General features: G+C 41.3%; 3 protein-coding genes and 5 non-coding genes across 10 annotated transcripts; all 8 read right to left on the bottom strand.

Annotated features, from left to right (window-relative positions):
- Positions 1-24,377: 24,377 nt before the first annotated feature.
- LOC120105733 lies at positions 24,378-25,154 on the bottom strand. The gene has a single exon (XM_039118441.1). The coding sequence runs from the start codon at positions 25,152-25,154 to the stop codon at positions 24,378-24,380; it is 777 nt and encodes a 258-aa protein (XP_038974369.1).
- Positions 25,155-28,208: 3,054 nt separating this feature from the next.
- LOC103717396 (40S ribosomal protein S20-1) lies at positions 28,209-32,863 on the bottom strand. The gene is made up of 3 exons (XM_008805764.3): positions 32,449-32,863; positions 32,237-32,350; positions 28,209-28,540 (listed from the first exon to the last, which is right to left on the bottom strand). Exons 1-3 carry the CDS (start codon positions 32,558-32,560, stop codon positions 28,398-28,400), a joined length of 369 nt encoding a protein of 122 aa, XP_008803986.1. The 5' UTR covers positions 32,561-32,863; the 3' UTR covers positions 28,209-28,397.
- Positions 29,786-29,872, bottom strand: LOC113463405. Its single transcript, XR_003387567.1, has one exon. It is a non-coding gene; the product is annotated as a small nucleolar RNA SNORD36 (small nucleolar RNA).
- LOC120105739 lies at positions 30,121-30,206 on the bottom strand. Its single transcript, XR_005508056.1, has one exon. It is a non-coding gene; the product is annotated as a small nucleolar RNA SNORD36 (small nucleolar RNA).
- Positions 30,395-30,481, bottom strand: LOC113462315. Its single transcript, XR_003384471.1, has one exon. It is a non-coding gene; the product is annotated as a small nucleolar RNA SNORD36 (small nucleolar RNA).
- LOC113463404 lies at positions 30,740-30,825 on the bottom strand. The gene has a single exon (XR_003387566.1). It is a non-coding gene; the product is annotated as a small nucleolar RNA SNORD36 (small nucleolar RNA).
- Positions 31,534-31,619, bottom strand: LOC113463406. The gene has a single exon (XR_003387568.1). It is a non-coding gene; the product is annotated as a small nucleolar RNA SNORD36 (small nucleolar RNA).
- Positions 32,864-36,019: 3,156 nt separating the features above from the next.
- LOC103717398 (probable calcium-binding protein CML7) lies at positions 36,020-51,359 on the bottom strand. Of its 3 annotated transcripts, XM_039118458.1 has the most exons (7): positions 50,824-51,338; positions 45,163-45,166; positions 40,715-40,776; positions 40,549-40,621; positions 40,316-40,454; positions 40,037-40,223; positions 36,020-36,231 (listed from the first exon to the last, which is right to left on the bottom strand). In XM_039118458.1, exons 1-7 carry the CDS (start codon positions 51,264-51,266, stop codon positions 36,198-36,200), a joined length of 942 nt encoding a protein of 313 aa, XP_038974386.1. In that variant the 5' UTR covers positions 51,267-51,338; the 3' UTR covers positions 36,020-36,197. The 3 variants fall into 3 exon arrangements, with proteins under 3 accessions (XP_038974386.1, XP_008803988.1, XP_008803989.1); XM_008805766.4 differs by lacking the exons at positions 36,020-36,231; positions 40,037-40,223; positions 40,316-40,454; ... (1 more) ...; positions 40,715-40,776; positions 45,163-45,166 and adding an exon at positions 44,765-45,061 and having other exon boundaries at positions 50,778-51,359; XM_008805767.4 differs by lacking the exons at positions 36,020-36,231; positions 40,037-40,223; positions 40,316-40,454; ... (1 more) ...; positions 40,715-40,776; positions 45,163-45,166 and adding an exon at positions 44,765-45,056 and having other exon boundaries at positions 50,778-51,348.
- Between the last annotated feature and the right edge of the window lie 20,251 nt (positions 51,360-71,610).

The following is a 71,610-nucleotide window of genomic DNA, read 5'->3' as shown; positions in this document are numbered from 1 at the left end:
CATCTGTTCATGCGGTTCCCTACCGAACAAGGAGTGGGCGAGGTTCGTGGGGACCAGGCGACAGCCAAACAATGCTACATGGCAACCCTCAAAGCAAAGCAACCGGCTAAAATACCGAGCCGAGCAGAACAATTAGTTGAGGCATCAGCCCAAACTTCGAACCAGGCGCTGCCCATTAAAACCCTGAAAGTACGGAACGAGCCTCGGAGGGAATGGGCAGAACCTGGTGAGCTCCTCATTTAAATCTCTTTGAGAAGAGACTGCCCAGAGCTAACCGTGCAGATTGGCTCTGGCCTGAGCCATCGCGAGCGGGATCGCCTGATTGAGTTCCTCCAGTCTAACATCGACATCTTCGTCTGGTCGCCTACGGATATGCCGGGAATAGATCCCGAGGTCATGATCCACCGACTCCATGTGAGACCAACCTACAAGCCCGTAAGGCAGAAGAAACGGAGTTCCACACCAGAACGACAACGAGCAGCAGCCGAGGAGGTCGACAAGCTCCTTGAGGCCGACTTCATCCAAGAAGTCTCCTACCCGGATTGGCTCGCCAACGTAGTCCTCGTGAAAAAAGCAATGAAAAATGACGCATGTGCGTGGACTACACCGACCTGAACAAGGCCTATCCAAAGGACAGTTTTTTTCTTTCCAGGATCGACCAGCTTGTTGACTCCACCTTGGGACACTAGCTGCTGACCTTCATGGACGCCTTCTCGGGGTACAATCAAATCCAAATGGCGCCCGAGGATGAGAAGACAGCCTTCATCACAAACAAGGGCCTCTAATGCTACAGGGTAATACCATTCGGACTGAAGAATGCTGAAGCAACATATCAAAGGCTGGTCAGCCAGGTCTTTAAAGACTAGATAGGCCGAAACATTGAGATATATGTAGACGACATGCTGGTGAAGAGCCAGACGGAGGAGCATCACATCGCCAATCTCGATAAAGCATTCTCCACCCTCAAGAAGTACCGGATGAAGCTTAACCCCACCAAATGCGCTTCTGGGGTTACCTCGGGCAAGTTCCTTGGTTTCGTGGTAACTCAGCACGGAATCGAAGCGAACCCCGAGAAGATCCTAGCACTGCAAGAAATGGTGCTACCAAAAACGGTCAGGGAGGTACAACGACTCACCGGACAAGTTGCGGCCCTGGAAAAGTTTGTTTCCAAATCGGCCGAATGGTGTCTCCCGTTCCTCAAAAGGCCGAAGGACTTCCTATGGACAGAAGAGTGTCAGCAAGCCTTTGAAGAGCTAAGAAGCTACATTGCCTCCCCTCCACTGCTCACAAAGCCTCAGCAAGGCGAGCTCCTTTATCTATACCTGGCTGTCTCTCCGGTGGCGGTAAGCTCGGTCCTGGTCCGAGAAGAAGGCAGGTCTCAAAGATTGGTATATTACACCAGCCGAGTCCTGATGGACGCCGAGACCTGATACTCCAAGCTGGAGAAAACAATCTATGCACTACTCACCTCAGCCCGAAGACTCCGATCTTACTTCCAGGCCCACACTATGGCCATACTGACCGACCAGCCTATAAAACAAATCCTGCAACAGTTGGATCGTGTGGAGAGGATCGTAAAGTGGGCGGTCGAGCTCGGAGAATTCGACCTCGAGTACCGTTCGAAGCCGGCAGTCAAGGCCCAAGTGCTCGCTGACTTTGTAGTGGAGTGCACCTTACCGGACGATCCCGAGCCCGAGCTCACGCCAAGAGAGGAAACTCCAGGGGAACCATGGTTCTACATGTGGACGGCTCCTCAACCTCGGGGGGTAGCGGCGCAGAGCAAGCCCTACGCTTCGAGTTCCCTGCTTCGAACAATGAAGCGGAGTACGAGGCGCTCGTCGCCGGGCTAAGGTTGGCAAAGGAGCTCAAGGTCGAGACTCTAAAGGTCTTCAGTGACTCCCATCTAGTCGTGAGCCAGATTTGGACAAGTTGCGGCCCTGGAAAAGTTCGTTTCCAAATCGGCCGAACGGTGTCTCCCGTTCCTCAAAAGGCCGAAGGACTTCCTATGGACAGAAGAGTGTTAGCAAGCCTTTGAAGAGCTAAGAAGCTACATTGCCTCCCCTCCACTGCTCACAAAGCCTCAGCAAGGCGAGCTCCTTTATCTATACCTGGCCGTCTCTCCGGTGGCGGTAAGCTCGGTCCTGGTCCGAAAAGAAGGCAGGTCTCAAAGATTGGTATATTACACCAGCCGAGTCCTGATGGACGCCGAGACCTGATACTCCAAGCTGGAGAAGACAATCTATGCACTACTCACCTTAGCCCGAAGACTCCGATCTTATTTCCAGGCCCACACTATGGCCATACTGACCGACCAGCCTATAAAACAAATCCTGCAACAGTTGGATCGTGCGAAGAGGATCATAAAGTGGGCGGTCGAGCTCGGAGAATTCGACCTCGAGTACCGTTCGAAGCCAGCAGTCAAGGCCTAAGTTGTAATAACCCCAAAATATTTTTTTTATATAAAAAGGGATAGAATAGTCCTTTTCAATTAATATAAGGGGTAAAATAGGAAAGAATCAAAAGATAATGGCAAAGTTGTAGATGCATTGAAGTGGTAAGGGTAAAATTGGAAGGAATCAAAAGTTAATGGCATAACGGTAGATATGTTGAAGTGTTAGGGGCAAAATGGAAATTTAATAATATTAAACAAAGGATGAATAGTATTTTGATGTGATTTAATTAGGGGGTTTGTGTGGCTTTTGGATGGAAACCGAGAGAGAGTCACAGGGGAGTCTCAGACGGACAGAGAGGAAGAAAAAGAAGGAGAGGAAAGGAAAGGAAGAAAGGAAGAGGACAGGAAAGGAAGAAAGGAAGAGGAAGGAGATCCCGGTTGCACTTCTAGCTGAAGGGAAAAACGTAGATCTCCTTCCCCTCTGCGCAAGGACCTCGATTTCCAAAAAGAAAAAGGTAAATATCCATCCCTATCTAGTCTTTTGATGACATTAGGCTATACAAAGGGTGGATATAGTCTAGAGGGGTCGGATAAGGGTTGTAGAGGCGGTTAAAAGAGGAAGAATCGGATTTTGACAAATTTTTCCGGCACTACGGAAAAACTGTGCCGAAGTCCCAACTTCGGCGAATTATTTAGGGGGTCAAACGGCCTCCGATGATGATGCATATTATCTCTTTGGAATCCTCTATGAGTGTAGAATGTTAGGTAAAAATTTCATCAAATTTGGAGTCCTAAAAGTGGATCAAACCCGGGATGAAGTAACCGGCTGTCGGTCCGGATTACTGTTCATCCGGGTGGAAAATGGGGGATTTCATGCTATAATAGGGTATTAAGCTTAGATCAAGCTAAAAGGGACCTTGTACTCGTGCAAGGGAGTCCCTAATACACATAAATGATGAGTTAATTAATAGAAAAAGAAAAAGAGAAAGAAAAGAAAAGATTTAGGGAACGGGGGAGTTGAATCAATTTAAGTTCCCTATGTTATAATTGGCACGTAGATTATGACCCTTGATACAAGACTAAATGTATTATAAATGCATGTCACAGTTGGGCAAGAAGCTAGGGAACAAGAAGAAGAAGTTTTTCACTGCCTACTGTAGATTTTTGAAGGTGTATCGAGGCCGTGCCAGATTGACAGGTGAGTGGGAGTCATGTACTTTGCACCATGAGCACATTCCTTAATTCATTTTCATGAATGTCGCCAAGTGTGAATTGATTCCACTTGAGCATATTGATTGATATTGTAGTAGATTCCTTTATAATCTTGATTCTCCATGCTTGATTATTCTGTACATGCATTTGAGGGAACATTGAGAGGAATTACGAGGGGTTGATGAGTAATCAAATTGATTCCGAATTGTGAAATGATTTCTTTTGTAAATTGATTTCATTTCCTCTATTTTAAAGACTTGTGAGTCGTAGCTTGATTATACTCCTTTATGAGTAATGAAATTGGATCTGAATTGTGAAATGACTTCTTTTGTAAATTGATTTCATTTCCTCTATTTCAAAGACTTGTAGAGCCCTTCTCATGGTATATTGAGTTGCATTGTACTCCCGTGATTCCTCACTCCCAACCCTGATGTTAGTTATAATTGGGTCGTGGCCGAGTGAGTGGTAGTCTTGATTATGCTCCTTTTTAGTAGAGTATTGGGAGGGTGCATTATGGCATTTATGCATGGCTTGACAGTATCTGCAGGACACCTATAGTCGATGGGGTTGAATATCGGCCTTTGTGCACATAGTAGCCTTCTGGGTGGGCGGAGCCCAGTCCCTTCCTAGGGGGGACACGGCCCTAGGCGTAGGATCGGCCGGTCCTACGACTTATATTCTGCTTGCCGCCGGGCATAGTAAGACCCCGCGAGGTGCAGTATGGCTTTCCGCGGATGTAGAATTCCCGCGATGTGCCGTTTAGTATGTAGATATGAGATGGATTTCTGTTCTGGATACTGGCCGGCATTTATATGATTAGTGTGGTGTTTTATCCTGCATATGCATGTGACAGTGGGGAGTTGTTGCTGGTTCGCCTGGGGCGTAAAACCCACCTCCCGACAGCTGTCTAGTGGTGATTTACATATTGGTGTGGTGTCATATTCGATGTATGCATATGGCAGTAGGGAGTTGTTGCTGGTTCGCCTGGGGCGTAAAACCCACCTCCCGATAGCTGTTTTGTTGATGATTCAGCCTATTGACGCCTGATTTATATGATTCAGTACTATGACCTGTTGAGCATATACATAGTAGCATATATGTTTACTTGATTATTCCATATATGCTTCAGATGAGTTGATATTGATTGTGGTGATATTGATGATTTACTCTATATTCTCTATGTTGAGTTCATGTTCATGTTGTTATTGATCTTGAGATTTTATCTCGAGCCATGATTATATTCTGTCTCATGTGCATAGTACTCTCTACTCCACTCACTGAGTATTTATATACTCACTCCCCAGTTTGGTATTTTTGATTGCAGGGCAGGTATTGTATAGAGAAGATGTTGCCCAGTAGATACAACCCAAGAGGGGGGGGGTGAATTGGGTCTTTTAAAACTTTTATGCTACTTCTAAAACTTTATGATTAACTATGCTAAGTTGTATAGATGCACAGTGAAAGTTAAACTTAGCAAGGGTTTGATGTATAGACTTCGACTTGATTAAATATGCTTGCAACTAAAGGATGTGCGGATAAGAATTAAGCAAGCAATTTATCTAAGTAAGTAAGTGTGTTAGTTAGACAATAACTAGAGGCATTACAAACACAAAGGACATATAGTGGTTCGGTGCACCCCAGCACCTACATCCACTCCCCAAGACCTCTTGGGAATTTCACTATAATCCTACCGATTACAGCCGGTTGTTTTACAAGCTCACAACCCAACTTGTTGTTTTTACGAGCGCACAACGAACTCGGTCGGTTTTTCCAGGCTCACCGACTAGAACCAACCCCGATTGTTTTCCCGGGCTCACAATCAAACCCTTACACGTTGGTTTTACCCTCGGCTCACCAACAAACCTATCTCCGTTGGTTTTCCCCTTTGGCTCACCAACAAACCTATCTCCGTTGGTTTTCCCTTTGGCTCACCAACAAACCTTACACCGTTGGTTTTCCCTTTGGCTCACCAACAAACCTTTAACCCCTTGATTCAATCCCTTGATTGAATCAAGTTACAAGATATTAAAACAAAGAATAAAAACAAATCAAAGCTTCTTAAACAAGCAGATATGACAATATAAACAAATAGAGTAAAGAGAAGCCCTCAAACGAGTTTTGAAGATGGAGGAGCTCGGCTTCTTCTTTACTTGATCCTCCTCTGATTTGGCATGAAGTAGAGGATCCCCGAGGCAGCACGCGGATGGAGAGGAAGCTTTCGGATTCACTTGGATGCTCTTCTTCTCTCTATTTCGTTTTGGATGGCCCTTTTGTGCTTGTGGGAGATTTCCTTTGTAATCTCTTTGAGATCTCTTTCCTAGATGATCTCTCCCACTTCCATGCCTTCTCCCCTAGCTCTCCTCTTGTTTTTATAGCTTTAGATGGCGTGGAAACAAGAATCTAGCCGTTAGAGACAAAAATAGAGCCGTTGGACACAGTCTGCACTTCCTGACAATATTACCGTTGGGATCGGAGTCGACTCGCGCGATCAGGAGTCGACTCGCCTGTTGCAGGAGTCGACTCGTGCTTTACTGGAGACGACTCGGCCACTGTTCCAAATTTGAATTATGGTGCATCCTCGACTGGGAGTCGACTCGTCTTAACCCGGAGTCGACTCGCCAACTTCTGGAGCTGACTTGGCAATTTCGGAGTCGGCTCATCCACTGAAGTCCGTGGATCCAATTTTGAATTTTGTCCTCTCGAGTCGACTCGACTGTCCTGGGAGTCGACTCGAATCTCAGAGCCCGAACTCCCGATCCTCTGTCTTTTGGCTCGTCCAGTCTTGGAGTCGACTCGAACTTCCTTGGAGTCGACTCGGCTCTCAGTTTGTGAAACACAACCTTCTGCCATCTTGGTGTAGCGCTGCCTTGGAGTCGACTCGAGCTGTCTGGGAGTCGACTCGAATCTCAGAGGCAGTAACTTGGTTTTCTGTCTGTTGATGGTCGCGGAGTCTCGGAGTCGACTCGTGCAATGCGGGAGTCGACTCGAATCTCAGAGTCCCAAAAATGCTCTCTGACTTTTTCCTTGTGTTCCGCTGAGAGTCGACTCTTGCTTTCTTTGGAGTCAACCTACCAACCATCGGAGTCGACTCGCGTTCCACTGGAGTCGACTCGAATCTCAGACCCGAAAACTGCTCTCTGACTTTTCTGCCTGTGACTCCTAGGAGTCGACTCATACTTCTCCGGAGTCGACTCATACTTCTCTGGAGTCGACTCGAATTCCACTGGAGTCGACTCGAAGACTGTTCTTTTGAATTTTTCTTTTGATTTTACTCCTCCAATTTGAATCCTTTGAACTTTAAGCTTGGGCCAATAAATTGTAGCTTTCTTCCAACTTGAGAGCTTTGGAGGCCTTCTTGTGTTCTTCCAACTTGCTATGTTCCTTGCAAAATAAATATCTTTCTCCTTGCAACATAAACATTAGTATCTATACTTCAAGGTTTTGTGATCATCAAAATCAATCTATGAATCAATCTTTGGGTCATCAATCTCCCCCTTTTTGATGATGACAAAACTTGGAGTATATGCAATATAAAAGATATTGATTTCTAGAAGTAATACATAGCTAAGTTGCATGAAGTGGAAAACATATATATTTAAAAATATACTTCATGATAATGCTTTTAGATTTAATCAGCTTAACACAATCAAAGTAATAAAGCATTCTGAGGTATATAGCATATACTTAGATATTTCTTCCCCTTTTTGACAACATCAAAAATATAGTGAAACATTAAGTACAAAGATCAGAGCAGAACACATCGAGTGTGAATTCAAGAGGTTTTTTTAATTTGATAGTTTTCTAAACAAGTGTAGGTGGAATCTTCCTTAGGTTAATGATATTCAAGGAAAAACATGAGTGGAGATCTAACCTCTCTTCACTAAGTATGAAAGCTTGTTCATTTAAGACCTTTTGCCCAATCTATTAAGTATTTTATCAACCATGAGAGCAATTTAATTAATTTTCTTAATGACTTCAAAGTTCTTTTATGATAATAGGAGCATTGTGGCACAAATATCAAAATATACATTCATGTAATTTTTGATACATCTTAGAGCTCTTTTAAAGACTTTCTTTTATTTCTTTAGAAAATAAGCACAATTTGATACATAAAATAATGAATTTGCACAAAATTGAAGTTCCAAAAAGCAAGCCAATTTGAGCTCATTAGTGAAGTTCCAAAAATAGATTTTCTAAGAGATACTCAAGAAAATTTAACACATTATTCTCCCCCTTTTTCATTAAATTAGAGGCTCTTAAGATTTGCAGTTTGGTTCAAGAGTGATGCATGAGATATACTAACCAAATAACACGCCTCAAGGTGTATCATACAGATTTTCAGATTTAAATTTCAGATGATACATATTGGAGAGTATTAGAATCACTTTTCATTTAGTGTTCTTTCTCTCTCCTTTAGTTATAGATTTATGCGATTAAGTTCCATAAGATCTTTCCTTCTGAAATTTTCTTTCTCCCCCTCAAATGATCATTCCATTTAGGAGTTTAGAATCCTAAGATAATGTTCAATAAGATTGTCAATCTCAAAAATATATTTCAGCTTATTTTCATAAGACTCAAGGTTTGAGATAAGACAACCTTTATAGAACTCATCTCAAGAAAATTAAAACATGTCTTGCAATATAAGGAGGTTCATCAAAATCAATCCATAAAATTCAAAGTATGCATCAAAATAAAGTGTCTTTGGGATAGGATACTGAATATCTAAAGCTCCCCCTCAAAAGATGCATTCTTCTTTAATCATTTTAAATTGTTGAATTTCAGATTTTAGTAATAAACGTGAATAACACTGAAATTCTGTAATATCGAGAATGTAGAGTGATCTAGAATTATTCAGAATTTATAGTAATCACTCTTTCTAATCCTTTAAGAACAAGTTATGCTTTCTCCTAATCTTAGAGAAAATGTATAAAAGTATTAATCATAAAATGATTCAATTGAAGCTCAGTTTCTTTCAAACGCATTTACATTTTCTTTCTTTTAGAGTCATTTGAGTGAGGTGAAATGTTTCTAGCTTTAAGATCATTCACTCTATTGATGGAAGTCTTCAATAATGTAGAAGAGAAAAATATATAGATGATCATTGAGGTATATATATTTATAGAACTCAATTTCTTAATCATAGTTTTTCAGCAATGTATACATGAAGCACAATAAATATATTTTTTTTTAATATCAAAATAGAATCATATATTTAGAAATTTTTGTTTGCAATCAAGATCATCGAAAGACACATCATTTGAACCAATATTAGTATACTTTGAGGATAAGAAATGATATGTTTCGGATGCGTATCGGAGCAATCATCAAAGGCATCAAAATTAATTCTGTTTTTCTTAAAGTAAGACTTTATTTTAAAAATCACATTTAGTTTAAGCTTTTATACAAAATCAGATTCGGAATTACATAGGATTTTCAATCATACTTTGAGATATGTATCTTCCACATTATAGCTCATCTTAAATGATTACGATTGAAAATACATATTTCAAACATATAAGAGCATATTCAGAATCTTTGTATTAAATGTTGAGTTTTTGGTACGAATTTGAACATTATATACCAAATTTAGGCAAGTTGAAGGATAAAACAAAATCAATTTATTTTTCCTAAATAGAGATGTTCTTCTCTTCTCCTTTCTACAATTTTATTTAGCTTTCAGATTTTAACAATGATTGTGAATGACAAATCTGAAATTTCTTTTCAATAAAACTAGACAAAAGATGTTATGTAGCAATTCAAACATTCAATCAAATTGTCCAAGTATGAAACATTACAAAATATTGAGAATCCATAAATCAAGACATCATACCATATGCAAAATATACCATGTGTTAAGTCATGCATTAAAATACTAAGTACAAGAATGTCAAGGATCAAAATCAATTCTTTTCAAATAAACTCCCCCTATTTAAATATAATCTTGCAATGATTTCATCCTTAAAGTGTGTTTTCAAGTGATTAAAAATTTGACTTAATTCTACTTTCATTTACTTTGTTTTTCATTTATAACTTTCTTATGCTCTATACTCTATTTGCTCCCTATCCGGTGGAGTTGGGAAGGGGCACGAGGTACTACCACTAGCCTCCCTCTTGTGCCGTCCCTAATATGCCCTACACCGAATAGTTGGGTCAAATAGTGCCGGGTACTACCACTAGCCTCCCCATTGGCACCATCCCTATGATGAGCAATATAGAAAGGTTAAAATGTTTACTTCAAAACCTCCCTGTTTAAGTGTAATTAATTATAGATTTTATCCCTTCCAAAAGAATGCTCACATAAGTCTCACAAATGTGTCGAATATATTAAGTTTGTTTTGCTTTTCCTTAAGGTTGAAGTGTTTGCCTCTACTTGGATTTTACTTCTCTTGAATAATATCCATTTTCTTTTCTTTATCTCTCTCTCTTTTTGTTATTCTCAAGTAATTTTCATGAGAGAGCAGAATAGAGAATTAATCTTACGTATCATATATATGTATATCATGCAAACAACATTTTCATTATGCTCAAGGTTTCATAACTTCTCACAAGTTATTTTACATCAACATTTTAAGCATATACTTGTGTATTTCATGGTTATGACATAGGCAAAGATATATTTTAGTTTGGGCAAACCATGAAATAATTTCTAAAAGTATAAGTCAGTCAATACACATATAGACATGATATCAAAAATTAATAATTAAAGAATTTAATCATGCCATAATAAGATTTAAGTTACTGACTTTGCTCAACTAATTTGTGAGAAAGGTATCTAAATTACCTATTCATTATATGTTCTTCAAGCCAAACTAGATTTCTTATGTGTGAACTTTTGGCTGAAGAAGATCCTCTCTCTTGTTTGCATGTGAATGTTTAGTGTATCTTACATGAAGATATCCTTCAAGTTGAAATCTCTCATTTTTCTTTCTTGAAGGAAGGTCATTAGTTTCTTTAAGATACAAAGCATTCATCCAACATATATATTTTTTAACTAGATGACTCAATATAAGATATGACAATAGTTGCATGTTGAGTCACTTTACTCAAGAGATTACCTAAATATAAGCAAGCACATATCATTTGAACTAAAGAGATAGATTCATTAACCAAGATAGTTTAAGTCAATTTAGTTTAGATTCTATTTGCTTAAGATAATTATCAATAAGATATGTTAACTATGTTTTAATCAATTTATCTTAAACATTTGTTTCTATCAAAATTCAGATTATGATTTATTTGTTATCAATAAAATATGATTAATTAAAGTTAGATTGAAGTCTTGCACAAGGTCACATAATGAGCATACAATCTGGTCTACTAGCTGTAAAATAATTATTCTATCATGCTTCAATACAGCTTTAACACAATAGATCTACTTTGCTCATCCTTTTCAAATTCTACAAGATGGGGTCATAGATATACCTTCTTCATGCCAATCTTCTATAAGAGTTTTCTTGTGGACTAACGTTGGTCAATGAAGATCCCCTTTCCTGTTTGTCTTAATTTGGAGTTTGAGAGAAGATGTTAATTCATTCATCATATTTCAAACTCACTTTGCAATATAACTCTTCATTAGTAGAACCAAAAATGATGTCATCAATGCATACTTTGAGCAAATAAGATATCACAAATTCATCTTTTTGATGCATAGATTTATCACTATTACTTTCTATCAAAAAGGTTGCTTAAGCTTTTATATATCATGCTTTTGATGCTTGTTCTAAATCACATATTGCTTTATCATATATGTAATGTGTATTTTTAAATATGGTGGTTATTTTTCATAGATCTCCTTTTTAATGAAGTAACCACATAGGAGTGACTTCTACACATTCATTTGACAGAATATAAAGCTCATGAAGCAAGCACATGATAATGATGATCTTTACTTCTAATCATGCAAGAATCTTTATCAAGATCTATTTCCTCTTTTCTTGATTTAGTCTTTTAGTAGTCATCAATTTTTCTTCATTAAGTGCATATGTAAAAGATTAACCATATAATTTGATTTTAGTATTTTGATAATAAATCATTAGTCTCATAAAGAATAAAATGAATTGATACTTCTACAACTAGAATTTTTCATGAATGTTCTATATGCATTGCTTGATGAATGATATCCAAGGATAGAAGTATCTTTATCAGATTTGGCATTATTTTCATAATAACATGTACGACTGAAAAATATGAAAGATATGCAATGGTTCATTTTCCATTTTTCAGAAGATCAAAATTTTCATCAAAAATAGAAATCATATGTATGACAAGCAGTGATGATAGTCTTTTAAAAATTTATTTAAGTAGATGACTATCATACATAATTGTCTTTTTCATTTCTTCAAGAATTCTATTAATCCTATTTTGCTTATGGTGTCCTTGGTGCTGAAATCATTGGATTTAATATTATTTTCTGTATAACCTTTATCAGGATTTTGGTTTTCAACACTGTGCCATGATACTCTTTATCTTCACAGTTTGGAAACCTTTATCATTTGAACCACTTTTACAAGATTTAGTAAATACAGAAAAATACTTCAGTTTTATTTTTCAAGAATAAATCCAATGTAAGCTTTTGAAAAACTTGGAGATGGAAACAACATCTTAAGATTTAGAAATGATTTTTGTTTGTTTCCTTAGTTAGCATGCATAGCAAAACTTTGACCTTTAAGTAGATAATCTAAGTAAGCCTATGGCAAGGTCTTTTGAGATTAAGTACATACTAGCATGAGTTGATTTTATATGCCAAGGATGGTTTCTTGGTATTCATAGTGCATATATTCAAAAGCATACCAAGTACACATTATCATATCTATGATCAATAAACAATAATGCCATGGATAATAACTCTCAATCAAGCATATAGAGAATTCATAGAGTTATTCTTAATAAATTGATTAATCATTTAGCAACTTATCCAATAGTGAGTAAAGTATACTAAAAAATGAAGAGATTTGATTATATTTCCAAAAGTATTTTCTATATCACAAAATTGATCACTACTAGCAAATCATATCAAATACTAAAGCACAAATAATGATGAGATGCAAGAATTACTGATTTCATTATTTTTTTTGTTAATAACTTTTTAAGTTTCTTTATGTTCCATAGGTACCTTGGTACACCTATGTGTACATCCTCATTTTCTCATTTTGGGTACCCAAGCTTGCTTGAGTCCTTGAGAGTTAGGACATATGGTTCCTTTTGGAACCCATATCTGTTTAATAATAATAACTTTACCATTTGATTTAATTATACTAGAACGATAGGTAAAGTTGTTATTCCCATCCTTTTCATTTTTGAAATAAGTTATCTTATTTAATGGTTTGCTTGGTAAATTGATAACCTTTTTCTCTAGAGATTTATGGCTAAGTGAAGGAGTCAAGCTAAATTTTGATTTATCAAAATCAGCATATTGGCTTTCGAACATCATTTTTAATCTTTCTGAACTTACAGTAAATTTGTTAATAAAATATTTTAATTGGTTAATTTCTTTACTTAAGTTTTGATTTTCTTTAATTAAGCTATGATTTTTCTGAATCAATTCTTCTGAAAATGACCTTAAGCTTTCATTTTCAGAATTTAGTTTCTTAAGATTTTTATTCTTTACAGATAATTTTCTACAATCACTATACAACTCATGAAAAGCATTTAAAAGTTCATCATAAGAAAATTCTTCATGAGATTCGTTTGGTTTAAAATTAGATTCAGATTTTACTTTTTCTTCTAATGCCATAAAACATAAATTAGTTACCTTTTGTAGTTCACTGTTGCTCCTAACTTTCAATTCCTTGTCTGAATTTCTCTTGGTCAAGGCTTTCTTGCGTTTTACCTCTTTCTTCCTTTCTTCTTGCTTCCTCTTCTTCTTTGTCTTTAGGAAGCTGATTTGCCTTGGAGTCGACTCGGACCTTATTGGAGTCGACTCGGTTAACTTGAGGGTCGACTCTGAAATACTTGGGGTCGACTCGACTGAAATGGAAGTTTCAACACCTTTTTCTGCAGTCTCATTGTTAGTATGCAATTGAAGTACATGTGAGCTACTCTGAGATTTCTCATAAATATTTTCTAAAGTATCCCAGATCTCCTTTGCAGATAAGCATGCAGAAATTTCATTAAACATTGTTTCTTGAATCGCACAATATAATATGTTCATAGCTTTAGCATTTAATTGTGCTAAGTCCTTTTCATTAAAAGTTTGAGAGAGTGTGTGAGGGTCATTTATTATGATTTTCCAATAGTAATAGTTTTGTGATTGAATAAAGATGCGCATGCGTATTTTCCAATGTGCATAGTTTATGCCATTAAATAGTGGAGGTGTGTCAATTGCTTGTCCTTCTCCTAGAAAACTATCTATTTGAGTTGTCATGATCTTTGGCTCTAGTCGGTTAAGACTACAAATAATATTTGAGCACCTGCTCTGATACCACATGTTGCCCAGTAGATACAACCCAAGAGGGGGGGGGGGGTGAATTGGGTCTTTTAAAACTTTTATGCTACTTCTAAAACTTTATGATTAACTATGCTAAGTTGTATAGATGCACAGTGAAAGTTAAACTTAGCAAGGGTTTGATGTATAGACTTCGACTTGATTAAATATGCTTGCAACTAAAGGATGTGCGGATAAGAATTAAGCAAGCAATTTATCTAAGTAAGTAAGTGTGTTAGTTAGACAATAACTAGAGGCATTACAAACACAAAGGACATATAGTGGTTCGGTGCACCCCAGCACCTACATCCACTCCCCAAGACCTCTTGGGAATTTCACTATAATCCTACCGATTACAGCCGGTTGTTTTACAAGCTCACAACCCAACTTGTTGTTTTTACGAGCGCACAACGAACTCGGTCGGTTTTTCCAGGCTCACCGACTAGAACCAACCCCGATTGTTTTCCCGGGCTCACAATCAAACCCTTACACGTTGGTTTTACCCTCGGCTCACCAACAAACCTATCTCCGTTGGTTTTTCCCTTTGGCTCACCAACAAACCTATCTCCGTTGGTTTTCCCTTTGGCTCACCAACAAACCTTACACCGTTGGTTTTCCCTTTGGCTCACCAACAAACCTTTAACCCCTTGATTCAATCCCTTGATTGAATCAAGTTACAAGATATTAAAACAAAGAATAAAAACAAATCAAAGCTTCTTAAACAAGCAGATATGACAATATAAACAAATAGAGTAAAGAGAAGCCCTCAAACGAGTTTTGAAGATGGAGGAGCTCGGCTTCTTCTTTACTTGATCCTCCTCTGATTTGGCATGAAGTAGAGGATCCCGAGGCAGCACGCGGATGGAGAGGAAGCTTTCGGATTCACTTGGATGCTCTTCTTCTCTCTATTTCATTTTGGATGGCCCTTTTGTGCTTGTGGGAGATTTCCTTTGTAATCTCTTTGAGATCTCTTTCCTAGATGATCTCTCCCACTTCCATGCCTTCTCCCCTAGCTCTCCTCTTGTTTTTATAGCTTTAGATGGCGTGGAAACAAGAATCTAGCCGTTAGAGACAAAAATAGAGCCGTTGGACACAGTCTGCACTTCCTGACAATATTACCGTTGGGATCGGAGTCGACTCGCGCGATCAGGAGTCGACTCGCCTGTTGCAGGAGTCGACTCGTGCTTTACTGGAGACGACTCGGCCACTGTTCCAAATTTGAATTATGGTGCATCCTCGACTGGGAGTCGACTCGTCTTAACCCGGAGTCGACTCGCCAACTTCTGGAGCTGACTTGGCAATTTCGGAGTCGGCTCATCCACTGAAGTCCGTGGATCCAATTTTGAATTTTGTCCTCTCGAGTCGACTCGACTGTCCTGGGAGTCGACTCGAATCTCAGAGCCCGAACTCCCGATCCTCTGTCTTTTGGCTCGTCCAGTCTTGGAGTCGACTCGGCTCTCAGTTTGTGAAACACAACCTTCTGCCATCTTGGTGTAGCGCTGCCTTGGAGTCGACTCGAGCTGTCTGGGAGTCGACTCGAATCTCAGAGGCAGTAACTTGGTTTTCTGTCTGTTGATGGTCGCGGAGTCTCGGAGTCGACTCGTGCAATACGGGAGTCGACTCGAATCTCAGAGTCCCAAAAATGCTCTCTGACTTTTTCCTTGTGTTCCGCTGAGAGTCGACTCTTGCTTTCTTTGGAGTCGACCTACCAACCATCGGAGTCGACTCGCGTTCCACTGGAGTCGACTCGAATCTCAGACCCGAAAACTGCTCTCTGACTTTTCTGCCTGTGACTCCTAGGAGTCGACTCATACTTCTCCGGAGTCGACTCATACTTCTCTGGAGTCGACTCGAATTCCACTGGAGTCGACTCGAAGACTGTTCTTTTGAATTTTTCTTTTGATTTTACTCCTCCAATTTGAATCCTTTGAACTTTAAGCTTGGGCCAATAAATTGTAGCTTTCTTCCAACTTGAGAGCTTTGGAGGCCTTCTTGTGTTCTTCCAACTTGCTATGTTCCTTGCAAAATAAATATCTTTCTCCTTGCAACATAAACATTAGTATCTATACTTCAAGGTTTTGTGATCATCAAAATCAATCTATGAATCAATCTTTGGGTCATCAGAAGAGCAGGGTTAGAGATTGCCTGCTAGTTGTGCCGCTCCATAGTATAGTATAGTATAATGTAGATAGAGGTTTATACCCTTTTGGTGTATTATAAACCTTCTGTTGTATATAGTATATAGTTACAGTCATAGATCCTGTTGTGGATATGGGTTTGACCATGGATAGAATGGGAACCAGATTTTTATACAGTTGAGTTATATGCCTGTGATGATGTATTGATATATATTGTCCAGGTTCGTTATGTGACGGATTATGTGATTGCTGCTCTGACAGGTAGTGTGTTGTATGTATTGAGATAATCCTGACAGGTCACTATAGGAAAAGTGATCATTTTGTGCATGCATCATGCCAAATTTTTCAAGATTTATTGATGATTGATAGGTAGTAGGGTTCTACGCGGTGGCTGGTGGCCTTATGCCTACCCGCACCCTAGGACCGTCGCGGCGGCCCGCCGGGAACGGGGCGGGGGTCGTGACAAAGCTTGGTATCAGAGCAAAGGTTAAGAAGAGTCCTGTCAGAGCAATAGGGTGAGTCAGGATTAAGTATAGGATTATACTATGGAGCATAAGGTTTTTCTGTATGTTAATTTATGAGTCATTTACAATTCAGTAAAATATATTATGACTCAGTGTGTAACGACTGCCCTCTCTTTTTAACTCTTTTAGAGACATATAAAAAATACCTCCAAGGAGAGGATCTGCTCGTCCTGGAAGGAGGATGGAGCCAGATATAGCATTGGATGCGGGTTCTGCACATGTTGAGCCCCAAAGAGAAAAATCTCCTCCTGCTGATAGACGGAGGGTTGATGATCAAGGAGAGGTAGGAAGTAGAGATGCATTAATGGAACAGTTACTGGCGGAAAATCAGGCTCTGAGGGAGCAGATTGCTCGGGGGAAATCTCCTGCCCCGCCAGTAGTATCTATCCCACCTCCTGTACCTGTGCCAAGAAGTTTGGCCAGGCGAGCTCTAGATGATGAGGGGATTACTGTACAGGAGTTTCTGAGGCTCAGAACCCCGGAGTTTAAGGGGGAAGAAGGTGAAGATCCTCAGAGATTCCTGGAGGAGACTGAAAAGATGATACGGAGACTGCCATGTTCTGATGCAAGGGCAATAGAACTTGTAGGGCTCACAATGAAAGAAGATGCCTGGGACTGGTACCAGAGGCACGTGGAGGACAGATTGTACAGTAGGAATCCTCCAACCTGGGAAGAGTTCAGGCAAGCAGTGATGGATGAGTTTTTGTGTCCGGCTGAGAGGCAAAATCGGGCTCTTCAGTTTGAGAGGCTGAAGCAGATGCCCGGAATGAGCGTATCTGAGTACGCTCGTGAGTTCACTAGATTGGGGAAGTATGCTCCTTACATCATCCCCACTGAAGCTGCCAAGATAGAAAGATTCAGGCGGGGTCTGATTTCCCCGCTTTATAATGCAGTACTGGCAGTAGAGGTCCCCACCTTGTCTAGGCTAATTGATAAAGCAAAACAGTGGGAGATCAGAAACAAAGAGGAAAGAGCTGAAAGAGAACAGAGAAAAATGAGTATGGGGAAAGGGCAAAGCAGTAGAAATAGATATGAGGGAGTAGATCTCTCGGAGGGCCCGACGGAGCAGTCTGTACGCTCAGCTCCACCTGCCCCACGTAAGAGGAAATGGAGGGAAAGAGGTCAATCACAAGATACTTTTCTACCATCAGTACCTCGTCCTCCAGTCACTATGGCCAGAACTGAATCCAAATTTCAATCATGGCCAGTGTGTGGCATGTGTGGGAAGCAGCACCCTGGCAGATGCAGAATGGGCCAGGGAATGTGCTACAGATGTGGACAGCCGGGTCATTTTGCCAGAGAATGCCTGCAGGGTGCCACCCAACAGTTTGTGCCTTTGGCATCCTATCCTTCTGTGCAGATGGACAGGCCTAGTAGTAGGGAGCCTGTAGGCAGAGGTAGAGGTCAAGCACAAACATCACAGCAGAGTGCTGGACCATCTCAACTGTCAGCTCCAGTAGGCAGAGGGCAAGGAAGGGTGTTCACGGTAAATCCACAGGAGGCACAGGCATCGAATGCAGTTATGACAGGTACACTCCTCATTGATAAGATTAAAGCTAGAGTGTTATTTGATTCTGGAGCTACCCATTCATTTGTGTTCCCTTATTTTGCTAAGAAGTTAGCTAAGGATAAGATATTAATGCATATTCCCTTAGCTATTAGTACACCTGTAGGGGATAGTATAAAAGCGAAATATATGTATCCTACCTGTGTGGTAGAGATAGAAGGTAAAACACTTCCAATCGATTTGATTTCCAATACCACACCGAGCAGAAAAGCTTCTGGTAGTATTGTTGCTCTACTTATCCCTTTGAGTAATCAGGTAATTTACTCTTTTAAATTCGAGGACGAATTTTATATAAGGAGGGGAGGATGTAATAACCCCAAAATATTTTTTTTATATAAAAAGGGATAGAATAGTCCTTTTCAATTAATATAAGGGGTAAAATAGGAAAGAATCAAAAGATAATGGCATAGTTGTAGATGCATTGAAGTGGTAAGGGTAAAATTGAAAGGAATTAAAAGTTAATGGCATAACGGTAGATATGTTGAAGTGTTAGGGGCAAAATGAGAATTTAATAATATTAAACAAAGGATGAATAGTATTTTGATGTGATTTAATTAGGGGGTTTGTGTGGCTTTTGGATGGAAACCGAGAGAGAGTCACAGGGGAGTCTCAGACGGACAGAGAGGAAGAAAAAGAAGGAGAGGAAAGGAAAGGAAGAAAGGAAGAGGAAAGGAAAGGAAGAAAGGAAGAGGAAGGAGATCCCGGTTGCACTTCTAGCTGAAGGGAAAAACGTAGATCTCCTTCCCCTCTACGCAAGGACCTCGATTTCCAAAAAGAAAAAGGTAAATATCCATCCCTATCTAGTCTTTTGATGACATTAGGCTATACAAAGGGTGGATATAGTCTAGAGGGGTCGGATAAGGGTTGTAGAGGCGGTTAAAAGAGGAAGAATCGGATTTTGACAAATTTTTCCGGCACTACGGAAAAACTGTGCCGAAGTTCCAACTTCGGCGAATTATTTAGGGGGTCAAACGGCCTCCGATGATGATGCATGTTATCTCTTTGGAATCCTCTATGAGTGTAGAATGTTAGGTAAAAATTTCATCAAATTTGGAGTCCTAAAAGTGGATCAAACCCGGGATGAAGTAACCGGCTGTCGGTCCGGATTACTGTTCATCCGGGTGGAAAATGGGGGATTTCATGCTATAATAGGGTATTAAGCTTAGATCAAGCTAAAAGGGACCTTGTACTCGTGCAAGGAAGTCCCTAATATACATAAATGATGAGTTAATTAATAGAAAAAGAAAAAGAGAAAGAAAAGAAAAGATTTAGGGAACGGGGGAGTTGAATCAATTTAAGTTCCCTATGTTATAATTGGCACGTAGATTATGACCCTTGATACAAGACTAAATGTATTATAAATGCATGTCACAGTTGGGCAAGAAGCTAGGAAACAAGAAGAAGAAGTTTTCCACTGCCTACTGTAGATTTTTGGAGGTGTATCGAGGCCGTGCCAGATTGACAGGTGAGTGGGAGTCATGTACTTTGCACCATGAGCACATTCCTTAATTCATTTTCATGAATGTCGCCAAGTGTGAATTGATTCCACTTGAGCATATTGATTGATATTGTAGTAGATTCCTTTATAATCTTGATTCTCCATGCTTGATTATTCTGTACATGCATTTGAGGGAACATTGAGAGGAATTACGAGGGGTTGATGAGTAATCAAATTGATTCCGAATTGTGAAATGATTTCTTTTGTAAATTGATTTCATTTCCTCTATTTTAAAGACTTGTGAGTCGTAGCTTGATTATACTCCTTTATGAGTAATGAAATTGGATCTGAATTGTGAAATGACTTCTTTTGTAAATTGATTTCATTTCCTCTATTTCAAAGACTTGTAGAGCCCTTCTCATGGTATATTGAGTTGCATTGTACTCCCGTGATTCCTCACTCCCAACCCTGATGTTAGTTATAATTGGGTCGTGGCCGAATGAGTGGTAGTCTTGATTATGCTCCTTTTTAGTAGAGTATTGGGAGGGTGCATTATGGCATTTATGCATGGCTTGACAGTATCTGCAGGATACCTATAGTCGATGGGGTTGAACATCGGCCTTTGTGCACATAGTAGCCTTCTGGGTGGGCGGAGCCCAGTCCCTTCCTAGTGGGGGACACGGCCCTAGGCATAGGATCGGCCGGTCCTACGACTTATATTCTGCTTGCCGCCGGGCATAGTAAGACCCCGCGAGGTGCAGTATGGCTTTCCGCGGATGTAGAATTCCCGCGATGTGCCGTTTAGTATGTAGATATGAGATGGATTTCTGTTCTGGATACTGGCCGGCATTTACATGATTAGTGTGGTGTTTTATCCTGCATATGCATGTGACAGTGGGGAGTTGTTGCTGGTTCGCCTGGGGCGTAAAACCCACCTCCCGACAGCTGTCTAGTGGTGATTTACATATTGGTGTGGTGTCATATTCGATGTATGCATATGGCAGTAGGGAGTTGTTGCTGGTTCGCCTGGGGCGTAAAACCCACCTCCCGATAGCTGTTTTGTTGATGATTCAGCCTATTGACGCCTGATTTATATGATTCAGTACTATGACCTGTTGAGCATATTCATAGTAGCATATATGTTTACTTGATTATTCCATATATGCTTCAGATGAGTTGATATTGATTGTGGTGATATTGATGATTTACTCTATATTCTCTATGTTGAGTTCATGTTCATGTTGTTATTGATCTTGAGATTTCATCTCGAGCCATGATTATATTCTGTCTCATGTGCATAGTACTCTCTACTCCACTCACTGAGTATTTATATACTCACTCCTCAGTTTGGTATTTTTGATTGCAGGGCAGGTATTGTATAGAGAAGAGCAGGGTTAGAGATTGCCTGCTAGCTGTGCCGCTCCATAGTATAGTATAGTATAATGTAGATAGAGGTTTATACCCTTTTGGTGTATTATAAACCTTCTGTTGTATATAGTATATAGTTACAGTCATAGATCCTGTTGTGGATATGGGTTTGACCATGGATAGAATGGGAACCAGATTTTTATACAGTTGAGTTATATGCCTGTGATGATGTATTGATATATATTGTCCAGGTTCGTTATGTGACGGATTATGTGATTGCTGCTCTGACAGGTAGTGTGTTGTATGTATTGAGATAATCCTGACAGGTCACTATAGGAAAAGTGATCATTTTGTGCATGCATCATGCCAAATTTTTCAAGATTTATTGATGATTGATAGGTAGTAGGGTTCTACGCGGTGGCTGGTGGCCTTATGCCTACCCGCACCCTAGGACCGTCGCGGCGGCCCGCCGGGAACGGGGCGGGGGTCGTGACATAAGTGCTCGCTGACTTTGTAGTGGAGTGCACCTTACCGGACGATCCCGAGCCCGAGCTCACACCAAGAGAGGAAACTCCAGGGGAACCATGGTTCTACATGTGGACGGCTCCTCAACCTCGGGGGGTAGCGGCGCAGAGCAAGCCCTACGCTTTGAGTTCCCTGCTTCGAACAATGAAGCGGAGTACGAGGCGCTCGTCGCCGGGCTAAGGTTGGCAAAGGAGCTCAAGGTCGAGACTCTAAAGGTCTTCAGTGACTCCCATCTAGTCGTGAGCCAGATTTTGGGAGACTTCGAAGCGAGGGAGCCGTCAATACAAAAGTACCTCCAAAAGGTGCGAGACATCACCTCCACACTGAGCTCTTTCGACATCCAGCACATTCCTAGAGCGGAAAATGCAAGGGCGGACCAGCTATCAAAATTGGCAACTTTCCGCATGAGCGAGCTCCCAAAGACCACAACGCTCGAGTATCTCCAAGCACCCAGCACCGGGGAGCCGAACCAGTTCTCTGCGTCGAGTCTGAACCAAGCTGGATGGACGCGTTCGTCAACTACCTGCAGAGCGAAGCCCGCCGGATCAAGCGTCAGGCTTTCCGATACCTCTCGTATGAAGGCAAGCTCTACCGCAGGTCATTCACCTCTTCTGCTCAGATGCCTCCACCCTTCAGAGGCGGATTACGCCATGCGAGAGGTTCATGAAGAAATCTGCGGAAACCACCTAGGAGGCCGTGCCCTAGCCTACAAGATTTTACGCCAAGGATATTATTGGCCCACGCTCTAAAAAGACGCTGTGGATTTCGTCCAAAAGTACGATCGATGTCAGCGAAACGCCAACATTCAGCGCCGACCCTCAATCCCACTAACCTCGATCAGCGCCCCCTAGCCATTTGCTCAATGGAGGATCGACATCTTGGGTCCATTTTCCCAGGCCACGGGACAAAGAAAGTTTCTTATTTTCTTCATCGACTACTTTACTAAGTGGGTTGAGGCTGAACCCGTGGCCCAAATCTTCGAGCCAAAAATGCGAGATTTTGTATGAAAATCAATAATCTGTAGGTTCGGGCTCCCCCGTGTTCTCATATATGATAACGGCCGCCAGTTCGACAACGCCCACTTCAAAAAGTTCTGCTCCGAGCTCGGCATCGACCATCGTTTCACCTCTGTTGCTCATCCGTAGACAAACGGAGAAACTGAGTTGACAAATCGCACCATCCTTCAGGAACTCAAAGCCAAACTCGACCGATCCAAAGGGCAATGGGTCGAAGATCTCTACAATGTCCTTTGGGCCTATAGAACTACATTACGAGTCCCCACCAGCAAAACCCTCTTCAATCTGGCTTACAGAACAGAGGCGGTCATCCCCTTGGAAATCAGGCTCCCGTCACTAAGGGTGGAGAACTATGATGCAGCTTCCAACTCATCCCAGCTCAGAAATAACTTGGATCTCCTCGAGGAAACAAGGGAGACTGCTCGAGTCCGCATGGCAAGAAATCAATAGAAAGCGACACAGTACTACAACTCCAGGGTAAAGGTCAAGCTCTTCAAGGTGGAAGATCTCGTCCTAAGAAAAGCCGAAGCTTCTCAACCCACCGAGCAAGGAAAGTTCGTCCCAAACTGGGAAGGACCATATCGAGTCGCTCGAGTCCAGCGGCCCGGAACGTACAAGTTGGAGTCTCTTGAAGGGACCCTTGTTCTCCGAAGTTGGCACTCCGAAAACCTTTGAATGTATTATTAGTAGAGCACCCCCCAGGGGTCTCCAGTGTTTGAGAGCATGACCAATAGAGCGTTTCTCAGGTTTTTCTTTTAATTATTCAATGCTTCTTCTAATGATTAATCTACTTGTGAACTCCAGGGTGCCCCGACCAAGTTCGGGATGCTCCGCAATGCCAGCCTCGAGCTCGGTCTCCCTCAACAACAAGACCTTCGACCAAGCTCGGGATGCCCCGCTGAGTCGACCGCGAGCCCCTCGGCCTCGGGAAGCATCGCAAAGTCGACCGCGAGCTCAGGCTCCCTCGACCTCGCGTGTGATCCCTCGACCAAGCTCGAGATGCCCCGCTGAGTCGACTGCGAGCCAAGTTTTCCTCGGCCTCGGAAAGCATTGCAGAGCCGACCGCGTGCTCAGGCTCCCTCGACCTCGCGCATGATCCCCCGACCAAGCTCAAGATGCCCCGCTGAGTCGACCAGAAGCCAAGTCTCCCTCGGCCTCAGAAAGCATCGCAGAGCCGACCGCGAGCTCAGGCTCCCTCGACCTCGCGCATAATCCCCCGACAAAGCTCGGGATGCCCCGCTGAGTCGACCGCGAGCCAAGTCTTCCTGGGCCTCGGAAAACATCGCAGAGTCGACCGCAAGCTCAGGCTCTCTTGACCTCGCGTATGATCCCCCGACCAAGCTCGGGATGCCTCGTAGAGTCGACCGCGAGCCAAGTCTCCCTCGGCCTCGGGAAGCATCGCAGAGTTGACCGCGAGCTCAGGCTTCCTCGATTTCGTGCGTGATGCCTGGCCAAGTTCGGATGCCTCGACTAAGTTCAAGATGCCCCGACCAAGTTCGAGATGCTCTGCTATGCCAACTTCAAGCTTGGTCTTCCTCGACCTCAAGTCTCGCCAAATAGATGCCCGACCAAGTTCGGAAGCCGAGCCCAAAGATTTGGCGGAATTCTTCCGGGAGCCGAGCCCAAAGACTTGGCGAAATTCTTCCGGGAGTCGAGCCCAAAGATTTGGCGAAATTCTTTCGGAAGTCGGGTCTAAAGACTGAGAATACCAGAATCACCTGTGAAAGCGAATGATGCGCAGAGTTCGATTCAAGCGATCAACGATAAGAGTTTATTAAATACGCACACTGAGATTCTCAGCAGGAGCCCCTCTGGGGTCTTCTGCTGATCCGTCTCCGCAGGCATCTGTAGTGGCCTCGGTTGGGGCTTCGCTAGTAGCCTCGGGAGCAGCTTTAGAAGCCCTTTCAGGAGCACCTTCGTCAGCTTCTCTGGGGGGAGCCTTCCGAGCAGTCTGCTGGGCCGCCTCGGTCTCGGCCTCGACGACCCCCCGTTCGGCCTCAGGACTCTCAGGCGCACCGTCGAGCGCGCTATCATCTTCAGGACTTCCGGGCTCGTTATCGTCTTCAATGACCCCCAAACGAGACTGAAGTCTGTGGAGGTCGAACTTGGGACAAATCATCAGCATCTGCCTTCGGAAATCCTCAAAGCCGCGGATAAGCCCGTCAACCGCCTCTTCCTCCATCAACTCGCGAAACTCGTCCGACTCGCGGAAGATCTGCATCGCGTTCTGGGCTTGCTCCAACGCCCTTCTTTCTAAAGCTTCCAGTTGCTCGATTTTCAGCCGAAGGACCCCCGCCTCGTACTTGTGGCCGGCGATCTCGGAACGAGTGTCGACCAAACGCACCTTAGAGGCGCGGGGCTCCGACCTGGCCAGAGCATGCGAGGCTTTCTCTTCATCGAGGCGCTCGACCGCGGATCGTAGCTTGGCCTCGGCAGCCTCCATCCTTGCGGTGGCCTCCCTCCGCGCAGCCTCGGCTTCGTCGAGCTTCCTCTCGGCCTCCTCCTGCCCCCTTTGGCTCCTTTGAGCCTTGTTTTGACATTCGGACGCCATGGCAACCAGCATGTCGATTTCATTAAGGTGCTGTAAAGAAAGAAAATACTGGTGAGCAGAAGTCGAGAATTCAAAAGGATATGAAAATTAAAACAAGAAGATGACCTACTCGGATGGCGGAGCAGTAGGTCGGATCGACAAGGCCGCCGATATCGGCAACCTCGAACTCGGCTCGGTCGGTAGGGAGCAGCGCACAACAGACTATTTCGCGAGCGACGTTGGTATCGTGGAGGGCCGAATCGCCCTCATAGATCGACCATTCTGGGCAAAAGGGCCTTCTCACAAAGCGGCCCTCGGCCCTCGACGAGCTCAGGACGTCAACCCTTGAAGAGCTCGGGAGGCTGGACCCTGCTGAGCTCGGCAGAGAAGAGCTCGGGACCCCGAGACCGCTGCCCGGCTTGGGACCCGAGCGCCGCAAGCGGACGATCTGGGGAGGTCACTGCGAAACGGGGGTCGGGCAAGCTGGGACCGTAGGATCCCTCGCGCCCCTGGAAGAGCTCGCGCGCTCGGCGGGGGGAGCTTCCTTCCGGATGAACTCGGAAGTCCCGACCTCAGGGGCCCCCACCTCGGCGGGGCAGGAGTCGAGGCTAGCCTAGCCTTCTTCCTGGGCACGGGTTGAGCCCCACCGGCCTTGACTACTCTCTTCTTATATCTGGCGAGGAGGGTCGCATTGCTGGTCACCATCTCTGCAACGTCTGAAGAGGAGAAAGAGCTCAAGTGTCAGATTAGTACCAAAAATGATAGTAAAAACGAAAACAAGCAAGACAAAGGATGGCGAAACAGGGGAGGAGCAGTGCAGCTGCCCTTACCCTCGGGGCACGCCGAGCTTAGGCCAACGTTCACCAGGGCCTCCTCGCTTAGGAGGTCGTTCAGAAGAATGTCTCCCCTGAGGCTACGAAGAGCATCGAGAATCCTCTACTCGCTCACCGAAAGCTTGGGGGGTGTGTTGATGGTCCTGAGCCGGGGCTGCCCCCACGTGGGTTGAATTCCCTCGTGCGCTCGGAGGAAAGGAAGAAAAACTTCTCCTTCCACCCACGAATGGAGGAAGGAGCACCTCGAAAGAACGGCCTACCGCCCCGAAGGGCAAGGTAAAGCCACTCTCCGTCCGCAGGGTTGAATTTCGGCATGAAACACCAACGAAAGACGTTTACTGAGGCCAGTATCCCGTGTGCGAGGCAAAGGGATAAGAAGCCGACGATGGTCCTCCACGAGTTCGGAGCGAGCTGCGCTAGGACGAGCTAGTATGCGCCAGGAGCTCGTTCACGAACCCGTGCAGAGGGAACCGCAAGCCAGCCCAGAGTGTCTCTACGTACACCCCGATCCGGCCCGGAGGATGTCTAGTCACCCGGTCTTCCGGCCTTGCAGGCTCCAGGCAGAACCCACACTGGGGGAAGAACCGGTCCTGGATCAAGTCCAACTCCTCCTCGGCCAAATTTGACCCAACTCCGTCTAGGCCACGGCCCATCTCCGGTGCGACCTCCCTCCTACGAGAAAGATCCCCACCGGAAGATAAAGCACCGCCTGACATTGCCGTACTCACCAAATAGAAGAAAATAAAGAAAAAGGAAGAGGAAGAAAGAAAAAAAAAATGGCAACCCTCCGAGCAAACGTGGGTAGGAGACCTACTGTGGATTTCACTGAGAACGCCGACGGCCGAAAGCAAGGGATTAAGGCGACCACCAGAAAATGCCTCGGAGCGCCGCCGGAGGGAACTGAGCAACGGAAGAAAAGAAAGGAAGAAGAAGGTGGAAGAAGAAGATAAAAGTTGCGGCGGCCAAATGGGAGCTTTTAGGGCTATGCCAAGGTTTATGTAGACCCTCCCAACGGCCTAGATCGGCAAGGCCAAACCGCGCTTCCCGTCTAGATGGCGTCACGTGTTGGCCCTAGAAACCGAAACAGCATATCAATTTGGACCGACACTTTAAAAGCAGAATCGAAACGGCGTCTCATCGGATACTGGAGCCCCATCATGAACCCGCGGCCTGAGACCACCTCGAAAAGCGAAAAGCCGTCACCTGTGCGCTCATTAAAGACGCCCCTGAAGCACGCGAAATGGCGAAGCGATTCAAAGCCGTCTGATGCCATCGGCGTGACGAAGATAATTACTTCCTTTGCACGAGCTCGCAAACGGCTCGAACTCGGAAGTCGGGGGTAGTGTTGGGGAAAAAATGGATTGCCCAAAACACGTGGATATATCGCCGGCACGTGATGACGAGCGCAACGACGGCAACCCTCAAGGCGCTCGACCTCGAGACGCCCGACCTCAGAGCTCGCACCCTTGTAGCCTTAGTCTAAAATTAAACTGAGCCCGATCGACCTCAAGCCCCAAAAGAGACCCAGTCAAAGAACGAAGCAGACCCCTCCACTCCGCCGGAAATCAAATGCTTCTCCTCCTCATCCGGAATCCAATCCCGCGATCTCCGCCCCAGCGACTGTCAACGACTAAATGCGCACAATCTCAACGAATCATGCATTCTCTCTTTTTTCCACAAAAAATCCCTCTTACTTAAGCATCGGAGGGCCGGCACCAGAACCCTCGGCCACCAGCTTCTTGCAGGTCTCCCGGAGAGTGCAGCCCGCCACCGCGTCCCCTGCCGGAGCTCCTCCTTATTCCACGGTCATCCTCAGATCCAATTTCCAGCAACAGAACCGATGACCATCGCATTACAAATGCGGTGACCCTACCATAATGCTTGTCAATCGGCTAACCTCAGACAGGTGCGTGGCCTGGCTTTAACCAGCCTTGTGAGAGAAGGAGAGGTGTGGAGTTGTCTCATTTCCAATCTCTCTGATTTTCCATGTTGAAGATTACCACGTTCGGCCTATAATTGTTCTAACATTTGCTTGTAAAAGTCGATTTATTTTATAAGCCCTCTTTAGTCTTAAGTCCTGAAGAAATTTTATAAAATAGTCTTCAATCAAAATAGCTTAGCCATGGTCATGTGTAATCCACCTTAATCGGAAGTCCTCAGTTTGGCCATGGAATGTTCCCGGCTCTTCAAGATGTGATATGAAACCCAACAACTTGAGATCCCACAAAGACTCCAGCAGAACTTCATCAAAATGGTAGGTGTATATAGGCAAAATTTCAAAAATCCTCTAAGCAACAGAGAGTTCACAGTCACATACTAGAAATACGAGACTAAAACGGTAAAATGATTCCTCGACGTATTATAATATGATAAATGATTGTTGGAGAAGCCTCAGAAAAGAACTCAGAAATAATCTGCATAAATAAAAAAATCATTGGTCTGCGATCGTCACTTCAACCTCCACTCCGGGTTCAATGGTGATTGAGGTTATCTGCTTAACAACTTCAGGAGAACTGATAAGATCAATCACCCTTTTGTGTACTCGCAGCTCAAATCGATCCCAGGTATTGGTTCCTGAAATAACACGAGTGCAACCAAAGGTTTGCACAGTTAAAAACTACAGAGAAAAATGAAGAAAAGGAAATTAATTTGAAAGTCTCGGCTAAAAAGAATTTGCTGAAAGAATGTAATAATTGAACTCAGTTGTCTATAACTGTCCTTCCATCAAAAAGAAAAAAACTTGTTCCATCCCTCAATCAACCTTATTCGTTCAAAATCAAATGGGACAACATGACTAAAATAAATGGTAAATAAGGTTAAATGGCAATATAGGAGTGCTATTTCTAAAACTCAACATAACAAAGTTTCAATGAATTCTTACTGAGGGATACGGTAGGGCTATAGGTCTACCATATATCTCCATAACTGAGTTATATAACAGAGAACTACCTCCATCTTTCAATCAACAATAGCTAAAAACAAATTGTAGTGGCCAGTTTGAAACACAGTAAACCTTGATGTAATGGTAAAATTGCTGTGACCTAGAAGTCATGTCACATGAAAACAGCCTTCTGCATATGGGAATATGGCTGCATACATCAGGCCCTCCCTGAACCCCATAATGTCGGAAGCCTCATACACTAGGCTGCCCTAATCTCTGCCCTAATCTCTGATTCATTTTTTCCCTTGGCGACAAGAAATCATTCAAAAAGTTTGTCAACTAAAACCACTTGGCACACTCTGTTATAACTCGTTGAAATTATTATAAAAAAAGACTTGTGGAGTAAGAGACATAAATCAGTATAAACACATTAATGGATAATCTGCTCGCACCTCTCAACAAATCCTTCTCAGAGAAATAATTACTCTAGACAACCATAACGGTTGATGAACAGGTTGGCATGAAGACACCAGTTCCAATGCTTTGAGCATTTCTCAAAATCAATCAATATGTAATTCAAGCATATTTTGTCTTTGTTACCTTCTTCCTTCCCAAAAGAAAATAATATTCCTATGATTTATAGTATAGCATAGTAGGTGACAGCCATCACAAACAAAATAAGATATTTCTTCGCAATTTTTAGTAAGTCATGCTAATCTAAGACATAAAAAAAAAAATTCTCAAGAAGCTTAGAGAAAGTTCTGACTGAAAGAAATGGTTCTTGAACAAATAATAGGGTTTCCACAAAGGCAATATAGAAAATAAATGCACAGGTACAGGTTTAAATAGTTATAATTTATAACTTCTAATTATATCATCATTTGTCCTGAAAAAAAAATACTTGTCTATAAATTCTGCATTCTAGGTAGTGATAGGACTGAGCATCAGTTTTAAAAAGCTCGATTTTTGTGACTTCATAACTTTAAATCTCAGTATCAATTGCATCTTCATATCATCATCTGCTCAGCCAATTTATCAAACCACCACTATCACCACCAAAAGAAGAAGAAGAAGAAGCAAAGAAATACTCCAGAAACATAACTGTAGACATATATAAACCGAAGTGCATAACTTTGAACAAAACCATCAAGTGACCTCCAAGGCATATGAAACCAAATTAATAGATATTGGTAAAACTGATTGCAAATTGTTGCATACATGTAACATATTAGCTTTTCTAGTTTTAGTTTCTGCACTAATGGTCAATTTAGGCTGAGCATCAGTTTTAAAAAGCTCAATTTTTGACACTTCATCGACATAAATCTCAGCATCTATTGATATTGATATCATCATCTGCTCAGTCAAATCCAACAACCAGTAATAACACCTGAAGTCCCACTATGATTATTTAAGCAACTATTACCATACAAAATATGATGTTTAAGAAGGTTTAAATAGTTATAATTTATAACTTCTAATTGTATCATCATTTGTCCGTAAAAAAAAATACTTGACTATAAATTCTGCATTCTAGGTAGTGATGGGACTGAGCATCAGTTTTAAAAAGCTCGATTTTTGCGACTTCATAACTTTAAATCTCAGTATCAATGGCATCTTCATATCATCATCTGCTCAGCTAATTTATCAAACCACCACTATCACCACCAAAAGAAGAAAAAGCAGAAGAAGAAGAAGCAGCAAAGAAATACTCCAGAAACATAACTGTAGACATATAAACCGAAGTGCATGACTTTGAACAAAACCATCAAGTGACCTCCAACGCATATGAAACCAAATTAATAGCTATTGGTAAAACTGATTGCAAATTGTTGCATACCTGTAACATATTAGCTTTTCTAGTTTTAGCTTTTGCACTAATGGTCAATTTAGGCTGAGCATCAGTTTTAAAAAGCTCGATTTTTGACACTTCATCGACATAAATCTCAGCATCTATTGATATTGATATCATCATCTGCTCAGTCAAATCCAACAACCAGTAATAACACCTGAAGTCCCACTATGACTATTTAAACAACTATTATCATACAAAGTATGATGTTTAAGAAGGAGGTCATGGAGAAATATGCTCCAATGCCTTATATATACAAATACTTAATTTTTATTTTCATTTGGTCGCTTATATTTGAATTTAGCATACCTAATAAAATTTTGTTCTATCAAATTAAATGCAATTTAGTAATTTACATTACATCAATACAGGCAGTAACTATCTATAAAATGCAATCATTTTTTAATCAGAAGAACCAAAATTTGCCTTTAGCAAAACCAATTTACATCACTTCATGAAGGCATAAATGTAGATTCAAGATATATTGTATAAAATTACCTAAAGTCACTCTATGCACAACTTATAAAACTACCTTTACAAATATAACTGCTAAAAGTTAATGTTGGAAGCTGAATTAAAATTTTGCTAAATATTCTACTTCATATCATGCTTCTAGTGTCTTTTTTCACAAAAAAGGCATCCTTAAAGCCAGCTTGGTGTGGCAAAATTTTTACAATGCCAGCACCAGTTGACACGGGCACAAGATGCTCGCATCAGAACAAACACATAGTTATCAAAATGATTGCAACATGATGCATCATTGAATACCCCATATGTCAAACTCCTTTCAGGATTTTTACCCCCATATGCTCGTTGAATACCCCATACATCATTGACCGAGCATCAGCCCTAAAAAGCTCGATTTTGACACTTCAAAGACATAAATCTCAGAGTTAATTGTATTTTAATATCATCATGTGCTCAGTCAAATCCGCAACCATTAAGCTCCAAAAATTTACTCAGTTCGCAGCTTAATTTGTCTATTATTTGACCATATTTATTCGCGCATGATCATATCTTTCTCCACTAATAAAGGAAAACCCGATTCAATCAACTCGATAAACTTAAATACGTTGAAAACAATAGTCCAAACTGAATAGTCCATATACAAATGACATGATCCTTCTTTACTTGTACAACAGACATAGGGCACTTCAGAACTTCTTATCATGAAGGCATGCATACATAAGTCAATTTAGTTTACATTTTGCAATAGTTTGAAGTGTAGAAGAAGTAACAAATATTACCATTTCTTCAAATTCACTGATACAACTTTATGTTCTAAGATGACCGTGAAACCATTCTTTTTTTTTCAAGTGCTTCATCGTTCGTAGTGGTCTACCTTGTTAGTTAGATCTTAGATAACCTAATGCTGTAATCCAAAAGAACATATGGAACAGGAAAAAACTTTGCTAGGAAGTACAAGAAGGGAAGAGTTGATATCCATTTCAAGACGGATTAGAAACCCATGTAAGATATTTCCGAGCAACATAAAAAAGATAAGAAAGCAGAAGAGAGAGAGAAGGAGAAAAGGCGTCACCTTCACCACAGGGGGACTTCCTGGTGGTGATGTGGAGAACCTTGGTGGGCATCCTCACCGGTCCCTTGACCCTCAAACTCTTGTCTTTCGCTCCCCTCACCAGATCCGCACAAACTGCAGCCAACAGCACCCAGAAACAATAAAATCGATCAAAAGATCAAATGGATCAAAAACCGATCGGATCGATGAGATGAGATGGATCGAGGGGGTACCCTTCTCGAGATTCTTGACGTTTTTGGAGGAGAGGGTGATTCGGATACGGTGGAGCTGCTCCTGGGGTTCTTCCAGCCCAGCCTTCGCGGGTTTCATCGCAGCATACGCCATCCCTCAACCAAAAATAGCTCTCCCTTTTGATCGTCCGACGAGAGAGAGATCACGGAAGAGAACCCTAAACCCAGCCCTAACCCTAAGCGAAGGCGAAGAGGGCCGTGGGACGCCTCCGTTCTTATCTCGGAGTGGAGGAGTTCGAGAGCGGCGCCGCTGCGGATTCCAATGGATCGCTCTCTCTTATATCCTTCCGAGCTGAGACGGAGGGGGGTTTAGGGTTTCTTTCGTTGATGGTCTGCCGCATCGTGATTCGTGTGCCATTTGCTGGTCCTGATGCAGCCGTTGGATTGCGGATGGGAAGTAAGCCGGGATGCTAGAACGCGTTATCAGGCGGTTGAAATCATCTCCGTTGTAGTGATTATAACAAAATATTATTTGCCTGAAAAAGTATTTTTAAATTTTCTTAAAAAAAATAAAATAATTCCTAAAATAAACGAAAGTTAGGCTGTTTTCCAATGCTGAATCTGAGCAAGTTGGGAAATAAATCAAAACATAGATTGCCTTTCCTGTTGCAGTATCGTATGTTGTTATTTTCTGTACTCATGAATCAATACAGGAAGGAAAAAATCTAGCGAACAGTATAATTCTCCTTTTTGCAGATTTTTATGGGTTCGTGTCATGTTTGAGCACCAAATTTCTTGTTTAGATTGCTTCATGGGAAACCATAAAACATGAATAAATTAGAAATAGAAGATATAGAAAATATTAGAGAGAATTCAAATATTTAAAATTGTCATTGCTATCAAAGCACTAAATCCAACTGAATTGAACGCTTGACACATTTTGATGACATCAATTTAATGCGGCTAATTATAATTGTTAAAGAGGATTAGGAAGTACTAAGATACAATAAGACAGGGAATTCTAAGATCAAGAAAATAATTTTAAGTGCTAGGTATTTTGTTCAAGCATAAAACTTGTTATATGGGGACATTATGAACATGTGAATGCTTTCATATGAATGAAATATTAAAACTATTATATAGTTTTAAGAATTTATGAGCGTCATGATCGCAATTTTCATTTAAGTGAGGAGCTCTGGCTCCTCTCTCCTCAAGATGCATCTGATTACAAATGTCTAATGTATAATGGACCGTAGGCTAAGGTCCTGTTTGGAGGAGCTTATGGAGGGTCAAAAAATATTTTCTAGCCCTCCAAAAGTACTTTTGGATAAAAAAGGATGTTTGGTAAAAATTTTGGAAAGCTGTTTCAAATTTTCCAGAAAGCTGAAAATAGCTTTTTGGGACTCCATTTTGGGGTTTTCCGAAAATACTATTTTCGCTTTGTCGAGAAGCTATTTTTTTGACCAAAATACCTCCATTTAGATTTCACTTTTTTTTTCCAAAACTCTCATCCCACCTCTTCCTCTCTCACCCATTTCCCTCCCTCTCCCTCTTTTTTTACTTCTTCATCTCAACACCGTCGCCCTCTGTTCCTTCTTCCTCTTCTTTTTTTTTTTTTTCTTTTTTTTTCTTTTAGGAGTTCGTGGCTGCCCATGGTAGTAGCCACCACGCCGGCGACCCGTCCGCAGGCAGTCAAAACGCCACCTGTGGCATGCGGCCGACCGGCCTGTGGAGTGGCCGGGCTCGGCCATAGGGTGCAGGGCCTCCGTCCTCCGCAGGACCGCGGCGTCCCAGCCACGGCACCGGGGTGGTGAGTCGCAGCGAAGCCCCCATGGCAGTCGGGTGTGGTCGCTGCGCCACGGCCAGCCGCCGGCCCTGGCGAGCCGCGGCCGCCGGCCTCATGGGAGAATAAGAAAAGAGAAGAAGGGAAGAGAGGAAGGAAGGAGAAGAAGAGAAGAAAAAAGAAAAAAAAAAGAATAAAAGGAAAAAAAGAGAAGAAAAAAAGAAAAAGAAAGAGAAAAAAGAGAGAAAAAAAAGAAAAGGAAAGAAAAAGAAAGAAAAAATAAATAAAATAAATAAATAAGAGAACAGAGGAAGGTAGGAGAAGAAGAGAAGAAAAAGAAAAGAAAAAGAAAAGGAAAGAAAAAGAGGAAAAGGAAAGAAAAAAAAGAAAAGAAAAAAAAAAGAAAAGAAAAGAAAAAAGAAAAGAAAAGAAAAAATAAACGCATAAATAAATATATATACCCAATGAACGAATAAATAAATAAATAAAATAAGATAATAAATAAATATATTTCAATGAAATAAAATAATAAATAAATAACTAAATAAAATAAATTAGAAGGAAATTAATGAGTGAGTGGCAAATAATCTAATCTAAATAAATAAATAAATACAAATATTAGTAATTATTTAACTAATTTTATCACCTAGGTAGAAAATTTGTTGGAGAAATAAATGAACATCAGAAAGATGAAAAATTAATTTATACTAATAATTATAATTTTTTATACATTTATTATTGTATTATATTATAAATATTATATTATATTATATGTTATGTTAAGTAATTTAATATTATATTAAATTATTATCCTATAATACATAATGTTATAGTAATATATTATAATAATATTATATTATATTACATTAATATTATACTATATATATATATTTATGTATTAATACATATCATATTTTGTTATACTCTGTTGTATAATACTAATAATGTTCTTTATGGTCATATTGTCATACAAAAGTACTTTCTCCATTTTTTTTTACTAAACACATGTTAAAATACCACTGTAGAAATGTAGTTATCAAACAGCAAACAGCTTTTAAACGCTCTATTTTTAAAAACTCCCCCAAACAGGGCCTAAATCTTTTAAGCTTAAGCTTAACCAGGAGGGATTAAAGATGAGATCAATGTCATAGATACTCTCGAGCATGCTACCCTCATTAGTTGATGCAGGGATTGTCACATGAAAGTCAATGTCATAAGACAATATGAGTTCGTGTCGGATCTTGTCAGTGGCAATATAACTTGGCAAACAATAGCCTTCAATAATTTCTTTTATTTGACAGGTTCCTAGGTTTAAAATTTAATACTGGGAGAAGTACCATGCACAGAATGAACCCAGAAACTCTAGCTGCCAAACAAGGGTTCTAACAGTTGTATGCCAGCGTTTAATGCTGTAACAATGAGAAACTTCTGATTTCTGAGAACCAGGCATGAACGTTAGACGGTAGATTCTGACTTCGAGTGAGTCAAGCAAGCAAGCCATAAAATCACCTGATAACACGCTTCATTGATAATAGAAGCAAGCAAGCCTTCTTTAATAAAGGAATCCAGGAGAATCGATTTCCAGCACCATATTCTCCTAATTACCATGCTTATCTTCTGCACATATCAATTAATCAAATGGAGCCGGTTTAAACTCCCAAACATTAAAACGTTTCGTTGTCCAAGGATCCAAAACATCCTAAAACGTAACTGATAGCACCCCATTTCTGGCAGCCAACAGTCTATTATGAGTACTGGTATATATTGGGCTTGGACCTGAATTCTGCAAAATCTTGGTTCAGGTACTCATCCAATAGTAAGCATACGACGTGTTCCAAAATAATTAAATATCCAACCATTACTTATCCAAGAACAAACAGATTAAAAACAAAAATAATGTCCACTAATTTAGAGCATAGATAAGGCTGTCATATTTTGGCAAAAACAAAGACAAATTTTTCTCCCTCTAGCAAAGCATAAGCATCCATGAGGCTGCAGAGATTAAAGCCTACGCCACAAGAGTGCTGGCGGTGGTGGATTCACTGCACAAGAGCAAAGCAGGTGTTAAAAGAATACAGAAACCATTAAGTGATGATAAACACGAGAGGATGAGGGTTGACATTAAGGCGTTAACTGCAAATTAACACATAATTATTATCAATCAAGTTCATGACAAGAACATAAAGAAACAGCTCAATGCCAGAATGCCGAAAAAGATGAGAACAGTGTTTGTTCCCTGGTAAAGTTTTGTAATTCAAGTACCATCTTCCCAGCACCATTAACTGAACAGTGTGCAACAAATAGAGAAAACTTGCTCTCTCTCTCTCTCTCTCTCTCTCTCTCTCTTGGTAAAGAGAGAGAACTTGCTTTGAACCGTATGTAGTCAAATGATAGAAAGTTATCACACACCAATATGACAATGCAAATTTCAAATATCAATGGAAATATATATCTATATGATGCAAAAGCATCTATACACACACAGTGATATATAAAATGCAAAAGCATGCATGCATACACAATGTGGGGCACATGAATCAATATAAATGGAGACATGCAAGCATGTAATTTATGACAGAGAAGATGTCCTCAAGGTCCAACAAAATTTCCTGTTGCATTCAAGGAATTTGTTTTAATATTTTTGAGCAATATGGTGGCCATTTGCCATCATCTAGGATTGAATGAAGGACATCTCCTACGGAGAGTTGGGTGACAACCAGTGGAGCTAACAGATCTATTGAAGGGGAAAATAAACTCCTCGAGAATCATCTTACGACAAACAGACCAATTATTCATTAGTACAGATACTTATGAACACATTTGGACATAAATGTTGGCAGGGACATAAAAACACTTCAAAAAAGCAATAAGAGCACGTGTGCACCAAAAGGAGAGAGATAATTATTCTGCAGACATAAACAGCTGTTTAAACAATAAAAATCAATTGACAGTGATTAGGAAAACAATGAAAGAGAATGAAAGCAACAATCAACTTAAATATTGTGCGAAAAAAGTCTCTGGATATGGATTTCAGCAATGTCTTAAATACAGTGGAATCAGCCATACTGGTTTTTCTATGGAATGGGATGCCCGTGTCCCAACACTTGAGACACTGGATGTTCCATCCCATCTCGGTATTCAAAACATTGGTTTTAGACAAGACTACAAGTCTACAAGGATAATTGGATTCTAGAAAAGGTCTTAAGTTCTAAATCTTCTGGAACAAAACAACTATATAAACCTTTTATGAATGTTAGACATATACAAAGCCAGTGCAAATGGTAACATGAAATCAAAAACAGAAAACAAGATAGCAGGTTATGATTTATTGAACAGAAGCTGCTTGCAACAATTTTTTGCAAATAGATAGAAGGCTACTTAAATAAATATTTTAGGCACATTTTAGCAACACCTTCCTGAAACTACACCATCTATCGGAGTTTCTACAATTTGTCAATACACCAGTAAATTAAGCTAGGCATGACAAACACTGCAGTAAATTTGAGATCAGGAGTTCCTTGATGGAAACCTGCAAAATCCATAAATCACTTGCCTCAACCATGCAGCAGATATTTAAAAGATCTAATCACATGCTAACCACTTCCTAAACATGTCATCTGCTCTTATCTTAGGCTAAAACCATACAAATAACTGGTGTACAACATATTTCCCAAAAACAACCAGGTAAGGAAATAAAGAACAAAATCTTCAACCAAAAAAAGGAAAAACTTCACTCAAGAAAATAATAAACTTCCCCACTTCATTTACACTACTACTAGCTAGATCTGCAGCAAAGCATCATCTCAACCCAGCAAGCAGCCTCTTATCCCCACAATTTCATCCAATCAATATTAACTGACTCATAACTTAACAGGGCGGCTCTTCTCAGATAAAAGAATAGAGGGGTCAAGATAATTTATGTTGGGTTCAAGAGGCTTTTGTAAAATTAGGTTAGGTTGAGTCATTATATATAGGCCCGCACTTTCATCCAATGGATATTAACTGACTCACAACTTAACAGGGTGGCTCTTCTCAGACAAAAGAATAGAAGGGTTATGTTGGGTTCAAGAGGCTTATGTAAAATTAGGTTAGCAGGAGTCATTAAAATATAGGTCCACAAGAAACCAACCAGAAAGTACAGTGGGTCAGTTGGATTTTGAATCCAAATTCTCATAATATTTGCTGATTAAACAATAAAGTCAGCCACCAGTCCAGCTTTTTCTTCAAACAAAAGCAAGCAGTGTTTCTTTCAAGCCCCAAATTGAAACAAAGAAACATTAAAATCTTTCTATTGACTAGAGGTGGGACAGCCTTACTGTTATTTAAGCAAAATAAGAATTTTAGAGAGAGAGAGAGAGAACATTCATCCTACATTTTAAGCAGATTAAAATAAAAACCATTAATCTTAATAAAGTAGAAAAATGAAAAGTAGGAAGACAAATCTGGCAAGGATGACAGAAATAACAAGAAAATCCAATTGTCAAGTTGGTAAAATCATTGTGGATGGTACTCAATGACCAAGGTTCAAATCCTGCCTACACCCTGATGGCTGAGTGGGGGGTAACCACCTACCTTTTCTCAAAAGAAAAAAAAAATGGATGCAAGAAAACTTATTTACAGCAACCACTAGTGTCTGGACAAAAATAAGTTTTCAATCCTAGTCCTCTTGACACGCATAAGTAGAATTCTCGACACTTAAAACGTTTACCTTTTGCATTTGCAAACTAATCATTGCCTCACTTTCTCTGTTATTTTTCTTTTAACTATCTCCATACTTGAGCAATTCAACAATCTTTATCCTTCACTATTTATAAAACAAAAATTTGTTGATAAAGTTAGAATGACAGTTCAAATGTCATGCTGTCAAGCATTGGACCAAACCAAAATTTGACATAAATATAAATAACATTTTACTAAAAATACATTCTATCATTAAGGCCATGTTAAGTTTTTAAGTTCAAAACTCATGATTTTATCATTTGTCTGAACTTAAAAATTTTTGAATTTTCAAAATTGGAATCTTCCAAGAGACCTTTGGCTGTGAAAACAGAATGCCAGAAAATAGGGAAAAAATAATAAAAGATGATGAATTCAATGACTCAAAGGGCTTTTGCAAAATTCTACAAGACAACCAAATGCCTAGTAAAATAGAATCAGAACCTTCAATTCTTGAAATGTGTAAAACCATGAAATTTCATCACAATATGATGCATAAGAATGCACCCTACAAGAGGTTTACTAGTAAAGAACTTACAAAAATACATTCTCATATTAGCAATACTCAACTCCTAACGTCCATGAACCTTGAAATACAAAAGCAACAATGTGTTGTTATGACCACATAAATTCAAAACAGGTACCTTCTTAAGCAAATTATGCACACACAGACTGATAAATTTTTAGAATACATAGAAGCCTATAGAGAAGAGGGCATTCACACCTTAACATACGACAAAGATTTCATATGTCCCTTCATTAAGAGTTAATAACACATTGTCTTGACTGCAAATCTTACTGCTTATGCTTTCTGAGAAATCCTAATGTAGATGCATTTTCATAAACCAATTACCATACAGACTGCCAAATAATACAGATCAATCGCTCCCTTATAATACATACATAAAGAAATACCACGATTAACTCTATAAAGTCCAATCTGCCAATCAAAAGAAACTAAAACATTTTATGAAGTTTCTACAGCCAAAAATCACTACCTTTTTCACATCAATTAGCCAAACATAATATATTCTAATGTATCACCAATTGCGATCACACATAGACCAATCCACCCTACATGGAATACGACTTTAAGGAATAACAAAAATAAAGAGCAGAGCAAGAACTCACTATTTCCATACAGGAGGGAGCTTTTTGGTCCTCTTGTAGTAACGAGCCAGGCGGTGGATCCTGCTCTCCACAAGAATCAACCTGAACTTGGAGTCCTTGTCCTTCCTGTTCCTCTCCAAGTGCTTCCTGATCGCCACCGCCTTCTTAATCAAATGGTACAAATCCTCCGGAATCTCTGGTGCAAGCGCTGCCAACCACATTCAAATAAAAATCAGAACTTTAAACAAAACAACACCATAGAAACCCAACCAAAAACCAAACAACACAAAAAGATGATACCATGAGCCTTAAGAATCCTGAGAATCTTGCTCCCGGTGACACTTTTCACCTGGGCAATACCGTGAGAATCACGGAGAATAACACCAATCTGCGACGGCGTCAGTCCCTTCTTTGCAAACTTGCAGATGTTCTCCTCCACCTGGGATATCGAACGCATCCAAAACCGATTAGAACATCAAAAAAGAACAAAAACAAATCGAGAGAGGAAAGAGAGAGAGAGAGAGATGGCTCACGTCCTGCGCGGAGATCTTGAGCCAGCTCGGCGGAGTCCTCTTGTACGGCAACGCCGACGATGAGATACCCTTCCTGCGACCAAAGAACAAAGAGATGAGAGAAATGGTATAAACGAAGAAGAAGGGGGAGAGACAAGGAGGAATTGGGGAGAAGACGGAAGGTTACCCGTGACTGTGCATACGACCCATGGCGGCGGTGGTTGCGGCGGCAGCGGGTGCGGCGGAGGGCTCTCGAGGGAGGTCTGGAGCGAAGAGCAAACCCTAACAGGCGGAGGGAAGCCTGGGGATTAGGGTTTTCTGGATATATAGCGGAGGCCTTAGGGCTCAGGCTACTAGATATTCCCTTGCGACCGCTCGATAGTGTATATAGGAGAAGTGAACACCGTCCGATTAACGGGCTCCGCTTCGTGGGTCGGATAACATAATCAGACGGTCATGATCTGATCAGCCAAATGGACGGTTCATGGGTTGTTAATCCTCTTATCAGTTGTATAGATGAGCTAATGCTAAATTATTTCCCTATCCAGACTTTTGATTAATTATATTAATACTAATAGTAAAAGAGAAATAATTATGTGAGCTTCACCTTATAAAGAAACAATATTGTCAAATTTAATAGTCATTTCACAAATCTAATACAACATAGCACAATAGGCTTCTTTAAAAATACAGTTAACTTTGATATTTGTGCAACCTCATATCAGATGGTCCAAAGTAGGGGTGGCAAAAATGATCCAACCTAAAAACCTAACCAGAACCTATTTGGGAGAGGTTTGGTCGCTGATTTTTCAATTTAGGTTGGTATAGGTCAAATATCTTGACTCAAATTTCGAATAGATCTGATATGGATCAAAGCTTTGATCCAACACGATCATGATGGTAGAGTTCTATAGGGGTTGAGATATTTCAGACCAGATTTGAGTCATGAACTTGGATAGGGATATTAATTATTTAATTAATATTGAAAATATCATTAAAAATTTTAAGTATTGGATTGAACATGTTAAGTGGGATCTCCCGAGGAATGAGCCTTACAAAATAGACCATGTTATAAGCCAAACAAGTTAAGTCAAGGGCTGACCTATGGGCGGATATCGGTAGATGGATCTCAACCTAATATCGGGTTGGGTCAAGTATAGATCAAGGTCTTTTATTTATTTGTCTAACTTGATCTGACCCAACTAGTTTCACCACTAATAAAAAGAGCTTTCCATAATTTTACCCTATGAGGGGTAATGTATTATATTATTTTGTAAGACTCGAAACCTAAATAAGGATTTCCTACTTAGGTTGTGTCATGCCCTAGTATTTAGCATGCATGACATACATGTGGGTATTAAGGGCAATGATTAAGATAAGAAAGGGGGGGTGGATCCACTAACAAATTGTGTTAAAAAAAAACCACGGATTCTAAATATATGTTTAAAGAAACAAAAGTAGAAAATCAAGTAAAACAATTAATTGGAAGGCTTGCAGATAGGCTTCAATATGTTATTCCGTAGGCCCTATTGCATTTAATTTATGCCTATTACTTCTCAGTCTTCTTGACTCTCTCAGAAGTTCTCAAAGATGTATATCTATCATTTTTTTTCATTTAGCCATCACTCTTAAGAAGTCTTCCGTGTCTGGATGGATCTCTAGAGAGGTCGTATGCCTGTTGCGCACATTGCAAGAACGCAATCTAAGTATGCATATCAAAGATCAAATACTCCCTTACTTCTCATAAGTTTTTTCTCATATGTTTTTATTTTTCTTGAATCTTTGATATATTGGCATAGATCTTATTGAGGCATAGGTTGTTATTTGATCAATCTTTGGTAAGCTTATATTATTTCTATTGTTTTTTCATTCTGTTATTTGTATTTGTTGTTAAGAATCTTCATCTAATTGTTTACATTCAAAATATTGATTTTCTTATTCACCTCTACTGCACAAACCATCCTCCTAAATATTAGAATTTATGTAAATACCATTCTAAAATTGATATTTTTATGTATACCTTTACAAAGGACTTGCTTTGTATGTACACCCTTCTTCTTCTTTTTTAACTTTTTTCGTATATACCCATGCCATTTAAAGTTATTAAGAAGATAGTGGTTTAAAATTGAAATATCCGAAATAACCTTAACCGGTAAATCTGCCAAAAAAAATATTTGTAGGGATATACATGCAAATAACAATTTTGCGATGACATTCATACTATTTCATAAATTTAGGAAGGTATACACGTTAAAAAAAATTCTTAAATTTTTACATAAATACTTTTCTAAATATTAAAATTTACATGAATGCCCTCTCAAATTGATATTTGAGTGCATGCCCTCTCAAAATACTATTTTTATATGTACATCTTTAACATAGTGATTCAGCTGACATGATTAGCCAAAATCATATTTCTTAAATAAAAAATAATTAAAATTATGAAATTATCTTTTTGTTTATAAAGCGGGTAATAGATTAATGGGTCTCGTTGGAAACTAATATCTCTACCTCCTCTAGGAAATTTTTCGATCTCTCTCAATTCCTCTCTTTCACTCCTCTGTTCAGAATCAAAACTATTCACTCAACTTCCTTCTCCACGATAGGCTGCCTTTCTTTCTCTCTTACATTTGTCGAAGTTCTTACCATCAAAATTTGAGTTCCTCTCATTGCCACCGAAGTTCTTTCTTCATTGTATCTTTTTTACATAAAAATGGTCAGATTCTACCTTTAACTTTGTAGATTATTTAAAGAAAAGTGTTGTAAGATATTTGCAATCTTTATCTTTTAGTGCATAAGATTTGCAATGTTTATCTTTTAGAGCTAGAACATTTCTCATGGGTGGCTGATTTAAAATTGCCGTGACAAGAAGGGCTCCATATACTAGATCTTTTCTTCTTTACAGAAAATTGAAGCTCCAAAAATAGTAATTTAAAGTACACGACATAAGTGATAGCCTTTTACCATATAGCCGCAGAGATTGTTAGTAAGTCTAAAGAGTTCTGAAGTCATTCAATGATTTTACTTGTGGATAATTGATGTTGTTTTTCCACCAATGAGTACAACAGTAGTAAAAAAGCTTGACCATTGCAATCTATCGTGTGCCTTTAAGAAATTTTAATCTCTTTCTGTATTCTGATACATGCTCTCATCTATGCATATATAATAATAAATATTATAAACTAGTTTCGATGAAATAAGATATAGTGTTTGTTATAAATAAAGAAGAATGGAGTAAAATAATTTTATGATTAGTGAAAAAACTTTCAAAATTCTTTTTATTATATAATTGTCAAATTTATTTTTTTTAAGCAATATTTTTTATAGAAAATGCTGAAGAGCAAGCATTATGCTAATCCAAATGTTAAAACAAATTAAGATAAACAAAAAATAATTTTTTTTTTTTTTTTGCATGCAAACTCTCTTAAAGCATAGACCACGTCTCTCAAATTATCAATGCATATCTCAATCATATCTCAATCATCGAGGCTCATGCGTAGGAATACTAGCTGCGATTCAACAGGAGGCAGCAGCACGATGCTGCCCTTATTGCAAGTATCCTGAACTCAAACTCAAGTTTCAGGATGTAAATCAACTCTTGTATTTTAATTTGTTTAGGCGAATATGTATGCCGAACTATATAGTTGGTGGATGGTCCAAACTTTGCGATCAAGAAAGGATAAAATAAAATTTCTGGAATCACCAAAGGCCAAAACCATAATGTGGCATGGCCTATCAAATTGATACCATAAATGAGTTTTCAAACCTTACAGAGATCTCATGCTTCTTCAGACAGCTCATATTTGCAAGAAAGGTGACCAATCATATGCAAGCTCGACTACTCACCACTTTCTGGCTTGGATGATGGCAACCACCTCCAACAATCACACTCAACTCTTGATATACAAACTTGGCTACTAACTTTTTTCCTTTTCAAGCTAGCCACAAATTCAGATCTAAAGAGATGCAAAGCAGTCGGACATTTACATAACATCCGCCACGGTTTTCTCAGATATACATTGGTTTCATGTAATGCGAACTTCTTTTAAGTACCACAGAGACCTTCAGCATAGATCTTATCAGCCTGCAACAGTTGTAGATGACAATAAGTCATCTGGGAGTAGAGGCATTTCAGAATTTAGTTCCCCTGCTCGGCCTGGAGGGGTTTGGAGCACTGGGAGAACTGGAAGTGTCGATAGTAGTCTCAGAAAAGCTTAATGAGCATGCAAACAACAGGTATTTAACGAGTCTTTGGATATTAACTTCTAAAAGTTCCTGGGACTCATACATGAGTCACTAGTCGCATGCCCCAAATAATTAAAAACCATAAAGAGAACAAGGCAAAAAAACTAAAACTACTCAATCAGTTTTCAAAGCTCAAGCATTGGTAGATGCTAATAGTTCATCAAAATATAACTAACAGCCAAGTAGATTATTGCTTGAGAAAATATGTCTAGTCACTGGTCAGATTATCTGCACTTCATCTTTTCCCCTTTTCTTTATGAACTCCCCCACATGAAACAGGAACTCTGCGCTGGTAATAAAGAGATGAAAAACATTGTAAGTTGGTCTTGGACAGCAACAGCAGAACAGACAAATATCAAAGGTGAAAGGAAATTTAAGGACACAGATTACAGGGCTCTGAAAAGGATCTTTAAGCTTCAAACCAGCTCAACACCAATAAATTAAAGGTCAAAGCAACTAATCATGAAGCAATCATCTTGCCGTGCATTCAAAAATAATGTTCATATATTGATGCAATAAATGAGCCGTGTATTACCTTCATCTGAAATTCTAAATGCTCATGGAAGTAGGTGCGGCCTGTAAATAACACTCAGCATGAGAAAAATGATATAGATTGTTGGGATGTTTATTATTTGTGGACCATCATATTGAAGGTACTCAAATAATTATTGCAGCTTCGTGCATGCAAAGAATTCTTTTTTTGTTTCCTGCCGGCATGTGTTTGATCTTCAAATATTCAGAATGACTTGACCACCAGTAAATGTCTGGACGAAAGGGCAAAAATAGTTGGCAAAGAAGATTTTTCATCAAGGAACTGGAAAACAACAGCAGCACATCTGCGCCAGTCCATACAACCTTCTCTCCCCAAGTTGCCTTCCTGAATACAAAAATATAAACAACCTGAATACCTATTTCGGTATATTTGATGGGAAATAGCAATAATTCTGCCACCATCATGTAGCCCAATCAACTCCATCCCTAGCTGGTTTATGACCCTGTAATTGATATGGTCTCTGTGCATTTTGCTCACCCAGTTTCTCCAGATCTAAAAAATTGAAGTTATTGTCATTGTCCCATCATAATTATGTATTTGTATCATTTGCCTCCTTAATCTTGCAACAGAACTTGATTTTGCTGCCAAGACATTCCCCTTCTTATTTCAGGTTTCAGCAGTCTTGCAATGTTTCCCTTAACTCAACAAACTTACAAAATAAAAGAGAACTCCTGCATCGTAATTTCAATATATCATTGCAAAAATTACCAAAAAAAAAAAAAGGTTCCCCTTTCTTGTTTATTGCAGAAGCCAAATCTGATGTTAGAATTTGGCAGTCACTTCAACAGTAACTAGTCAGGCACTGCATGCTACCATGAGTTATCCAGGGGAACCATAGGATTGCTCTGACCGGTAAGATGTTCCAAACAGCTTTGCTGGAATTGACTTTCTTGATTCCAACTTACTAATGCTTCCTTACCCAGGACAAATCCTCTAAAACCAGAACAATCTTCACGTCTCTTTTAGATATTTCCTATATAACAGTTCTATTTTATCATTTGGCATAAAACAGATCCAACAAACATTTACAAGTTACACATACACTTGATTAGAACTATATCTTGCAATGACCTAGCATTATAAGCATCGAAGTATGCTGTTATTGGTGAGCTTGATGTTATGTAAGGAGTCTTTTCTAAAAAGGGACAAAAGCAATTATAAATTGGTAAGAATGGACCAAGGCTTGAATTAAAAAGAAAAGTAAAAGCAAATCATTTTCCCCCAAGAAGAGAATATATAAAGAAATAAAAGGACATAAAATTTCAGAGAAATTCAATATACACAAGAAGGAAGCAGGACTGCAACAATTAGGAAATAATGGGAGGGAATGGGACCATTTAGTTGAATTTACAGAATGATTAACAGGTTAAAGAACAAAAACATAGTTATCAAAATGATGCAAATTTAGATTATGACGAAAATCACTGACATGCAGAATATACCTATCCAGATTACGAAAGCTTCATTGGACATGTAATTGACAATAAGCATGTGAACAGAATATAAGACATGTTAGGTATTCATTCACTATTGGTTTTCTTTGAGAGATCAGATTAGAGGTGACAGTGATACATCTCCGAAATCATGAAACTAAATAAGCAAGCCCCATCCTAATACTAATTCAGCTTTATAGATCAAGGTATAACCATCAATTAGTGAACTTGAGATGCCAACTGCCAATTTCCTAACAAGGCTACTCTTTGGTAAAGAGAAGGACCTCCCCTAAGACCTAGAAGAAAAATTAACAGGTAGGGAGATAAATCTATATGCATTTTTGCTTGATCTGACAAACAATATTTCGCATTCTTATACAGTTGAGACTGTTCCCTTATGTTAAAATAACATAAGAATGAAGAATTCTGGAAGTTCATGTATAATAACACACATTTACTACCATGAAAAGAATATCCTATTCGTTCCTCCATATATCCTTACAATAAGTTTTAAGTGTCAAAACTTTTTCCCATGTAACCATTTCCATTAAAACTCATGCAAGTCCATTCATCTTATCATGATATGTCTCCATATGGCAAATAGTTTAACTGATCTGATGGCATGTATGCAGTTGAGACTGTTCCCTTATGGAAATAGGACCATATGGAAATTAGCATGGTTTCTTCAACTGGTAATATGAAATTAGTACTCAAGATGGGTAAGTACCACTTTGAGTATAATGATCCTATTTCAGATGAAACATGTCTGGTTTTGCTGAGACAAGTAGTTTCAGATGAAATTAGTCAGATTACATCTGGAAAGCAATGCTTGCTAACGTACTTGGTTCATTCTAAAATACGATAATTTGCCAAGATTCCCTGCATATGTCAAAATTCTAGCTTGCAGATGGTAATCTATGCAGATGACATCTTATTAATTATTGCAATTTGGCCAATACTTACTCATTCAATAGCCAAGAAAAGTCCTACCATGTCAAACATTTTGAGCAAAACAGCTAGGAGATAGCCAAAAATGAAGAAAAAAGCAACTGTAAAGTAGATTTTTGAAGGTTCTGCTGAGCTATGACACCACATTTGACCATTATAAGAAATTTAGTTTCATATTGGTTATGATTTGAGAAGGAAAATACTATGATACCATTGTGTAATTGAGGAGCCTCCCAATAGATCTATTTATGACAATGAATTAAAGTTAGTTTTGGATATCAGAAAAATGCATGAAATTAGAAACTAAAATATTACATAATAACAATTTGCAACAGATATGTTACCAAGAAGAAGCTGAATCAACAGATATGTTACCAAGAAGAAGAATGTACTATAGGTCCTCAGACAGCGAATCTGGTTGTTAATTACCCCAATAGAGGGATACTCTGATTTACAAACTGAAAATCAATGCATTGAAAGTGGAGAAGATATAGCTATATACAGTGTCTAGGTACATCTCGGCTTCTCCCGTTTAGACTGCTATGTGAAGGGGCAAAATTTGGTTTCTGTTTACTGACTAGAGGACATCTAGATTTTTTTTTGTATGCTTCGACTTTTGAGGCACAGGGGTTCAATTCTATCTTGGCAAGATGGCCAGCTACAAGAGGGGGGAAAGAAGAAGAAGAAACAAAAAAAAATCATTGACATAGATAACCACCAATCGTTTAGCACTCATCAATAGAAGAAGAAGAAGAAAAAGAAGACAAGCCTTGGCAAAATATTTTGAAAGGGACAAAGAATCCAAATGAAGTACATTTAGGTCCTCCAAACAAACTCGAGTTACTTAGGATTGTCAAAAGAGCAAGTTATTCATACATAGCTTCGAGAAGAAATTTGGCTTGACATGAGCCCACTCGGTTAGCAACAATCTTGAGCTTGAGATTACCAAGCATGCTCATGTTCAGTTTGATTAAGCTCAATAACAAACAAAAAAATCATAGACATCGGTAACCAACAATCATGTAGTATTTATCAGCAAAAAATTTTTTATATTATTTATTGTTGCCAAATGGACATTATTAGGGAATATATCTCAATGAGATCTTAATCTCAAAGCTGGAACGAATAAACAATTCAGGTTACATTGTTTTTAAATAGATATAATCAATGCCTTAGATCACATGCAATAAAACATGAGATACAACCCCAACTCCTTACATGTTGAAACCTCTCAACCTTGTATTTTTTTCTTCATTACTCCTCTTCTCAATGGACTCAAGGTAACTGGCCAACATGACTGCCTAAAACCCTCAACCAACTCCAACTTTCCCCAGCTGCCTAATCCCCCATCACCAGTCACTACCATTTCAATGAACGATACTGATTTCCATCAGACCGAACCATTCCCTTTGAGGCTTTTCTTGGTATCTTCTACTTGCTTACTCCACTCGTCAACCCTCATGCTAACCCCAATGCTAGCCCTTTTTTTCCTATCCTTAACCTTGCTTAAAACGAGTCATGACTGTTGGATGCCATGGAATTTAAGAGGATCATCTTTAGGCCCTTTCTTCTACTTAAACTAAGCCAACTATGAAAGTTGAATCTGCAAGACTCCATCACTGTTTGGAAAAACTTACTATAAGAAAGTGACTTATGGGGCTCTATCATCATTGTTGTGCAATACAATAGGAGAAACACTGTCAGGACAATATAATAGATTAACACAAAGTGAAACAATGCTTCATTACATCACTTTGTTGTTGACCAAACACATTGAAAGTACAGAATGATGGCCACAACTTTTAACAACACTTCCAATTAGCAACTAGAACTCCTTCAAGTGAACATGTTTTCCTTTCTCTTTGTTGGGAATGTATGGTGTTAGCAAACAAGGAGTGTTTATGCATGTTATTGCATATGAATTCCAAAGAAGCCTATCCTGATTTTTCTCTCGTTGTGTTATCTTGCTCCTCCACCAACTTGTTTTATATCGAGCTGCTTGCAGGTCTCTCATAGTTCATGCAATACATCACACAAAGGATGGACAAACGAAATTGCCCAAAACTTCCGCATCCCATGACACATGGTATGTTGGGACTGGTTTGTGTTTTCTCAAAGGTAAGCACATTATCCTTCTATATCCAGCTTTTACTTGCATTATCAAATATTAATTTCAGAGATCACCAAGATTTCTAAAAGCAGTCCATCTTCCTTCCTATCTAGATTTTGGACATGCACCAGTTCTAAGCTTACTACAGGACATATATAAGAACCTAAGCAGTCTGGTGCTTCTATTTATCCTCAAGACTTTAAAGCCGAAAGCTCACCCAATTATTTTTGAAAGATCCCCACTTTAAACCCTGTCTGCTGCCACTTCTTTTTAGCTTAGCATTAGAAATCAAGCAAATCCTATTTCAGACGTGGTATATCAAACCTCCACATTCATGCCATTTTCCCTTTACTCCACAAATCCCATCCCACATGTTTCATCATATATTGCTTTTGATGTGCAGACTTGTTTCTTCATACTTCTCTCTCATTTTATTCCTGAGTAATCCAGTGCATCTCTTTCTTCCGATTTACATCAGTGGTCATTATAACAATTATGCAAAAATATGTGTAAAGGCAATAGGAACACTTACAGATATCTAAATCATGGATAATTGATTATTAAACATCCACTGCTTATATTTTTATAAAAAATATTTTTGCAACGAGATAAAACAGAAAAAACCTTTGCGACCATGTAAACCATAAATCAGAAATAAAAGAAACTAAACTCTGAAATTTTGCAAAAAAATCGTTAAATCTAACCAAAGTAAATTCATAAGAAATACTCATCTTCAACGAAGAACTCGATAAAGAAAATTTAATCAAATTCCATTCTAGCAATCCATAAGCTAAACCTAAAATAGCTTCGAACTTATGGTTCCAAGTTCCAACATTCATCATGGCAATCAAAGATCCAGGCAACGCGGAGATCACACAAAGAAGCAATTAGATCCCAATAACCTAATAAATCCTAATCGACCAAATCTGGGCGAAAAATGGGAGAAAGAGACGAATCGTACCCACTGAATGGATCAGATCGGATCCTAAGGTTAGACCGACCATCACTATTTGGCAACCATGCGGGGGATGAATTCCTCGTAGCGGATGGTACCGTCGGGGGGGACGCCGAGCTCGCGGATCCATTCGTCGAACTCATCGGGGTCGAGCTTCTCGCCGATGGTGGTGAGGACGTGGCGGAGGTCGGCGACGGCGACGGCGCCGGTGGCGTTCTTGTCGAGGACGCGGAAGGCGTCGCGGAGCTTGGCGTCGAAGGGCTCGGGGCGGAGGTGGGCGCGCATGAGGTCGAGGAAGCGGGGTAAGTCGAAGGGGGCGGTCAGGTTCTCCGTGGCCACGATCTCCTTGAGCTGGGCCTGGGTCGGGTTCCCACCGAGGGAACGCATCAGGATCCCCAGCTCCGACGGCGCGATCCGGCCGTCGCCGTCGGTGTCGAAGAGGGAGAACGCCTCCCGCATCGACGCCACCTGCTCCTCCGTCAGCTCCTTCCCCATTTTGCCGTTTGCCGTCGATCTCTCCCCCGGCGCTTTTTTCCTTCTTTTCTTTTCCCCCCTTACTTCCTCTGTTTTCTCTCCGTTTGGAGGTTAATCGGCATTCGGCGGGGGTATTTACACACGTGAGCTTGAAATTCGTGCTTGGCTTGATTTCGGGTTGGGTAATACTTTTACACCAAGAAGATGGGTGCCGATCGTTTTGTTACTTGACAACAAGTTATACGTGTTAACGAGTCAGTCCTATAACTCAAGTACATCCGACTCGTTCCATGTCAGGCCAATCAATTGATTTAGGTCGAGTTGATTCTGATGGATTGGGTTCATAGTTGGAGAGAGGGAGAGAGAGCGCGCCCTAAGAGCATGAATATCCATAGAGATGGATATCCGGCTATTTTATGTATCTCCGAATCCAAAGATGCAATTTTAACCAAAATTAAATAGAGATGGTTTTGATAATGTTTTAGAAATCAAAAATTGTTCAATTTAGGTTTCAATTTTGGTTTTGGGTAAATTCTTTGATCCGAATCCGACTCAAAACCAAACCTGTTGACCTCCTAATGGATTTTGATGAATACAAAACACTAGAGTATAATTCCCTTTATCTTAACAATTTATTTGAGGATTTCAGGTGTTTAATTAAGAATATTGTTAAGAAATGTCTAGGCAAGTTTTCATATTTTTCAAGGATTTATTGAAGAATTTTTGAGATGAAGAAAACAGATCAGGGACAGCCGAGACGTCTCCGGTTTGTCCCAGAGACGTCTCTGGCACGAACAGGAAGAATTGGCACGTCTGGAGACGTCCCCGGCACCTGGCGAGGCGTCTCGCAGGGTCGGAGTCGACTCCCGACTTTGCGGAGTCGACTCTCTCAGAGGCGGCAGAAAGACCAATTTCAAGGGATGCGCGCGAGTCGTCTCCGAAGGACGCGGAGTCGTCCCCACGCATAAAAAGCAAACTTTCCGAGACGTCCCCAGAAAGCGCGGAGTCGACTCTCTCAGGGGATTCCAGAGGACTTGTTTTTCGGTGATAAAACTACGGAGTCGTCCCCGACGTCGCGGAGTCGTCCCCATGCAAAAAGTGTAAACATCCCGAGACGTCCCCGTAAAGTACCGAGCCGACTCTCTCAGAAAAACAGAAAAACAAGCATTCAAGCTGCTCTTCTTCAGAGACGTCCCTGTAAAGCGCCGAGTCGACTCCAAACAACGTCAAAAGAAATTTTATACAGCCGAGACGTCTCGCGTTCAAGCGGAGACGTCTCCGGAGCGCCTGGGACGCGACTGACACACTTTTGCAGGTTTGTTTGAATTTCAAACGTTCATATTTTTGTGTCTAACGGATCTATTGCTTTTTGGGCTATAAAAGGGAGCTTTTAAGTGCCTTCCAACAACTTCTCACCAACCTAACACAAGATCATTCAAGAGAGAAGAAAGAGAAAGAGGTTCAAGGGAGTTAGTGCTTTCAAGAAGAGAAATCAAGTGCATTCAAGCTTTCCCATCTGATTTCGTGCTCAACTACTCACTCCCACTCGGCATTCAAAGCTCACATTCAATCCAACGCGATCCACATCGGAAGAACCACCATTACCCACGCTTCCAACGGCAAAAAGGGTTCTTCCGGGTTTTGTTATTTCTCATTGATATATTTGCCTTCTTAAGAGCTTTCAAATCTTTGTGAAACACTCGTTTATTGTGCTTGTTCCAGTCAAGGGACTTGGAACAAGGGATAGGCGTCCCAAGCCTAGGTTAAATTGGGGGATTGTAGGGTTCGTTGTTAGCCCGGTGTAAAACAACGAGTTGGGTAGTGCACTCGCAAAACTACCGGACTGTAATCGCGGATTATAGTGAAATTCCCAAAAGTATTTGGAGAGTGGATGTAGGAGCAGTGGAAGCTCCGAACCACTATAAATCTTCGTGTTTGCGATTGACTGTGCTTATAGCTTTATCTTTACTTTAGCGCATACACTTGTGTGTTTTGTTTTTAATTAGACAAAAAGTTTAAAACACCCAATTCACCCCCCTCTTGGGTGACCATCTCTGGGCAACAAGTGGTATCAGAGCAGGTGCTCTATGTATTTCTTGAAGACCTAACCGTCTTTGCCAAAGATCTAGATGGCAACACCCTTCAACAATGTTCCTGCTGAGGGGCAGGCTACCAATAGACCTCCACTCTTCAATGGGATAAATTATTCCTATTGGAAGACTAGAATGAGGATCTTTATTCAAGCACAAGATTATGCCTTGTGGAGGGTTATAATCAAGGGACCACACGAACCATCTCACATAGTTAATGGCATTCAAGTTCCCAAACCTGAGGAGGATTGGGATGAGAATGATAGTAGGATGGTTCAACTCAATGCTAGAGCCATGAACTCATTGTTTTGTGCTCTAGATGTGAATGAGTTTAATAGAGTCTCCACCTGTAGTTCCGCCAAGGAAATATGGGATAGGCTTGAAGGTACCCATGAGGGTACCAATCAAGTCAAAGAATCTAAAGTGAACATTCTAGTTCACAAATATGAGTTATTTAAGATGGAACCCAACGAAACCATTTCATGCATGTTCACACGCTTCACTGATATAATAAATGGTCTAAAGAATTTGGGTAAATCTTACACTAACCCAGAACTTGTGAGTAAAATTCTCAGGTCCTTGCCAAAAGCTTGGGAAGCGAAGGTCACGGCGATCGTAGAAGCTAAAGACCTCAACACATTGGCACTTGAACAACTATTGGGCTCATTGATGACGCATGAGCTCACAATGAAGCAACATGAAGAAGCTGTGCCAAAGAAGAAGACAATCGCACTCAAGGCTACTTCAAGTGTTTGTGAAGAAGAAAGTAGTGAGAGTGAAGAAGAAAGCGAAGATGAGGACATGGGCTTAATAGTAAGGAAGTTCAAGAAATTTATGAGAAGAAAGAAACCCTTTCCAAGAAAGAAGTTTGGAGGGAGAAATGATTGGAAAAAGGAAAAAGAAAAAGAAAGAGACCCAATCATATGTTATGATTGCAAGAGACCGGGACACATCCGTTCCGAATGCCCTCAACAGAAGAAGCACTACGGAAAGAAGAAGAAGAAGGCGTTGAAAGCAACTTGGGATGATAGTGACATATCCTCCTCCGAGGAAGAGAAGGAAGAGACCGCCAAACTATTAACCTCCGGTGTCACCACCGGACCTAGAAGGTTGGCAAAAGCCGGCCAAAGTGGCCCGTCGCCACTCCCCGCCGGTGGTGGTAGAGGCCCCGGCTCCCGGTGGGCAGAGAGGGGGCTCCCGAGTTGACACAGTCATGGGATGTGTTGACTCGGCAACAGGGGCGAGTTCAAGCACGAGTGGGCCAGGTGAGGTCCGGGCCGGCCAGTTGATTCAGGCCGGGCCGGCTGCTGGTTGGGTGGGCCCGCACATGGACCAGTCCAAGAAGCGGCCCAGAAATGCTGGGCCGCTACTGGATGTGGCCCGTCAACTCGGTAAGGGGCGCGCGGGTCCCACGGGCGACCGCGTGAACCATGTGGTTCACGCGGTGAATCGCGCGACGGGCTCCCAGGCCCGTCGCGCGGTGGAGAACGCGTGGCCCAGTTTGGCTGGGCCACGCGTAGTGGACTCAGGGAAGGCCCCTGTGGACGGGGGCCTTCCACTGTACATGGCCCACTTGGGGCCTGCTGTTGGGCCTGAGTCATTGGCTTTGTTGGCGGGGCCCAGTGAGTCTGGGTTCCAGTTTAGGGCCCAGGCCCTGGGGGTGGTTCCGCCGTCTGAGGTTCCCATTACTTTGGGCCCTCTAGAGGTGGAGGTGGGACAGGGGGTTGTGGTCGCGAGTGGGCCCGATTTGGGCGATGCGACTATGGCTAGTGCACTCCCTGTTTGCGGAGACTGCCCTGCGAGGGACCCTCTGGCAGGGCGGGACGCGCCTGCATTCGTGGAGCCAGGGGTGGGGGACTCGAGTAGCCTTGAGGCGACGGTTAGTAGGTCCGCTGATCATTCGACGGTTGTTCAACGGGTGAAGGCGGCAGTATTACGAGTCGTGTCCGAGGCTAGCGTCGATGAGGGTCTGCGAGACGACCCTGATCATGAGTTGATGATGGACCCTGCGGCCCAGAGGGTGGATGCACCTGTGGCCGACCTCTCGGATTTTTCCCCATGAGGATTCTTGCGTGGAATTGTAGAGGGGCGGCTAAGCCGGCCTTCATGTCTTCCTTTAGGCGGTTGGTTCAGATCCATAGTCCAGAGATCTGCCTTCTCTATGAAACACGACTATCCGGTAGTGGACTGGATCGTGTAGTACGCCGGTTTCAGGTCGACTGGGAGTCATATGTAGTTGAGTCCCAGGGGCTGTCCGGGGGTATCGTGGCTCTGTGGAAGCGGGGTGGGGCTATAGTCGATGTGTTCCATAACTGCTCCCAACAGGTCCTGATGATTATTACGGCACCTAACGCCGCACCATGGGTCCTGAGTGGTGTGTATGCTAGCACTGACCATCGGACCAGGAGGGTCCTATGGGATGAGCTCACCCACTTAATCGCTCAGGGTCTTCCAACGGCGATAGTGGGTGATTTTAATTGTATCTTGGAGGGGAGTGAGAAACGTGGAGGTAGGGCTTTTACTGACACTGTGGATAGGAGGGAGTTCCGAGACTTTCTCTCGCGAAACGGCCTAGTGGATCTCGGATTCTCTGGCCCGCGATTTACTTGGTGTAATAACCAGTCTGGCCAAGCCAGGGTGTGGGAGCGGCTCGATAGGGCTATTGCTTCCCCTGACTGGCTTACCAGATTTCCGTCCTACAGGGTTAGTCATCTACCCCGGATTGCTTCGGACCACTGTCCTTTGTTGATTTCGACTGTATCTGGTTCTTCTCACCAGTGCCCCTTCCGCTTTGAGAAGGTTTGGTTGTCTCTCCCTCAATCCTGGGACATTGTCCGAGGAGCTTGGAGTCAGCCGGTTCGTGGTGACCCCATGCAGAGGGTTTCACGTAAATTGGAATTGACTAAGCGTCGGTTACGGCGTTGGAACCGTGAGGTAGTGGGGGATATCTTCAGGAGGTTGGAGGAGGTGGAGGCTGCGATTGCCGACCACCAAAGTAGAGAAGACCAGTTGGGTGCGCTCCCCGAGGCCGATATGGTTAGCCTTCGGGGTCTCCTCGCCACTCACCACTCAATCTTGCGGCAACATGAGATCTTCTGGAGGCAAAAATTCAGAATTCAATGGGTCAGAGAGGGTGATCAAAATACTAGTTTCTTTCACCGCTCTACGATTATCAGGAGGCAGAGGAACATGATTCGATCCTTGCGGGATGAGCAGGGGCACCGGGTTGAAGGCGATTCGGCCATCACCCATATCCTGCTTGATTTCTTTCGCTCTCGTTGGACGGAGGATTGTGAGTCCGATCCTGCCGGTCAGCTCCCGAGGGCTGCTTCCCAAATCAATACGACTGAGAACGCTATGTTGGTTCGTCCAGTGACGGAGGGGGAGGTGCGTGAGGCTATCTGGGCACTGGGTGCGGATAGGGCCCCTGGTCCAGATGGTTTCCCACCTTTCTTTTTTCGGAGATACTGGGGTATCGTTCGGACTGCAGTGGTGGAAGCGGTCTTGTGTTTTTTCAATCAGGCAGGTATGCCCGACGATTGGAAAGCCACATTTGTCACGCTTATACCAAAGCGTCAGGACGCGGCCGAGCCGAGTCATTTTAGGCCGATCAGCTTGTGTAATACTTTATACAAAGTTGTCGCAAGAATACTGATGGATCGAATGAAGCCCCTCCTCTCCGGCATTATCTGTCAGGAGCAGGGTGCTTTTGTGAGGGGTCGGAGTATCTCCGATAACGTTATGGTGGCCCAGGAGATGATGTGGGATCTTCGACGGGCCTCGCAGCGGCGGAGTTTGATGGCCGTCAAGCTAGATATGGAACGAGCTTATGATAGAATCAGGTGGAGTTTTCTTAGGCTAGCTTTGGAGAGCCTGGGGTTCCATGAGACTTGGATTGGGTGGGTTCTGGGGTGTGTCCGGGGACCGAGGTTCTCTATCTTGGTCAATGGCTCCCCATCTCCTTTCTTCAGTTCTACTATGGGGCTTCGGCAGGGATGCCCGTTATCTCCGTATCTATTTATTATTTGCTCTGATGTCTTGTCTCGGGCATTGCGGGCTGCGTGTGCCGCCGGTGAGTTGGGGGCCTATGTCCCAGCTCCGAGGGCCCAGCCGATATCACACTTACTATTTGCCGATGACTGTCTCCTCCTGACCCGGGCTCGCGTAGCTGATGCTCAGGCTATCAGGAGGGTGGTGGGTGCCTATTGCACGGTATCCGGTCAGAGAGTTAATGGCCAGAAATCCTCCATCTCTTTTAGCCCTAGCACACCACTCAGGGTTCGACGGGAGATTCGGAGGATTCTGGAGATGCCTGAGCAGGATGGGACCTGGACCTATCTGGGTGTTCCGATCTCGGGCAGGAGATTGCGAGTTTCTGAGTGCACCGGGATGGTGCAGCGGGTTCAGAGCAGACTAGAGGGCTGGCGGGCAGCGTCCCTGTCTATGATGGGCAGAGTCATGCTGATTCGAGCTGTTCTGGGCTCCATGCCCATTTATCTTATGGCAAATACGGTGGTGCCAAGGTCTGTCTTATTGAAGATTGAGCGACTTCTTCGGGGCTTCTTATGGGGCTCATATGGAGGGGGTCGTGGGGTGCACATGGTGGCATGGGAGCGCATCTGCCTTCCCCTCAGGGAGGGTGGTCTAGGGGTGGTGTCTCTCCTAGAGAGACGAGAGCTACTTCTTGCCCAGCATGCTTCCCGTCTTATCCTGGAGCCGCAGGGGCTCTGGAGCCGGATTATGACTATCCGTTATGGGGGGGCAAGCCCGGAGGGCTGGGCCCGAGGAGGGCGGAGATGCTCCTTTCTATGGCGTGAGATAGCGACGTACTTGCCATTGGTGTCGAGTCACACCCGATGGCTGATAGGCGACGGACGTAGCATCGACGTAGCTGGAGACCCATGGGTCGACGGCCTCCCGCTGCGACTTTGGCCGACTATGGTTAGTGTCGAGGCTGGGGTGGGTCTGCAGGTTTGTGATCTCATGACCCCCGGGGTGGCTGGTTGGGATGAGACTCAGTTGGCCCGTTTGTTCGGGCAGTTTTTGGCAGAGCGGGTTCGCTCACTACCGTTACCACAGAGTGGCGGACCAGATGTACGTGTGTGGGGTTCCTCGACCAGATCCAGGGTCAGGATGGGCGATCTCTCCCATATCCTGCGGCAGGATTATGAGCCTGGCCCGGATTTTGCCTGGATCTGGCGATTGGGGCTCCACCCGAGGGTCGCGTTGTTCCTCTGGAAGGTGGCCTGGGACCGTCTTCCTACGAGAGCTGTACTCGCAGGTCGAGGAGTGAGGATCCCATCGGTGTGTGGGGCTTGTGGTGTGGCCGAGACGGTGGACCATGCCCTGTTTCGGTGCACATGGGCTAGGGGCACTTGGCGGTTGGCAGGGGTTCCACCGGTGGTATGGCGATGTAGGGACCTGTTCTTACAGGCCATGCGTCAGGGTTCGGAGTCCTTGGTGCTGCGTCAGGAGGCTGTCCGAGCTACCTGTATTGCCTACCAGATCTGGTTGGCCAGGAATGCTCGTACTTTCAGCGAACGACGTATGTCGCCGCGATTTGTTGTCGAGAGTGCCCGCGCTCAGGCGGCGGAGCTGTGTTACACTATCCCTGTTGGAGGGACCTTGATAGCTCGGGACACCTGGGGTTCCCACTCTGCTTCGGCAGCCTCTCGTACGGTGTTTTTCACCTGGGAGCCCCCACCCCCGAGTTTCCTCAAGGTTAACTTTGATGGGTCTGTTTTGGATGGTGGCACGCGGGGAGGCGCGGGTTTTGTTATCCGGGACCCGTGTGCCAGGGTTGTGGCTGCCGGTGGCAGTCAGTTATTTGACACTTCAGTTCCCAGCGCGGAGCTGACAGCAGCCTGGGCAGGCCTTCGCCATGCCCGGTGTGTCTTACGGGCCAGGTCCATTATCCTGGAGGGTGACTCAGCCACCATTGTCAGTTGGATCCAGGGGGTCCAAGGCGTGGCGGGTGTGACCATCCCTTGCTCCGTGACATTTGGGTTATGGCGAGGGATGGATGGGCCTTTCGGGCCAAGCATATTTACCGTGAAGGTAATGCTGCTGCGGATTGGGTAGCTGCGTATGTAGCTTCTCACTCCGGAAGCACCTTATGGAGTGGCGATGGGGAGGTGCCTCTGGCACTCCGAGGTATTTTATTTTTTGACTTTATTGGGTGTATCCGGTCTCGTCAGGTCTGATCCACCCGCATTAGCAAAAAAAAAAAAAAAAAAAAAAAAAAAAAAAAGAGACCGCCAACTTATATTTCATGGCATTCAACGACGATGAGGTATGTCAAAGCTCAACTACAGACTTTACTTTAGAAGAATTATATGAAGCATTCCAAGAGCTCATGAGTGATTGTAGTATGTTAGGAGCAAAAAATAAAGAATTAAAGGCCTCCAATCAAAAACTAAACGATGACATTGAAAACTTACTGATTGAGAAGGAGAGCTTTGAAAATGTTAACACCATTGACCTAGAAAATAAAAATTCAAAACTTAGCATTGAAAATGAAACGGCAAAAACACTCATTAAGGAATTAAATCTAAAAGTTAAATTCCTACTCAATAGTAATACCTCACTTGCACAAAATATTGAATCCCTTAAAAATGATAAGGAAGAATTGGCTAAAGAAAATTTGGATCTTAAAAATGAGGTACATAAGTACAAACCAATTGTGGAGAAATTTACACATAGCTCTGAAAAATTAAATCTTATTCTATCCAATCAAAGAGCTGTTTTTAATAAAGCCGGATTGGGATACAAAATTAGCAAACAACAAAAATATCTAAAGAATTTTTTTGTGAAAGCAAAAGATATCAAAACTGAAAAACCTACATGCTTTCATTGTGGGAAAAGTGGACATAAAGCCTATTCTTGCATTCAAAGAAAGATTCAAACTAACAAGAATACATTTATAAAGGGTAAAAACACAACTAAAGTGTGGGTGCCTAAGGGAACCAACTACACTAACCAAGAAGGATCCAAGAAAACTTGGGTACCTAAGGGCTTCACATGATTATTTTGCAGGTATGCCTTGCAGCCGGGAGTAAAAAGAGAATATGGTATCTTGATAGTGGTTGCTCAAGGCATATGACCGGTGACAAGAGCTTTTTCGTCACCTTGAAATCGAAAGAAGGAGGAGTAGTCACATTTGGAGACAATGCTAAAGGTCAAATCATTGGCGTTGGTAAAATCTCCATATCACCCTCCTCATTTATTGACAATGTATTGTTAGTTAATGGATTAAAACATAATTTATTAAGTATAAGTCAATTTTGTGACAAGAGCTTTAAAGTGTCTTTTGAATCTTCACTATGCATAATTAGTAGTCCAGTTGACAATGAAATCATACTTACGGGACATAGGCGTGGAAATATTTACATGGTAGATCTTGATGATCTCACCATGAAGGATGGCCAATGTCTTGTAGCCATGGATGCCAAAGTCAATGAGACTAGCTGGTTATGGCATCGTAGGTTAGGGCATGCTAGCATGGATTTAATTTCTAAATTGATTACAAAAGACCTAGTCAAAGGACTACCAAAAATAGACTTTGAAAAGAACAAAATCTGTGCTGCATGTCAACTAGGGAAACAAACAAGAAGTTCCTTCAAGTCTAAGAACATAGTCTCAACATCAAAACCCCTAGAACTAATTCACATGGATTTATTTGGACCTACTAGAACTGCTAGTCTAGGGGGTAAGAAGTTTGGTCTTGTAATTGTTGATGATTTTTCACGTTTTACATGGGTTTCATTTCTTGCACACAAAGATGAGTCCTTTCCCGCTTTTATCAAGTTTCATAATAGGGTTTCGAATGAACTCAATCTTAAACTAAAAGCAATTAGGAGTGATCATGGTACCGAGTTTGAAAATCAGCATTTTGAAAAATTTTGTGAAGAAAACGGTATCAATCACAATTTCTCGGCACCTAGGACACCCCAATAAAATGGGGTGGTAGAAAGGAAGAATCGCACACTAGCAGATATGGCTCGTACCATGTTGTGCGAATCGGATCTACCAAAGTACTTTTGGGCTGAAGCAATAAATACTGCTTGTCATATTTTAAACCGTGCTTTAGTTAGATCTATCTTAAAGAAAACACCTTATGAGTTAATGAAAAATAAGAAGCCCAATATAAGCTATTTTCATGTTTTCGGTTGTCGCTGCTTTATTTTAAACAATGGAAAGGACAATCTAAGTAAATTTAGTGCTAAATCAGATGAGGGGATCTTCTTAGGTTATTCCTCATCTAGTAGAGCATACAGGGTCTTCAACAAGAGAACTCTCGTTGTTGAAGAATCCATTCATGTTGTTTTTGATGAAGCTAATGGAGATTCTTCTAGAAAAGAAGAAGATGGTGATGCAGGTATACTTGAAGACAGAATGAAGGAATTCTCCATACAAGACAAACAACATGAGGATGAGATCAAAGAAGATACAATTCAGCAAGGTGAAGAAGATCAACCTCCAACGAGAAATCAAGATCTTCCTAAGGAATGGAGGTATGCACATGGTCATTTAAGGGATCTAATCCTTGGTGATCCTTCACAAGGGATAAGGACAAGATCCTCTTTAAGAAACACTAGTAATTATCTTGCATTTGTTTCACAGATAGAGCCTAAATCACTAGAAGAAGCCGAAAAAGATGAAAATTGGATAAATGCTATGCAAGAGGAATTAAACCAATTTGAAAGAAATCAAGTTTGGACTCTAATGAAAAGACCCCCTAATGTTTCAATTATAGGCACCAAGTGGGTATATAGGAATAAACTAGATGAAGATGGAATAGTAATAAGAAACAAAGCTAGGCTAGTAGCCAAAGGATATAATTAGGAGGAAGGGATAGATTTTGATGAAACTTTTGCTCCTGTTGCTAGGTTAGAGGCTATTAGACTACTTTTGGCATATGCATGCTTCATGAATTTCAAACTCTATCAAATGGATGTAAAAAGTGCATTTTTAAATGGTTATATAATGGAGGAAGTTTATGTAGGACAACCTCCAGATTTTGAGAACCACTTACATCCAGATTATGTTTTTAAATTGCATAAAGCATTGTATGGATTTAAGCAAGCCCCTAGGGCATGGTATGAAAGATTAAGTAATTTCCTAATTGAAAATAAGTTTAAGAGAGGAAATGTAGACAAAACCCTCTTCATTAAAAGAAAAGGGAATGACTTATTACTTGTGCAAATTTATGTGGATGATATAATTTTTGGTGCTACTAATGATAGTCTTTGTCAAGAGTTTGCTAAGCTAATGCAGGGAGAATTTGAAATGAGCATGATGGATGAGCTCAACTTCTTCCTTGGGCTACAAATAAAACAATCAGAGGAAGGCATCTTCATCAGTCAGTCCAAATACATCAAGAAAATGTTGGAAAAGTTCAAGATGAAGGATGCAAAGGAAATCACCACACCCATGGGCTCAAGTTGCAAGCTTGACAAAGATGAAAAAGGTAAAAGTATAGACTGCAAATTGTACAGAGGTATGATAGGTTCTTTACTTTACCTTACTGCTAGTAGACCAGACATATTATTCAGTGTTTGCATGTGTGCTAGATACCAAGCATGTCCTAAGGAATCACACTTGCAAGCTGTTAAAAGAATATTCAGATATCTAGTAGGGACATCTAATGCAGGCTTATGGTATTCTAAACAATCTGATATAAATTTAATTGCTTATTCCGATGCTGATTTTGCCGGGTGCAAACTCGACAGAAAAAGCACAAGTGGCACATGTCAATTCTTGGGTGCCAATTTGGTTTCTTGGTTTAGCAAGAAACAGAATTCAGTTGCCTTGTCTACAGCTGAGACTGAGTACATTGCAGCTGGAAGCTGTTGTGCCCAAGTTCTTTGGATTAAGCAACAACTTGAAGATTTCGGTATCAAAATGGACAACATACCAATTAGATGTGATAATACAAGTGCAATTAATTTAACAAAAAATTCTGTTCAACACTCTAAATCAAAACACATAGAGATTAGGGATCACTTTATAAGGGATCATGTGCTGAAAAATGATGTGATGATTGAGTATGTATGTACTGAAAATCAATTGGCCGATATCTTTACAAAGCCCCTCTGTAAAGATAGGTTCAACTTTTTAAGGAATGCTTTGTGCTTGTATGATCCTAGCAAATAGATTGAATTTGTAATGCAATGTTTTGTAAGCTCTAGAGATACATGTGAATGCTACTCAAACTAATAATACACTTCAAGGTCACAAATAGCAAACCTAATATCTAATAAGTGAAAACATGAATCTATCAAAGTTAGATGACGAATTGTTTGACTTTCCGGAGGATGGTTACCCTCCCTTGGACTCTTCATGGAGATATTTTCAGAGCCTATTTCATAGGCATTCGAAATTTAGTCAAACATTCCTCATTTCAATATTGATAATTCAAAAATCATTATCAAACTTTTATAGGATGTATTATTGAAGGGAAGGATCACAGGGAAACTCACTCTATATTCACCAAAAGAAATCACGCTGATTATTGTGGCTGAATAAAATAAATTGAGAAAAGATAGAAATCTTTCTGAAATTTTTCAGTGCCGGAGACGTCTCTGGCAAATCACAGAGACGTCCCCCCGGCGAGACGTCTCGCATTAGTCGCGGAGACGTCTCGGGGACCGAATGAAAGTTTTTAAATTAGGTCGAAACAGCTCGAGCCGACCCGAGCTATCTTCTTTCGTCCCCAACAAAAACACAAACCCTAGCCTCCATTTGCTCTCCACCACAAACCGAACCAAAATCTCTCCACATTTCCCTAGATTTCCAAGTCATGGCACCTAAGAGAGCTAGACGAATGGGTGGGAGGCGTCCTAGAGTAGCGAACGACGATGAGGAACGGAGGGAAGAGCCTTCCGCGCCGTCTCCTCCGGTTGCTCCGCCAACCGTGACCCTCTCCTGTGCAAATCGCACAATAACCACGGGTAGGTACATTGATTTCCAATTTTTAGCTAGTGAGGGGTTCTCTATTGGAGAGAGACTCCGAGCCCAAGGTTGGGAATACCTATGTTCCCTAAATATGTCAACCTATCCTGGCCTAGTGAGAGAAATGTTTAGCAATATGGCCTTAGGGGACTCGGGGTATACCGGATATGTCCGAGGGACATTGATAGAAATCAATGAGGATATCCTATCTAGCTTATTACAAATCCCTAAATACGGTGAGGCTCCGACCTCACATCCCCAAAGGGAGATTGCCCTAAACCTACTTTTAGGAAGAGAGGACTGCGGCCCTCTTGACATAGTTAACTCCCAAGACCTCAATGCCGAAATGAGATTGCTTTTGAGCATAGTTAACCGGGTCTTGTTTCCAAAAACAGGTCTCTTCGATTTCGTTTCGGAGCGAGACTTAGCTATTATGCACCATATCTTGCTAGGGATTCCCCTAAACCTACCTAGGCTCATGTTGAACTACATCTCCATATGTCATAGGTATTCCAGATTTAGCATACCATATGGGATGATTTTTACCCTACTGTTCAAACATTTTAAGGTTCCAATTCCAGAAAATGAGCCGGCAAAACCTTTAAGAAACACTAACTACTACAATGAGAGCACATTACATAGGATGGAGTTTCACAAGAAAAACGGGTCTTGGGTTAAGGCCCCTAAAAGAAAATCCCAAACCATAGAGCCTGAAATCCCACATCAGGAGCCTGACCACCTCTCACCTCCACATAGTCCCATGGCTTTTCCTGATGTACCTTCCAGCTCGGCTGGACCATCCACCTCAGTGCCTCCTCCTCCAGTCAGTGGGCCATTCACTCTATCAGATGAGCAGATGCACACCCTAGCATCTGTGATATGCCAGCAGATGAGGGAAGAGATGAGATCAATAGTCTCTGCTGAGTTGGCTCCCATCCGTACCTCACATGAAGCACTTCTACAAGAATTGAAGGAAATCAAAGTTCAGATAGAAGCTACAGCATCGGAATTGGTTCATGTGGGAACAAGTCAAACTTTAAGATCAATTGAGATAGAGGCTGACTTGAAGAACATATCAGATGGTCTTCAAGAGTTGACGAGCCCTGGAGGCAATGTGGGCACTGTGGTTGCCCAACTTAGAGGAAAAATTGAAAGGGCAAGTCTTGAGTTTGAAGCACTAGTGGCAGCCTTCCATCAATCTCAGGAAGATCAGTTTAGAACTCTACTGGATTCAATAAATGGATTTATAGAGGCAGCTGCTAGGGCTATTGAGCAACGTCGCCGGTGAAGGACATTTTGTAGACATCTAGGGTTCATCTTTTTGTAAAACCCTAGGCTTATTTGAAACTTCTTTTGTATTAGCAATCAATACTTGTAATGGTTTTCTTTTCAAACTTGTAATGACTTCAAATGATTGCAATGATATATGAATTTCATACACTTCCTTTTGAAACTTTGTGTATGTTTCTAATTCTGTAGTATCAAACTTTGTGTATGCTGCTAATTCTGTGATGTGCCATAAAAATATCATAACATACTTTAAGTGTTCAAATTTGACACTATCCTGCCAACTTATCAATGCATATGAAACAGGGGGAGCATAACTTGTGATAACTGTTTTCAAAAAGTCTGAAATGAATTCCAAACCAAAGGGGGAGTAAAATGAATGCTGAATTCATGGATGGCAATAACTTGGAAATCATTGATTGCTTTATCATAATATGAATGCTGAATTCTAATAGGAATTGCATTTTAGGTACTTAAGGAAAATTTGTCCCCTTCATTGTTGATGACAAAAAGGGGGAGTAGAACCTAGAACCAATATATGGAAACCAATATATGGATATATGGAAACCAATATATGGAATGCAAAATACAAAATTTACACTCATACTTAAAAGTTGAATTAGAAAAGATAAAATTGAAGAATATTGGCTTTAAGATAATTGCCCTTCTGGAAAAGAAAGGGGGAGTCAAAAAGTATTTAGCTTTCAATTGTCTTTAGCATCAATATTTCATTAATTTACATTTTAACTTGATTCAAATTCAGTTGATATGCTAAAATTGCTCAAGAGCTACTAAGATCAATACTTATGCATAAGGATAGAACTGAAAGTTGACTATTTTGAATTATGCACACTGTATCTAGCTCTAACCAAAACACAATACTTGTACATCTGATCAAATACTGTGTATATGTTTAAATTTCGAATTTTGCATATACTCAGTGTTTTGTCATCATCAAAAAGGGGGAGATTGTTGACCCCCTAATGGATTTTGATGAATACAAAATACTAGAGTATAATTCCCTTTATCTTAAAAATTTATTTGAGGATTTCAGGTGTTTAATTAAGAATATTGTTAAGAAATGTCTAGGCAAGTTTCCATATTTTTCAAGGATTTATTGAAGAATTTTTGAGATGAAGAAAACAGATCAGGGACAGCCGAGACGTCTCCGGTTTGTCCCAGAGACGTCTCTGGCACGAACAGGAAGAATTGGCACGTCTGGAGACGTCCCCGGCACCTGGCGAGGCGTCTCGCAGGGTCGGAGTCGACTCCCGACCTTGCGGAGTCGACTCTCTCAGAGGCGGCAGAAAGACCAATTTCAAGGGATGCGCGCGAGTCGTCTCCGAAGGACGCAGAGTCGTCCCCACGCATAAAAAGCAAACTTCCCGAGACGTCCCCAGAAAGTGCGGAGTCGACTCTCTCAGGGGATTCCAGAGGACTTGTTTTTCGGTGATAAAACTACAGAGTCGTCCCCGACGTCGCGGAGTCGTCCCCATGCAAAAAGCGCAAACATCCCGAGACGTCCCCGTAAAGTACCGAGCCGACTCTCTCAGAAAAACAGAAAAACAAGCATTCAAGCTGCTCTTCTTCAGAGACGACCCCGTAAAGCGCTGAGTCGACTCCAAACAACGTCAAAAGAAATTTTATACAGTCGAGACGTCTCGCGTTCAAGCGGAGACATCTCCGGAGCGCCTGGGACGCGACTGACACACTTTTGCAGGTTTGTTTGAATTTCAAACGTTCATATTTTTGTGTCTAACGGATCTATTGCTTTTTGGGCTATAAAAGGGAGCTTTTTTAAGTGCCTTCCAACAACTTCTCACCAACCTAACACAAGATCATTCAAGAGAGAAGAAAGAGAAAGAGGTTCAAGGGAGTTAGTGCTTTCAAGAGGAGAAATCAAGTGCATTCAAGCTTTCCCATCTGATTTCGTGCTCAACTACTCACTCCCACTCGGCATTCAAAGCTCACATTCAATCCAACGCGATCCACATCGGAAGAACCACCATTACCCACGCTTCCAACGGCAAAAAGGGTTCTTCCGAGTTTTGTTATTTCTCATTGATATATTTGCCTTCTTAAGAGCTTTCAAATCTTTGTGAAACACTCGTTTATTGTGCTTGTTCCAGTCAAGAGACTTGGAACAAGGGATAGGCGTCCCAAGCCTAGGTTAAATTGGGGGATTGTAGGGTTCGTTGTTAGCCCGGTGTAAAACAACGAGTTGGGTAGTGCACTCGCAAAACTACCGGACTGTAATCGCGGATTATAGTAAAATTCTCAAAAGTATTTGGGGAGTGGATGTAGGAGCAGTGGAAGCTCCGAACCACTAAAAATCTTCGTGTTTGCGATTGACTGTGCTTATAGCTTTATCTTTACTTTAGCGCATACACTTGTGTGTTTTGTTTTTAATTAGACAAAAAGTTTAAAACACCCAATTCACCCCCTTCTTGGGTGACCATCTCTGGGCAACAAAACCCAAAACCAAGCATACCTGACACTTCTTAGTATACCTTATATTAGGTGTAATTCCTAGTCCTTTATTCCATTCAATATGGACCATCTATAGATCATGGATGGACATATACATATAATATGCATACATAGATACATACATATATATGTGCGTGCGCGCGCGCGTATGCATACATGCACATATGTATACTCACATGCGCATGCACATATACGTGCGCACACACATAATATTTAAAAATCTTCGATCTATGTATCTTACAATCAAAAATATATGTTGCTCGTGTTTTTTAAACTATCCATATTTTACCACTAGATGCTTGGACAATGCATCTCTAAATTACATGATTTTTTGACATTAAACAATTTAGAGAGAAAAGAGGCTGCGTCTTGGTGCAAAAGTAAAATTGCTCCATTATCATATGTATATCATAGGTCTGAAGCATGAAAATAGAATATTTGCATATAGGGGAAATACTATATATATCTGACCCTCTCCATACTACATGGCAAGAGCCTCAAGCACCAAGCCATATATAGTAGATCACATCTACCATCTCAGATCATCAGTGCCCGGTCCCAATCATATGGTCAAAATCAACCTTATTTGAGTTATTGTGCGGTGCACACATATAGATTTAGATTATATTGTTTTATTCGACTCCTTGGAAAAAGAGTTAATAATTCAAAATCATTAATGAACTATCTAAATTCAAGATCCAACCATTAAACAAGATCTACACTAAAACAATACTTAAAAACCAAAATCCTTATATTTGATGCCCTTTAAACTAATCATCATGGGAATATCATAATGGATAGCTTTAATAATATGATACTATGCTTTACTATGATTTACTTATCAAAATCTAGTGAATTTAAATCCACATATATTTTAAGATATGTCGATTCTAATTTATAAAGTGAATTTTTAATTTATATATCCTATCATATATTTTACTACATAGGAACAATTGATACATTTTCACTTTTGTACCAACTTGACTATAGATTAGAGTTTATCAAAATATATAGATTTCAATTTCTTGTTATTTTTTACAATATAGATCATTCGAACAGATGGATCTTTAATTTAGATTTGTGGGGCAAACATGAGCTATTAGATCAATAATAAACTTGTTAGCTGTTTATAAACTTGAATTAGTATGTAATATTTATTTAGAGATTTACGATTTGTATTATTATTTTATTTTCTTTGTTATATCATTTGATTTAGTTCAAAAATTACTGAGAAATTAGTATACTTATATGAAGTCCAAAATTGATATGCCTAGACCAAACAGAAACAGTTAGCAAGCCTGGCTCAAGTAGGGCATTCTTGACCTTCTAGCCGGCCGATCGAGTTAAGAACATCCTATGGATTTTGATATATGATCTCAATCCAACTCAAATCCGATCAAATTACCACTCCTAGTTGCAAGTGATATATATTCTTGTCATGCTTGATTGCATTGTGCTCCAAAGAAGATGCAGATTTTCTATTGGGTGCACCCTTGGTCCATGCATACATCACATTACTGTTGGTGAGCCCTCCTTGATGCAGAGGGCATGCTCCTGATGATATAAAACTTTTTTTCAAGCTGTTCCCTTCAATAATTTTTTTTTGCACACAACTTGTAATGCATTAAGGATTATATAAACCAAAAGCTATGCTGACCACACTAAAAAATTTGAAAGTTTAGGAAGCTTAAGATATCTTGATTTTTCTTGGATTTCATATGGGAAATTCTTGAATCAAATTTGAAAAGAATAGCGACTACGACACTACAACAAATGTTGGTTTTGCCGACTTACTTTTCCCGACGCTAGGGGAAAGCGTCGGTAAAGGTTGGCTCACAGCTAACCTTTCCCGACGCTTTGGGTTAGCGTTGGAAAAGCGAAACAAACAACGACGCTATAAAGCGTCGTTATAAGTTTAAGAAACAACGACGCTTATAAGCGTCGTTAGAAACCTTACACTACAACGAATGGGAGTGTTGGGGACTGTGTTTTCCCGACGCTAGGGAAAGCGTCGGGAAAGTTTGGCCCAGCCCAACCTTTGCCGACGTTTTTAGTAAGCGTCGGTAAATCCAAAGAAACGACAACGCGTTGATGCGTCGGTCAAATATTTAGAATCTACGACGCTTAAAAGCGTCGTTAGGAAACATTAAACCCCCCACCCGGCCCCGTCTCCTCCATTTTCTATCGGTCGAGTCAGTCGATGCCCTAGCTCCATCGCCGACTTCTCAGCTCCGTCGCGATCCGTGGCTTCCCCGCTGCCGTCTTCCTCCTCCTTCTCTGAGGTAAGCCTCCTCCTTCTCCTCCTCCTCCTCCTCCTCCTCGTCCTCCTCCTCTTCTTTGTTTTCAGGGCTTGCAAACTGATCTCACCTCCATCCGTAGCCTCGATCGGCGATCGAAGATTCCGCTTCTCCGCCGCCGTCGACCTCGCCGTCGTCTGAGGTAAGCCTCCTCCTCCTCCTTCTCTTCCTCCTCCTCCTCCTCCTGTTTGTTTTCTTCTTGTCTTTAACGCTCGCCCGGCCCCCTCTCCTCATCCTCTCTCGGTCGAAGCCCTAGCTGCGCGCCGACATCAAACCTCCATCCCGAGCCCTAGCTACTCGGCGGTCGTCTGAGGTAAGTGATCCTCATACTCTCTTTTAACATTTATTAATTGTCACAGTAGTTTGTCTTGCTGAAGTTGCATTTGAGAATGATATAGTTTTAGCCTTGTTTCTCTTAGCTTTGAACCAAGGTAACAGCTCAGAGAATTCTGCTGATCATACTATAGGATTATTTTCTGAATGGACTAACAAGCAGAGAAGTGATGCAGATTTGATTTCTTCGAACCTCAGTGTCTTCTCTTCCGTCTAGTACAGGAAGTCATTTCAGGATCCGTGGTATGACCCTCACGCTGAAGTAAAATTTACTTTTATCAATAAATTAAAGCCATACTTTCCTGCTGATGTTTTGTTCTGTAGACATTTATTTGACAAAGTTTAAGGTAAAAGCAAGCCTTTAACGACGCTTTTAAGCGTCGGACTAAACCCGTAGTAACCAACCCTTCTTCCCGGAGTCTGATAGAAGAAACGACGCTTAAAAGCGTCGGGAAAAGCAACCCTTATCGCCGACGCTTATAAGCGTCGGAGTATGATAAAAGGAACGACGCTTAAAAGCGTCGGCATAGACCAACGACGCTTTTTTAACGCGTCGGGTTAAACCCGACCCACGCCCACCTGCCCGACGTCTGAGCCACGCTTTGCGAAGCGTGGGCTGGGAATTCGCCGACGCTTATAAGCGTCGGTAGAGGCAAAAAAAAGCGCCGGGAGTTATTCCTTCTTTTGTAGTCGCGACTAAGCAGATAACGCAATGAAAAGTAATACAAGTATTGTATATATTAATGAATTTCCATCATGATAGTGTGATTATAGTGAATTTTCACTCTCTGTTACCAATAATAATAATAATTATGGCAACAACATATTAGACATAAAAAAAGTTTGACATCCAAATATCCAACATGCCTGAAAAGTCCATAGGGTTCATCTTCACACCAAATAAAAAACATCAGA

Source organism: Phoenix dactylifera, unplaced genomic scaffold (genome assembly GCF_009389715.1).
Source record: "Phoenix dactylifera cultivar Barhee BC4 unplaced genomic scaffold, palm_55x_up_171113_PBpolish2nd_filt_p 000352F, whole genome shotgun sequence".
NCBI classification, from domain to species: domain Eukaryota; kingdom Viridiplantae; phylum Streptophyta; class Magnoliopsida; order Arecales; family Arecaceae; genus Phoenix; species Phoenix dactylifera.
This window is presented reverse-complemented; position numbering and strand designations above follow the sequence as displayed.

Excerpts from the sequence above, each read along its gene's own strand:
- LOC103717398 (XM_039118458.1), bottom strand. The coding sequence starts at position 51,266 with ATGGGGAAGGAGCTGACGGAGGAGCAGGTGGCGTCGATGCGGGAGGCG. Across the intron at positions 40,224-40,315 it reads CAGGATTCTTAAGGCTCATG|CGCTTGCACCAGAGATTCCG; the intron begins GTATCATCTTTT and ends TGTGGTTGGCAG. Across the intron at positions 36,232-40,036 it reads CTCCCTCCTGTATGGAAATA|TGAATCCACCACCGCCAGCA; the intron begins GTGAGTTCTTGC and ends GCTCTTGTGCAG.
- LOC120105733 (XM_039118441.1), bottom strand. The coding sequence starts at position 25,154 with ATGGCGTCCGAATGTCAAAACAAGGCTCAAAGGAGCCAAAGGGGGCAG.
- LOC103717396 (XM_008805764.3), bottom strand. The coding sequence starts at position 32,560 with ATGGCGTATGCTGCGATGAAACCCGCGAAGGCTGGGCTGGAAGAACCC. Across the intron at positions 32,351-32,448 it reads CGTCAAGAATCTCGAGAAGG|TTTGTGCGGATCTGGTGAGG; the intron begins GTACCCCCTCGA and ends TGTTGGCTGCAG. Across the intron at positions 28,541-32,236 it reads GAAGTCCCCCTGTGGTGAAG|GAACCAATACCTGGGATCGA; the intron begins GTGACGCCTTTT and ends GTGTTATTTCAG.